Raw genomic sequence first — 57461 nt, 5'->3', positions numbered from 1 at the left:
GGGGGGAGGGGGAGGGGGGGAGGGTTGGGGGAGGGGGAGAGGTTGGGGGAGGGGGAGGGTGGGGGGAGGGGGAGGGGTGGGGGAGGGGAGAGGGGAGGGGGTTGGCGGGGTGGAGGGGAGGGGTGGGTGGGCGGGATGCAGGATGCGGGGGCAGGCGGGATGGGGGGGCGGGCGGGTGGGGGGCGGGCGGGTTGGGGGGCGGGCGGTGTTGGGGGGGGTGGGCGGGGTTGGGGGGGGTGCGGGGGTTGGGGGGGCGGGCGGGGTGGGGGCGCGGGCGGGGTGGGGAGGTCGGGGGTTGTGGGTTTGGGGGTGGCAGGGAGGGTGGGGGGCGGGACGGGGTGGGGGGTGGGTGGGGGGGAGGGGGGATGGGGTGGGGGGAGGGGACAGGGTGGGGGAGAGGGCGGCGGAGGGGGGCGGGGTGGGGGGAGGGGGGGGGGGGACGGGGAGGAGGGGGTGGATGGTGGAGGAGGGGGAGGGGGTTGACGGAAGGAGGGAGGGGACGGGGGAGGGGAGAGTTATGGGGACGGGGGGTAGGTAGAGGGGTACAAGGGACAGTGGGGGAGGAATGGCGGGGGAGGGACGGCGGGGGGAGGGAAGTGGGGGTGAGGGGAAGGGGGGGTTGAGGGTATGGGGGAAGGGGACGGCAGGGGGAGGGACGGCGGGGGGAGGGAAGGGGTTCTGAGGGGACGGCGGAGGGGAGGGGAGGGGACGGCGGGGGGGCAGGGGACAACAGGGGGAAGGGGATGACGGGGGAACGGGAGGGGGGAGGGGACAGTGGGGTATGGGGATGTGGGGAGTGGACGGGGAGGGAGTGGACGGGGAGGTGAGGGGACGGGGGGACGGGAGGGGACGGGGAGGGGACGGGGGGTGAGGGGACGGGGGGACAGCGGGGAGGGGACAGGGGGCGGGGGAGGGGACAGGGGTGGGACGGGGGGGCGGAGGGGATGGGGAGGAGGGGACGGGGGGAGGGGACGGGGGAGGGGACGGGGGTTGAGGGTTCGGGGGTGAGGATTTGGGGGGGGGGGGACGGCGGGGGGAGGGGACGGCGGGGCGGGGGGGAGGGGACAGCGGGGGACGGGGTGGAGGGCACGGGGGGCTGAGGGGACCGGGGGGAGGGGGGGAAGGGGGGAGGGGACGGGGGGGTGGAGGGGATGGGGGGAAGGGGACTGGGGGGAGGGGACGTGGGGGGGAAGGGGGGAGGGGCGGGGGAGGGGATGGGGTGGAGGGGACGGGCGGGGTGGGGGACGGCGGGAGACCGGGGGGGGGGGGAGGGGAGGAGGACGGAGGAGGTGGGAAGGGTAGGGTGGAGAGGACGGGGGAGGACAAGGAGAGAGCAGGAGAGGACAGGGGGGAGGGGGAGAGGACAGGGGGGCAGGAGGAAGGACGGTGTGTGATGGGGGGACGACAGGGGAGGGGAGGGGGGGAAAGGGAAGGGCTGTGGGGGATGGGGGGATGACAGGGGAGGGGATGGGGGAGGGGAGGGGACGGGGGTTGGAGGGGACGGGGGACGGTGGGGGGGAGACCTGGGGGGGACGGTGGGGGAGGAGGAAGGAGGTGGGAAGGGTAGGGAGGAGAGGACGGGGGGGGGGGGGGGAGGACGAGGAGGGAGGGGACGGGGGGAGGGGGGAGAGGACAGGGGGAAGGGGGAAGGATGGTGGGGGATGGGGGGACGACAGGGGAAAGGACGGTGGGGGAAGGGGGGAATGATGGGGAACTGTGGGGTAATGGGGAGGATGGGGGAGGATGGAAGAAGATGGAAGGGGTTAAGGAGGGGAAGACGGGCGGAGGGGGGAGGACGGAGGGGAAGGGGATGATGGGGGGAAGGGCGACAAGGGGGGATGGGACGGGATGAGACGGGGGGACAGGACGGAGGAGACGGGGGCGGGGGGGGGGGTAGGAATGAGGGAGGGGACCAGGGGGGAATACAGAGGGGGGAGGATAGGGGGAAGGGGGATGGGGAGAGAAGTGGGATGGAGGGCGGGGTGGAAGGGGGGGTGGGGGAAGTGGGGATGGGGTGGGGGGAGGGGTCAGGGGGAAGTGGGATGGGGGCAATGGGGGTGGGAGGAAGAACACTGAGAGGGTAGGCGAGGGTAGGCGAAGGGAGGGAGAGCAGTGAGAGGGGAGAGGGGTGGGTGTGGTTGATGCAAGGGTGAGCAGTGGGTGTGATGGGTGAGGGGAGCGGTGGATGTGGTGGGTGAGAGAGTTGTGGTGAGTGCGAGGGGAGTGGTGAGAAAGCAATCCAAAGAGGGAAGGGAAGTAAATCTGGGAGCACAATGCAGCATGTTAACAAGCGAGTATGGAAGGTTAAGAAAACAAAGGCTAGAAAATAGACAACAAGGAGCTTTCAATGGTTTGTGGAAGTTTAGGAATCTAATGAATTATTTTATTTATTATTGTCACGTATTGGGATACAGTGAAAAGAATTGTTTCTTGTGCTAAGCACAAGAGCATACCATTCATTGAGTACATAGAGGGGAGAAGGAAAGGATAGGGTGCAGAATATAGTGTTGCAGTTACAGATAGGATGAAGAGAAAGATCAACTTAATATATGGTAGGACCATTCAAATGTCTGATGGCAGCAGGGAAGAAGCCGTTCTTGAGTTGGTTGGTACGTGTTCTCAAACTTTTATATGTTTTTCCCGAAGAAAGAAAGTGGTGGAGAGTGTGCCCTTGGGTGCCTGGAGTCCTTGATTATGCTGGCTGCTTTTTAGCTTTGGAGGCAGAAGACATGGGCATGACCACACCCACTGCTCCCCTCACCATCCCCATCCCCCCACTGCTCCCCTCACCATCCCCATCCCCCCCACTGCTCCCCTCACCATCCCCATCCCCCCCACTGCTCCCCTCACCATCCCCATCACACTGACTGCTCCCCTCACCATCCCCATCACACCCACTGCTCCCCTCACCATCCCCATCACACTGACTGCTCCCCTCACCATCCCCATCACACCCACTGCTCCCCTCACCATCCCCATCACACTGACTGCTCCCCTCACCATCCCCATCCCCCCCACTGCTCCCCTCACCATCCCCATCACACTGACTGCTCCCCTCACCATCCCCATCCCCCCCACTGCTCCCCTCACCATCCCCATCCCCCCCACTGCTCCCCTCACCATCCCCATCACACCGACTGCTCCCCTCACCATCCCCATCACACCCACTGCTCCCCTCACCATCCCCATCACACCCACTGCTCCCCTCACCGTCCCCATCACACCCACTGCTCCCCTCACCATCCCCATCACACCCACTGCTCCCCTCACCATCCCCATCACACCCACTGCTCCCCTCACCATCCCCATCAAACCCACTGCTCCCCTCACCATCCCCATCACACTGACTGCTCCCCTCACCATCCCCATCACACCCACTGCTCCCCTCACCATCCCCATCCCCCCCACTGCTCCCCTCACCATCCCCATCACACTGACTGCTCCCCTCACCATCCCCATCACACCCACTGCTCCCCTCACCATCCCCATCACACCCACTGCTCCCCTCACCATCCCCATCACACCCACTGCTCCCCTCACCATCCCCATCACACCCACTGCTCCCCTCACCATCCCCATCACACCCACTGCTCCCCTCACCATCCCCATCACACCCACTGCTCCCCTCACCATCCCCATCACACTGACTGCTCCCCTCACCATCCCCATCACACCCACTGCTCCCCTCACCATCCCCATCACACCCACTGCTCCCCTCACCATCCCCATCACACTGACCACTCCCCCTCGCACCCACCACTCCCCCTCGCACCCACCACTCCCCCTCGCACCCACCACTCCCCCTCACATCCACCACTCCCCCTCGCACCCACCACTCCCCCTCGCACCCACCACTCCCCCTCGCACCCACCACATCTACCGCTCCCCCTTGCTCCCCCTTGCCCCCATTGCTCCCCCTTGCCCCCATTGCTCCTCCTTGCCCCCATTGCTCCTCCTTGCCCCATCGCACCGATCGTTCCCCCTTGCCCCATCACCCCAATCGTTACCCTTTGTCCCATCACCCCAACTGTTCCCCCTGGCCCCCATCACACCGACTGTTCCTCCTCGCACCTACCACACCCATCACTCACTCTTGTACCCATTGCTCCACCTTGCACCCACCAGACCCACTGCTCACCCTCATACCCACCACATTCACCACTCCCCCTTACCCCCATCACACTGACCGTTCCCTCTTGCACCTACCACACCCACCGCTCATCCTTGCACCCACAATACCCACCGCTCATCCTCATACCCACCATACCCACTGCTCCACCTTGCACCCGCCATGCGTCTTAGTGAATACTTTGAGACTGCTTTCAGAAAAGGGAGGGAGTGAAGCAGACATTGTCATTGAGGATGAGTGTGAAATATTGGTTGAGATAAACGAAGTGAGGGACAAATATTACGGTGTTTAACATTCTTGCGTGTCGCCAGGTCCAGATAAAATGTATCCCAGGTTGCAAAGGGAAGCTAGGGAAGAAATAGAGGAATAAAAACAAAATATGCTGGATAAACTCAGCAGGTCTGGCAGCAATAGAGGAATTTGAACGGCATGGAATAATTAAGAATGGTCAACATAGGATTGTTATGGAAAGGTTGTATATGACTAACTTAATTATTTGAGGAGGTAACAAGAGAGGTGGATGAGGGTAACATGTAGCTTACATGGATTTTAGAAAGGCCTTTGACAAGATCATATATGTCAGGATGGTCAGAAAATTAAAAGTTCATGGAATCTAAGGCAGGAAACAAAAGGTTAACATTGATGAGTATTTTTGTGTCAGTAGACTGCTGCCAGTAACATTCCAAAAGTCTCAGTATTATTTGTGCCATGTATCAAGGGTTAAAGACCAATGTAGATGGCATAATTAAACAATTTACAGATATTATGAATATTGGCTGTGTGACTGATAGTGCGAAGAAAGTTGCAGAACGCAGATATTAAGGACTGGTCAGGTAGACAGAAAATTGGCAAATGAAATTCGGTCTTAGAATTACAAGGTAATGCATTTGGGAAGAACAAACAAGGCAAAGATTACACAATAAATGGTCGCATACTGAGAAGTGCAGAGGAATAGAAAGACCATAGAGTGAATGTTTACAATCCCTGATTGTAGCAGGACAGATAGACAAGGTGTACAAGCAGAGATATTAGATATTTTGCTTTATTAGAAAAGGATTAGAACTAGAGGTGAGAATTGTGCACAGTTCTGGTCACTGCATTACAGGAAGGATGTGATCACATTCCAGAGAGGGTATAGAGGAGATTTACAAAGATGTTGCCAGAAATGAAGAATTTTATAGTCATAGATGTTTATAGCATGGAAACAGGCTCTTCGGCCCAACTTGTCCATGCCACTCTTTTCTTTAAACCCCCTAAACTAATCCCAATTGCCTGCAATTGGCCCATATCCCTCTATACCCATCTTACCCATGTAACTGTCTAAATACTTTTTAAAAGACAAAATTGTACCCGCCTCTACTACTACCTCTGGCAGCTTGTTCCAGACACTCACCACCCTCTGTGAAAAAACTGCCCCTCTGGACACTTTTGTATTTCTCCCCTCTCACCTTAAACCTATGCCCTCTAGTTTTAGACTCCCCTACCTTTGGGAAAAGATATTGACTATCTAGCTGATCTATGCCCCTCATTATTTTATAGACCTCTACAAGATCACCCCGAAGCCTTCCATGCTCCAGAGAAAAAAGTCCCATTCTATCCAGCCTCTCCTTATAACTCAAACCATCAAGTCCTGGTAGCATCCTAATAAATCTTTCCTGCACTCTTTCTAGTTTAATAATATCCTTTCTATAATAGGGTGACCAGAACTGTACACAATATTCCAAGCGTGGCCTTACCAATGTCTTGTACAACTTCAACAAGATGTCCCAACTCCTGTATTCAATGTTCTGATCAATGAAACCAAGCATGCTGAATGCCTTCTTTATCACTCTGTCCACCTGTGACCCCACTTTCAAGGAACTATGAACCTGTACCCCTAGATCTCTTTATTCTGTAACTCTCCCCAATGCCCGATCTTCAATTGAGTAAGTCCTGCTCTGGTTCAATCTACCAAAATGCATCACCTCGCATTTATCTAAATTAAACTCCATCTTCCATTCGTCAGCCCACTGGCCCAATTGATCAAGATCCCATTGCAATCGTAGATAACTTTCTTCACTGTCCACTTTGCCACCAATCTTGGTGTCATCTGTAAACTTACTAACCATGCCTCCTATATTCTCATCCAAATCATTAATATAAATGACAAATAATAGTGGACCCAGCACTGATCCCTGAGGCACACCGCTGGTCACAGGCTTCCAGTTTGGAAAACAACCTACTACAACCACCCTCTGGCTTCTGTCAAGAAGCCAATTTTGTATCCATTTAGATATCTCACCCTGGATCCTGTGAGATTTAACCTTATGCAACAACCTACCATGAGGTACCTTGTCAAAGGCCTTGCTAAAGTCCATGTATACAACATCAACTGCACTGTCCTCATCTACCTTCTTGGTTACCCCTTCAAAAAACTCAATCAAATTTGTGAGACATGATTTTCCACTCACAAAGCCATGCTGACTGTCCCTAATCAGTCTTTGCGTCTCTAAATGCCTGTAGATCCTGTCTCTCAAAGTACCTTCCGACAACTTACCCACCACAGATGTGAGGCTCGCTGGCCTGTAGTTCCCAGGCGTTTCCCTGCAGCCCTTTTTAAACAAAGGCACAACATTTGCCACCCTCCAATCTTCAGGCACCTCACCCGTAACTATCGATGATTCAAATATCTCTGCTAGGGGACCCGCAATTTCCTTCCTAGCATCCCACAATGTCCTGGGATACACTTCATCAGATCCTGGGGACCTTGATGCACTTTAAGACTTCCAGCACCTCTTCCTCTGTAATATGTACACTCCTCAAGACATCACTATTTATTTCCCCAAGTTCCCTAACATCCATGCTTTTCTCAACAGTAAATAATGATAAGAAATATTCATTTAGGATCTCACCCATCTCTTGCGGATCCACACATAGATGACCTAGTTGATCCTTAAGATGCCCTACTCTCTACCTTGTTACTCTTTTGCCTTTTATGCATTTGTAGAAGCTCTTTGGATTCTCCTTTGCCTTATCTGCCAAAACAGTCTCGTGTCCCCTTTTTGCCCTCCTGATTTCTCTCTTAACTCTACTCCTACACCCCCTATACTCTTCAAGGGATTCATTTGATTCTAGCTGCCTATGAATGTCATGTGCCTCCTTCTTCTTCTTGACCAGGGCCTCAATATTCCGAGTCATCCAGGGTTCCCTACTTCTGACAGCCTTGCCTTTCACTCTAAGAGGAATGTGCTTACCCTGAACCCTGGTTAGCACACTTTTGAAAGCCTCCCACTTACCAGAGGTCCCTTTGTCTTCCCACAGACTCCCCCAATTAACTTTTGAAAGTTCCTGCCTGATACCATCAAAATTGGCCTTGCCCCAATTTAGAATTCTAACTTTTGGGCCAGACCTATCATTCTCCATAGCTATCTTAAAACTAATAGAATTATGGTCACTGGTCCCAAAGTGATCCCTCACTAACACTTCTGTAACCTGCCCTTCCTTATTTCCCAAGAGGAGGTCAAGTTTTGCCCCCTCTCTAGTTGGGCCATCCACATACGGAATGAGAAATTCCTCCTGAATACACTCAACAAATTTCTCTCCATCCAACCCTCTAATACTATGTCTGTCCCAGTCAATGCTGGGAAAGTTAAAATCTCCTACTATTACCTCCCTATTTTCTTGGCGCTATCTGTAATTTCCTTACATATTTGCTCCTCAATTTCCCGCAGACTATTTGGGAGCCTATAGTATATGGTATGAGGTGTATAAAATTATTAGATAGAGTGGAGAGTTGTTGAAGCTTGCAATTTTTCACACCTGAAACAAAGAGGAAAAAGTATTTTTTGTTAAAGTACCAAATGTGACAAAGGATGAAGTGAAATTGTGGCACAGGACAGTTTTGGGATAGGGTCAGTTAGAGTTGCTGAATGAGAGGTCATGAATGTGCATGTGGCAGTGTATGTCCCTGTGACCTTGCAATATGGTAAGAACAGCAATTCAAAGAATGTGAATATCAAGGAGATATCTATAATTGTGGATGGATCTGAAGTATGAAAGGTGGAATGTCACCTGGAATCTACATGGAATAAGCCTGGAGGAGATAGTTGCTGAGGGAAATGTAACTGAATGCAAGGCTTGGTAAATACATGACCAAACATGAGAAAGGAAATGAAAAGCAATGAGGGTGAAGAAGATAAAAGAATCCAGCAAATGTTGAAAATCTGAAATAAAAACAGAAAATGCTTGAATTACTCAAAAAGTCTGGCAAAATCTGTGACGAGGGAAACAAAGTTAGGATTTCAGATCAATGACTTTTCATCATAACTGGGGAAAGATAGAACTGTAACAGGGTAAGTGAAAGGAGGGAGGATGGAGAAGAAAGGTCTGTGATAGAATGAAAGGCAAGAGAGATTGATTGATTAAATGACAGTAAAGTTGATGGTGCAAGGCCAAAGGAAGTGATAATGGGACAAGTAAAGAAACAAATGAGTGTATAGAATGAATGACAGAATAAAGTATATTGCTGTCTGAAAATAAAAAGCACGGTAAAAAAGAGAGAAAAGACCAAACCAGCAAAGAAAAAGGAGGCAAAATCAGGACAGATGTTACAATCAAACATTTGTTGAACTCAATGTTGAGCCCAGAATACCGTAAAGTGCCCATTCAAAAGGTTGATGTGCTGCCCCTCCTGTTTATATTGATCTTCAATGCAACACTGGAGCAGGCCAAGGACAAATAGGTCAGGCGCAAGATGGGGAATTCCAATGGCAGGCGACTGGAAGCTCAATGTCATTCTTACAGATTGAATGGAAGTGTTCTGCAAAGCAGCCACACAATTTGTATTTGGTATCCTCAATGTAAAGTCTAGCGTGAACAGCAAATGCAATGTACTAAATTGAAAGAAGTAAAGTAAATCACAGTTTAACCTGGAAGGAGTATATGGGGCCTTGTAGCAAGGTGTAGGTAACAGGGCTGATACAACATTGAGATCAACAATTTCAGACCATAATCACTGCCCACTTTGTTTCCTCTTCTTTGCATGTTTCTGTTTTTCTCTTATTTTTGTTTGCGGTCAACAGCACACCTGCTCTAGGCACAATCTTTCTTTTCTTGCCCATCACTGTTCCCTTTGACCCTCTCCTGCCTGTCTTCCACCATATCACAGGCCTTCCTTTTGTCCTTGTCCCACCCACCCAATGCTCAAAATCTATTCCATCTGTAACTTTCCCCAGTTCTGATGAAAGGTCACAGACCTAAAACATTAACTTTGTTTATCTCTGCACAGATGCTGCCAGACCAGCTGAATATTTACAGCATTTTTCCATTTTTATTTCAGATTGAAGATCAAGATGGCACCGGAGCGAGGCGACTTCTTGCAAGATTTGTCCAGCATACCTTCAAATTCTATCTTTTACTCTCCTATGCTTACCCCATGCACCCTGGACATTCTCTCTTCCATCTTCTTCCATTAGGAAAAAGATACAAAAGTGTGAGGTCAAGTACCAACCGACTCAAGAGCAGCTTCTTTCCTGCTGCCGTCAGACTTTTGAATGGACCTACCTTGCATTAAGTTGATCTTTCTCTCTACCCTAGCTATGACTGTAACACTACATTCTGCACTCTCTCGTTTCCTTCTCTATGAATGGTATGCTTTGTATAGCGCGCAAGAAACAATATTTTTCACTGTATGCTAATACATGTGACAATAATAAATCAAATCAACATTTCCAGCATCCGCAGTATTCTGATTTTTGAATTGCATCTCCTATATACTTTTATACTATGAACTCATCTTTTGCTCTCCCCCACTGGCCTTCTACATAGAATCCATGATTGGCTAATCAGTATTCTGAAAGAATGGCCAATCAGGGCACTGAAAGAAGAACCACCTGTAGTAAATGCATTGTGAGGGATGTGGAAGAGAGAAAGAGACCTCAGCAGAGCTGAGCATTTTCCAGAAAACACCAGAATGCTCAGTCAGTGGGAAACCCAGTCCTGGCTAAACTGGTACATCTTATCCCCCTAGGAGAAGGGGAATCTTAGTGTGGCTCTAGTGGGGAACAGAACAGGTACAAGCAGAAAGGCTGGAAATCAAAGGCCTTCTCAACCATGTATTTATGTTTGGATTTATGTCATATTATCAGTAACCCCCACAGCTTGCCTCCTGGACTTGCGGGCTGTCCTGTCTGGAGACAAGTTCACCCCAGTCCAACGCCGGCATCTCCACATCATGACTTCTCAACCATGCCAGAGTGGAATCTTCATAAGGAAAAAGGAAGATATATCAGAAGCGCTCTTATGGAAGCTTGCATTATTGGGCGAGATGCAACTGATGGAGAAATTGGGAAAATGGAATCAAGTCTTACAGGAAGCGCAGTGTGAGGAAATGTTGCCAAGGTAGCTGTGGGAATCATAAGGGTAGAGCTCAGAAACAGGAAAGGGGTAGTCACTATGATGGGGGCATACTACAGGCCTCCCAACAGGCCACGGGAATTTGAAGAGTGGATATGTAAGCAGATTCTGGACAGATGTAGAAATAATAAGGTTGTTGTAGTGGGAGACTTTAATTTTCCTCATGTTGACTGCAAATCCCTTAGGGCTAGGGGGCCGGATGGTGAGGAATTTGTTAAGTGTGTCCAGGAAGGTTTTTTTTGATCAATGTGTAGATAGTACAACTAGAGGGGGGAGCATAGAACATAGAACAGTACAGCACAGTACAGACCCTTCGGCTCTCGATGTTGTGCCGAACTTTGTCTGAAACCAAGATCAAGCTATCCCACTCCCTATTATTCTGGTGTGCTCCATGTGTCTATCCAATAACTGCTTGAAAGTTCCTAAAGTGTCTGACTCCACTATCATAGCAGGCAGTCCATTCCACACCCCAACCACTCTCTGAGTAGTTGACCAGAATGCAAGTCAGGCATGTGCCTGTGAAAAGGAAGAACAGGAAAGGCAGGATTCAGGAACTGGATGACTGGTGAAATTGCAAATCTAGTCAAAAAGAAGAAGGATGCATACATAAGTTCTAGGCAACTAAAAACAGATGAAACACTTGAAGAATACAAAGAATACAGGGAAAGTAGGAAAGAACTCAAAAAGGGAGTTAGGGCAAAAATGTCCTTGGCAGGCAGGATTAAGGAGAATCCCAAGGCATTTTATACATATATTACGAACAAGAAGGTAGCTAGAGAAAGAGTTGGTCCACTCAAGGAGAAAGGAGGGAAGTTATGTGTAGAACCAAAGGAAGTGGGTGAGATCCTTAATGAGTACTCGGTATTCACAAAGGAGAGAGACACATTGTTTGATGGTGTATTGGAGGGGTAATGTAAACCCTCTAGAGCAAGTCATCATTGCGAGGGAGGAAGTGTTCAGTGTATTAAAAAGCATTAAGGTAGACAAATCCCCAGGGCCAAATGGCATCGATCCCACATTACTGAGGGAGACAAGAGAGGAAATTGCTGGGCCTCTAACAGAAATCTTTTTTTCCTTGTTGGCCACAGGTGAGATCCCAGAGGATTGGAGGATAGCCAATGTTGTCCTATTATTTAAGAAGGGTAGCAAGGATACCCCGGGTAATTATAGGCCAGTGAGCTTGACGTCAGTGAAATTGTTGGAGAAGATTCTTAGGGATATGATCTAAATACATTTGGAACTGAATGGTTTTATTAGAATCAGACAGCGTGGTTTTGTATGAGGGAGGTCATGTTTCACTAATTTGATTGAGTTTTTTTAGGAGGTGACAAAAATGATTGATGAGGGAAGGGCCATGTACCCTGAGGTTATTAATGTTGATCCCAAAAGAGAAAAATGCTGGAAAATCTCAGCAGATCTGGCAGCATCTGTAAGGAGAGAAAAGAGCTGATGTTTCAAATCCAGATGACCCTTTGTCAGAACTGGCTTGGCCATAGTAGACAGAGGGTAGCAGTGAAATGGTGTTTTTCTGAATGGAGGTCTGTAACTAGTATTGCACAAGGATCAGTGCTGGGACCTCTTTTGTTTGTAATATATATAAATGACTTGGATGAAAACATAGCTGGTCTGATTAGCAAGCTTGTGGATGATACTAGGATTGCTGGAGTTGCGTAAAGTGATGAAAGGGATGTCAGAGAATACAGCAGGATAAAGATGGGCTGGAAAATTGGACGGAGAAATGGCAGATGGAATTTAATCCGGACAAATGCGAGGTGATGCATTTTGGTAGATCCAATTCAGGTGGGAGCTACAAAATAAATGGCAGAACCATCAGGAGCATAGACGCACAGATCTGGGAGTACAGGCCCACAGATCCTTAAAACTGGCAGTACAAGTGGAAAAGGTGGTGAAGAAAGCATATAGCATGCTTGCCTTCATCGGCCAGGGCATTGAATATAAAAGTTGGCAAATTATGCTACATAAAACATTGGTAAGGCCACATTTGGAATACCGTGTCCAATTCTGGACGTCACACTACCAGAAGGATGTGGAGGCTTTGGAGGGAATACAGAAAAGGTTTACCAGGATGTTGCCTGGTATGGAGGGTATTAGCTACAAGTTCAAGGTAAGGGGGACAGGTTCAGTAGAGATGTGTGGGGGAAGTTTTTTTATGCAGAGGGTGGTGGGGGCCTGGAATGCACTACCAAGTAGGGTGGTTGAGGCAGACACATTAGCAACATTTAAGACTTATTTGGATAGACAGATGAACAGGCGGGAAATAGAGGGATACAGGCGGTTGGTCTAGATAGGACAACATGATTGGCACAGGTTTGGTGGGCCGAAGGGCCTGTTCCTGTGCTGTTCTTTTGTTCAAAGTACTATGGTGCTTAAAATCTGAAATAAAATCATAAAGTACAGGTCTGGCAGCATCTGTGAAGAGACAATGGGAGGTAATCCCTATATGGGATAGGGCTTTGGAATAAAAACAGAGAATGCGGGAAAGACTCAGCAGGTCTGGCAGCAGAGTTAAGGTTTCGAGTCCATACGACTCTTCTTTGGAATCAGTGGATTTGCAGTGAATCAGAATAAGTAACACATGGTAGTGTCATTCAAAGGGACCTCTCGGTTTCCATTGGCTGTGATGCAGAGGAGAGGCGGGGTAACGGGATTTGGTAACCAATAGAAATGGAGTTTGGTTCTTTTGCTTGCAGCCAATGAGTGGGTTGGGGGGAAGATTTTGAATCTGGGCGGTGACCGTTAGCGGCGGCAGGCGCGCCAAAGGACAGAGCGGCGGACAACACAGCACAGGACAGGGCAATGGAGCTGGAGGGACTGAGGTACAGTCAGCTGCAGCGTCTCGCGAAGCAGCATGGACTGAAGGCCAACATGAAGGTGAGCAGAGTGGCAACGGAGGCGGCGGCGGCTACTCCGGGGAGGTAGAGAAAGACCCGCCCGCCCGCCGGGGCAGAGGAGAAGTTGCTTGGGGTTTGGGAAGAGGGGTGGAGTTGGGCGGTGCAGTCTCTGCGTTGTGTATCCTGAGGTTATTAATGTTGATCCCAAAAGAGAAAAATGCTGGAAAATCTCAGCAGGTCTGGCAGCATCTGTAAGGAGAGGAAAGAGCTGATGTTTCGAGTCCAGACGAACCTTTTTGTCAAAATTTTGAAACTTTAAGCTCTCCTTACAGACCTGCCAGACCTGCTGAGATTTTCCAGCATTTTCTCTTTTGGTTTCAGATTCTAGCATCCGCAGTAATTTGCTTTTATTAATGTTGATGCCCTGACAGCAAGAACTGTTGCATTATAGTCTCTTTGTAAACTCCATCTCCATTTCCCAAAAGTGGGATATTGTAAGGGAGGGGGAGGGCGAATCCTGAGAGATGTCTGCAGAGTATTTTTAATTATCTTTAACTGCTGGGAGTTGAATAAAGTGTGTCAAATAAATGCAATCTGCACCAATGTAATGTTACTGATACTAATGTGCCAATAATCTTGGTGACACTCAGATGTGATTTATGTTGATCACTAAAAATAGAGTGAAGTGGGTATTCCTTTTAATCAGTTATTTCCATCCCCAAGATGGAAAACTTCTCATCCTTAAGAGTTGCCAGAAATGCCAATGTGTTTTTTCACCTACTGTCAGTCAGATCTCAAAGTTGTCCAGTATGATAGTACCTAATTGACTGAGTAAACGTGAATTGTCTTTAGCATTGGCATTGCAGGAAAGCCACACCATCTGTGTGTAACTTTAGCTAATGCAAGATGGTAAACAAAAACAGAATGTGTTGGAAAATCTCAGCAGGTCTGACAGCATCTGTGGAGAGAGAATGGAGCCAATGTTTTGAATCTGGATGATTCTTCGTTAGTATAATTGAGACTTGGAAATGGTTCACAAGTTTAAGCAACTAACAATCTAATTTGATTGAAACTATATATAATTAAAACTGAAGCCTAACTTTGAATATGATAGGTGTGCTCAAGGCCAAGTTATAACCAAAGAATAAATAAACAATAATTATAAAGCAAGTGTTTAGTGTGGTGTTAGAGTTGTTTGGGTTGCAGTTCAGCGTAGACTTTGTAGTGAAAGCAAACACTGAGCCAATGGTAAATTGGATGTTGCGTTGTTTCTGAGAGCGTTGTGGTCTGGTAATCCAAAATGAAATTGTTTCCCTTTACAGCCTTGAGTTAATCATACAAGCAGTATAGTACTTGTTTGGTGTGGGGACTTTGCAAAGTGAATGTATTTGTCAGTTATGGGGCCTGTAATATCAAATGAGTGCGCTATTCTTTGTCCCTCAAGTTCAATTCATGTGTCCTCATTTAATGCTCTTCCTAGCTTATCATTGCTCCTCACAGCTTTGAGTGTTTCTTTAGCCATTGTTCTGACTCCCTTCCTTGATTTCCTCTATCCTGTCTGAAAACTCTGCAACCAGCTGCCTTTCCTGCCCATCTTTAAGTCATATTTCAGTAAAAGCTATTACATCATACTTTGAGATGTCACTCTGTCCTCAGTTCATCTGTCTTATTTACTTGCGTTGAAATATATACTACTAACCATCAAACAACTCTTTTTGCTTTCCAGCCTTTTGGTTCCCAGAATCCATTCACAAATGTATTTGGGCTGTCACTCAAGGCCCAAGCCCATCAACTCCTATTTCCACTTCTTCCTAAACTTTTCTCTTTACCCCTCCTAGATTCCTCGCCTTTCACCCCTCCACTCTCAGGTACTCAGCTGTCCCAATTTCCTACCCCAGCAGTAGGTCAATCAGGGACATTGGTGCAATAGCTCTTCAGAGTAATTTCCTAGGCCCAACAAAAGAAACATTAAGGCACAGAGAGGCTATTCAGCTCACCGTGTTTCTGCTGACTGAGGAAGAAAAAAGGCTGCCCATTCTAATCCCACCTTCCAACGTCTGGCTGGCTGTTATAGGTAACCTTGCCGGTTACAGCGCTTGGGTGCAGATCCAGGTACTTTTTAAATGAGTTGAGGGTTTCTACCTCTGCCACCAAACCAAGCAGTGTGTTTAAAAACACCCACCATCCTCGAGATGAAGAAGTTTTTTCTCATATCCCCTCCAGTTCTTCTACCGATCACCTTAATAATCTTCCCTCCATCATAAAGTCAGAAGTCACTGCATAATGTTCAGCACCATTCGTGATTCCTCAAATATTTGAAGCAGTCTGTGCCCAAACAGCAAGAATTGGGCAACATTCAAGCTTGGACTGATAAGTGGCAAGTAACATTTGTGCCACACAATTGTCACCATCTCCCCTTGACATACAATGGCTTTATCATCGCTGAATTTCCCCACTATCAATATCCTGTGGATTATCATTTACCAGAAACTGAACTGGACCGGCTACATAAATACTGTGCTACCAGAGCAACAAGGCCAGTAGATGCATGGGAATACCACTACCTGCATGTTCCTCTCCAAGCCCCACACTATCCTGACTTGGAACTGCATTGCTGTTCCTTCACAGTCGCTGGGTCAAAATCCAGGAATTCCCCCCTGAACATGGTGTGTGTGTGCATACACCACATGGCAGCAGTTCAAGAAGGCAGCTCATCGCCACCATTGCTGAAGGGCAATTTGGGATGGGCAATAAAAATACTGATCTAGCCAGTAATACCCACATTCCATGGAAGAATATGAAAATGACCGTGTGGTTGATAGTAGGGAAGTGATCACTAAACTGATTAGGCGAACATAAAATTGGCAAACAGAACTTAATCTTTGAAGTGTGAGGTGATGCATTTGTGAAGTCTGAACAAGGCAAGGGAATACATGGATGCTATGAATTTGTAGTAAGAAGTTTAACAACACCAGGTTAAAGTCCAACAGGTTTATTTGGTAGCAAAAGCCACACCTTTTGCTACCAAATAAACCTGTTGGACTTTAACCTGGTGTTGTTAAACTTCTTACTGTGTTTACCCCAGTCCAACGCCGGCATCTCCACATCATGAATTTGTAGAACAGAGGGACCTTGGAATGGATCTCATCAAAGTCACAACTGACATCCTGTGTGTCTTCCTTGACCTGTCGGGTGGCACGGTAGCACAGTGGGTAGCACCGCTGCTTCACAGCTCCAGCGACCTGAGTTCGATTCCTGGCTTCCCCGCTGGAGGTCCCTCTATGGAGGGATCTCCCCCAATTACGTCGGGGACCTGGGGTGGAGGGTGATGCATGCAGCAGTTCCTCACAACCGTAGGATTCACTGGTTCACGGGCTCCGAAGACTGCCCTTTCTGTGGCCTTGTGGAGTCCGTGGACCATGTCTATGTTTTGTGTCTTAGGCTGCACTCCCTTTATGTTTTCCTAAAGAACCTTTTATTGATGTTTTGTTTGCACTTCAGTCCCACGCTCCTGATCTACGGACACCCGGTGCGGAGAGGGGAGGGTCGGGATGGCGACCTGGGCCTGGCGAAACGCGCCATTTATTGGTCCAGGCAGCGGGCGATCGAGGGGGCCGTCCATCCTGACTGTCTTCCCCTCTACCGCAGCTACGTTCGCGCCGGGTGTCCCTGGAGAGGGAGCATGCAGTGTCCACGGGCGCGGTTGACGCCTTCCGCGCCCGTTGGGCACCCTAGGGGTTGGGGTGCATTATTGACCCTGACAATCACATTTTAATTTGATGTTTTTAAGTTTCCTTTGTACTTTGATTTTTGTTCAGGCTGTTCCCCCTCCTTTTGGGGAGCTGCCCCTTTTACTTTGTCCTGACTTAATCTGAGTTTGTTTATTTGGTTTGACCTAAAAAGAGGGCAACTTTTGACATGTCCTCCATTGTCATCCAGCTGTTTGGGGCTGCTGTCACCTAATCCATTCTTATTCATCTAATTGTACCCAGAGAATCATTCATAATGGCTTCTCTTTCTGCAGTCACATCATTTCCTCTGCTGACCCCATGGATCAATTCTTGGGGCTCCTCTGATTTCCTATGTAGGTGCTGCTCTTCAGGCGTTGTTCTTGGGTACAGTGGTAGCCTTCACATATGCTGCCAACACCCAGCTCTACCTTACTACCAGTTAGTTCTCTGTGACTCCACTATATTGCTAAATTATGAACTGTTTATCTAACATCCATTATTGGGTGAGTAGAAATATTAGAAAGACTAAAACCATTGCTTTGGTCCCCAGTCCAAACTCTATTCCCTAGTAAGTGACTCCATCCCTCTCCCTGGCAAAAGTCTGAGATTAAACCAATTTGTTCGCAACCTTGATGTTACAGTTTATCCCAAGATGAGCTTCTGATTTCCTATTCATGCTGTCATGAGACAGCCTATTTCCACTTCTGTAGCTTCGCTTCTATCTCAGCAGATCTGTTGGCACCTTCATTTATGTCATGCCTTTATTACCACTAGATTTAACTATTGCAACAGGCTGCTGGCTGATCTCTCACGTTCTAATCTCCATTTGAAGTAATCTAAAACTCAACCTGTGTCTTAACTCATGCCAAGTCCCTTTCCCCTATTAGCCCTGTGTTTGTTGACCTACATTGGCTCCAGGTCAAAGAATCTCTTAATTTTAAAATTCTCACCCTTTTTCCGATTCCCTCTATAGCTTCACCTTGCCCCATCTCTAATCTCCTCTAGCCCCATAACCATCAGATATCTGCTTTCTTCAAATTCACGCCTCTAATGCATCCACAGTTTTAAATGCTGCACCACTAGTGTTCATTGACTTTCAGTTGCCTAGGCCCAAAGCTCTGCAATATCCTCCCTACACCTGCCCACCTCACTACTTCACTTTCCTCCTTTGACACTCCTTAAAGACCTACCTCTTCAACCAAGTAAATCTTCCATCGCATGCTAATGGCAGGCGAGAAGAGTGAGGTCAGTGGCCACTCCAGCACTGTAAAAGCTTTCTATGTTTCTATTAAGGTTGCAAAAACTAATTGTTCAGCCCAAATGATGGTGATGTTTTAGTTTTGGATTATAAATCTTTTATAATTTGTTCGAAAGAACATTATATGCAAACGCTACATATGGTTGCTATCATGTTCATAAAAATGCGAAATTTTCTCTTGACATTGTTTAAAGCCTCTTCATTGCCTTACCTACTGTTTCTAATTCAGGCAGATAAGTTACTGAAAAACTTGCAAGAGTACTTCAAACAAGAGCAAAAGACTGATGCTATTCTGAAGGTATGAATGTGAAAATAAAGTTTTAAAACTGAATAAAGAATAGCTTATATTTATGTAGCATCATTAACTTAGTAAAACATTCTGAAGAGCTTCACAAGGCTTTGATACTTGAAGATGCAGTTGCCAACGGTGGTGAGAATAAAATTGGGAATGCACAAGAGGCCAGAATTGGAAGAAGAACCTTTAATTTTATTCTTGATCAGTGCTGTTTCTGACCTGAAGAAATAGGATTATGGTGTTGAATGACATTCTCTTTCTCTGCGTGAACCATCAATAATGCCCAGATCCAGAGATGGTAGAGGTAGGGCACTTTTTCAAACCTTATCCAGTTGGTATACAAGTGTGAAGTAATGATTAATTATGTCGGATTTGTGGAAAGCCCCTTATACCCTCAGGCATGTAAATAGCCTAGCTTCAAGCAGCAAGTGGCACAATGGTTAGCACTGCTGCCTTACAGCGCCACGGAACCAGGTTTGATTCCTGGCTTGAATCACTGTCTGTCTGTGTGGAGGCTGCACGTTCTCCCCGTGTCTGCATATGTTTTGTCCCACAGTCTGAAAGACGTGCTGGTTTGGTGCATTGGGCATGCTAAATTCTTCCTCTGTACCTGAATAGGTGCCTGAGTATGGCGACTAAGGAATTTTCACACTATAAGTTAAGGCTGTCACTTCATTGCAGTGTTAATGTAAACTTACTTGTGACACTACTAAATAAACTTTTAAACTTAAGTGAACGAGTAATTTAGCTTGTGTTGATTGGTCAGTAGAGATGCCATGGCAGAGATTTATGGGGATATTTCAGAATGCACAGAAGGTTTGCATTTATTGCCCATCCCTAATTGGTTTTCAGAAGGTGGTGGTAGGTTGCTTTCTTGAACCACTACAGTCCGTGTGCTTTGGTATGCCTACAGTACTGTAAGGAAGGGAGTTCCAGGATTTTGACCCAGCAACAGTGATGAATGGGGCTTGGGAAAGGTTCCTTAGCTTGAAAAATAGTGACTGTAATTCCTTCATTCAAAAAGGGAAGGAGATAGAAAGGAAACTGCAGGCCAGTTAGTTTAACATTTGTTATAGGGTATTATTATAACAGGGCACTTAGAAAAAATCAGGATAGTCAGGCAGAGTCAACATGGTTTTGTGAAAGGGAAATCAAGTTTAACGAATTTATTGAAATTCTTTGAAGAAGTGATATATGCAGTGGATAAAGGGATGGATAGACTGTTTTTGGATTTCCAGAAGGCATTTGATAAAGTGGCACAAAGGTTATTGCAAAGAATGAAAACTTATGGTGTAGGGGATAACATATTTACATGGATAGAAGATTGGCTGGCTAACAGGAAACAAAGGGTTGGCATGAACGTTTTCCTGGATGTAAGATGCAACAAATGGTGTGCACAGGGATCAGTGCTAGTATACAGATACAGCAAATAATTAGGAAAGCTAATAAAATATTATCATTGTGAGGTGAATTGAATACAAAAGTAGGGAGGTTATGCTTCAGTTAATCAGGTTGGTGAGATCACATCTGGAGTACTGTTTATTGGTCTTATTTAGGGAAAGATCTAAATGTGTTTGAATCAATTCAGAGACGATTTACTAAGCTCATACCTGGATTGGGTGGGCTGTCTTATGAGGAAAGGTTGGACAGCTAGACTTGTATCTGCTGGAGTTTAGAAGAATAAGAGGTGGCTTGATTGAAAGAAACAAGATCCAGAGGGGTCTTGAAGGGTGGATGTGGAGAGGTTGCCTTTTGTGGGAGAATCCATTACTAGGGGCCACTTTTTTTTTTAAAAAGCGGTCATCCAGTTACAACAGATGAGTAGTAATTTTTTCTGAGGGTTATGAGTCTTTGGAACACCATTTCGAACAGCATGATGCAGAGACTTTGGATATTTGTAAGGCACTGGCAGAGAGATTATTGATGAGGGGGAAGTGGGAGATGATGGGAGGATGGCGTTAAGGCTACAATCGGATCAGCCTTGATCTCACTGAATTGCGGAGCAAGCTCGAAGAGCTAAGTGCCCTACTCCTAAATCAAAAGTTCAGCTTTGCACTTTTAAAGAATGAGTGTGACTTGCTGAAACTGTGCGCACAATTGTTGTAAATGGTATTTAAAAGGATTTAGTCAAAACTTTGCCACTGTGAGCAGAGATGGCAACATCTGCCTTTCAAGTGTGCTGAGCTATTAAACAATCAGTGAGAAGTACAATGTCCTTAACAGTCTAATATTGAAAGCATATAATGCTGAATTGATAGGTTAGCCCTCTCTTTAAAAAACATGTGCATTATACCACAGATGGTAAGAGTCCATATTTCAGCATTTCTGTTTATCTCTGGAGTGTGAGACCCACATCAAACACTTTTATTTGCTCTGTAGATATTGCTGCTTCCAAAACATAGCTTTTCCTTGTGTTCCCACCAAGTTGTAAAAGGCAAGATAACAGTGAACAAGATGAAACTTGCCACATTTATTGAATATTGTCATGCAGCACAAAGTGTTTTACCTGCTTGTAAGCAGAACTATTTAAGCAATGTTGGTTTGTGTTGCTGAAGCATATTTGTTTGCTTGTAGGCTCCTTCAGAAGAAAAGTGTGATGCACTTGATATAGTAAAATGGGAAGACTTTAATGTGACTAAACGACGGGGCAAAGGGAGATTGTCTAACAAAAGCAAGGAAGGACCAAATGAAAATCCGAATGAATCCGTTCACCTGCAGGCTGTCACAGTTTCTGAAAATGAACAGCCTTCAATGGTATAGCATCTCTACAGCTGATTTACTATCTGCACAAGTTCACATACTGTCCTGCTGTCTAACATGGAATTTTATCTGTTACGATTCTGTTCCAAGATATTTTAAATGCTACTTTATTATGAAATACTTGTGTAGGAACCTTCACCTCACTTGGAAAAGTATGAAAAAACAGGCAGTTCAGACTCCAACAGGAGACCAAGAAAACGTCGTGCTGAATTTGAGCATGTGACGGAAACTGGAGCTGAAAGTACAGGAAGTGTGGCTGATGGAAGTGCTACTGTGACCCAATGCACACGTTGCTCACCTGAGAGAGCAACTAATACAGCTAAAGGTAGTGCAATTGTTTAACCTCACCACACACATACTCAATTCTATGGGATTTAATTAATATAACGTTGGAATGGATCGCTATTAGCCTTTTTGTCACAGCATTTTTTAAACTGAATGTACTTGAATTAATTTTTATTTGTCAAGCCAAAAATATTTTCAACCAAAAACTGTTTACACTTCAGCTTTACTTTCTGAAGATGTGAGCATTTGGTGTTTAAACATTTGAAGAAAGCTCCTAATTCAAAAATTGTCAAAATGTCCCAAATTCAATCTTGCTTTATACTGAGTTACCTGGTCCTCACTGGATAAGAACCCATGGCGAAAGAGAGGAAAGAATCAGCCAGTGATCCCCTGTGGGATGTGTGTGTATTTTAGTGATTGTGTTTTGTTTACAAAGCATGATGTGCAAACTCCCCTCTCCCTTTCAGTTTGTCCCATCTTGCATGGGTTGCTGCAATGTTGGTTGATCACCCTTTCATATCAACCATATATTTTAGATTTAGCATGTGGCTTTACAGCCTGATAACCTTTCTGCCATTTACTCCCTCAATTTTTCCAGGCTGGGGACCAGCATTGATGCATGCTGGCCTGCCTGCACCAGTGGCTGGATTCTTCTGTAGCCAACAAGCTACAGCACCTTCTGTAGCCAACAAGTGGGACTACTCAAACCCAGAAAATTTTGATTTAGAGGAAGGGTAAGTTTTCTTGTCTGCACAGCAGTCATGATTAGGTAGCAAGCAGTGTAGCCTGGTATTAAGTGATCACACCACTTCCTGTACAATCAAATGTTTTGTAGATAAGGGGCTTTGCTGCAATGGAATGTCTGAAGAGGAGGAGAGAGAGTGGCTTTTTCTTTTGAGAACTGCTTATTTTCTTGCTCAAGTTCAAGCAACTGGTTTACCCTCCGCACTACCCAATAGTTTGTGAAGTTGGCTCTTCTAGAATGCAGTATCAAACTGCACATAGCACCTTAAAATTGCATTGTGTCTGACTTGAGGTGCTGTCAGGAATTTCATTTTTGTTTCTTCTGTACAAGTCCAGTTCCGAAAATGAGAATAATTGTGAGACACTGATCAAAAATTTCTTACAAATGATTAGTTATTGGTCCTGTCTTTACTTGATTTTAGGAACTGCTGCTCGATCAAAGGCTGGCAAAATTCCACGTTTTGTGGGATCAGTTGGGAAACCTGGATTCAAGTCTCCCATTGGGAAAAGTGCACTAACCCATGTCACTCCTGGTAAGAAAATATTTGTAATTGCTTCTGTAAAGTGAAGTAGTAATTTGATTTTGGGACATTGCCACTTCATCCTACATTGCTGTATACAATATTTCTTACAATATATGACAATCTTGAGAGCATCATAGTATGTAATCCCGGTTGATTCTGACACTAGAAATACATGATGCTGGCACTGAATAGAAAGAGTAGATGGTCTCCTAGTCCCCAGTACTGATATCATCTCAGCTTAATTACAAATATCATTTAGTAAATTGTGTGTAAACTCCATACATGTGTCAGCCCACCTGCATATTATTTGCACCAGTATTTTCTGAAGAGGCCACTAACATAGTAATAGAAATGATAAGTATATAGTTCAGGTAGATGGATAAAGATTTTTGGTTGTAGCAACCTTGTTGTCTCATTTGACCCCAAGATGCTTCCTGCCATTACTACGACTGTTTATTTCCATGCCATTGTCTCTGTTTCGGCTCATCTGCTGAAACCCACATTTGTCTGTTACCTTTAGACTATTCCAATGCACACCTGGCTAGTCTCCCACATTCTAGCCTCGAGTCGTTCAGAACTCTGCTGCATCTTAACTTGCACCACGTCCCATAGGGATTTTGGATGTGATGCCTTCATATGGTGGTAAAGTGAAAAGATTAATTAAACATAATTTTATTAAACTGGGCAGTAATTAATACAGCGTAACAGGTTAGACTTCCTGTTCCAGCCAAGAACAGCAGAATAAGCAAAAGCCTGGGCTGGGTACGTCTTGAAGACTTCTGAGGCTTTGACTTGAACTCCAAGTCTCTTTGGGTTTCTTGTACTTCTTGGATCCTGGGTAGAGGTATTACCTTTTATTGGATCTGTTTTATCTCTGCGACAAAGAACATGGTTTTGTTCTTCATTCCTATATCCTAGATGGTTTACAAGCCATATGAACCAATTGACCAGTTACTAAGACATGCAGTTGATTTTTAAACTGCCCTGAGCATCTGATGTTGGTTCCTTTATCTATTACATTCCAAAGAAGACTCTCGTGCATCCAGCACACCATATAAATTCATATCGGCTCTAACCAGATTGTTTCTGATTCGCGCAGTTAAAGATCAGTATACAGGCCAAGGCTACAGAAGTTCACTTTATAGACATGTATTGAAGCTACAGCATTTGAATATGTGGTTTAATTCCTCTTTAAACTGTAATTTTTTTTAAGGCTTGATTTTCTCAAGCTAACCGTAACCCATGCTCACTGACCTACATTGCCCACTGATCAAGCAATGTCTTCATTTTAAAATTCTTGCCCTCATTTTCAAATCCCTCCATAGCTTTGCCCTTCCTGATCTCTGTACTCTTCTTGAGCCCACAATCCTCAGAAATCTGTGCCAAACCAATTCTGGTCTTTTGAGGATCTCACCATTCAGTTACCTAAGTCTCAAGCTCTATATTACACTCCACACATCTTTCTGCCTCTCTATAAAACCTACTACTTTGACTATGTATTTGGTAATCTGCCCTAATATTTATTTATGTAGCTTGGTGTCATTTTATGATGATCTTGTGAAGCACCTTGGGATATGTTATTACATTAAAGGCACCGTATAAATAAGTAGTAGATAATCAGAGCACCAGGGTTAATCCATAAAGCTTTAATAAATAAAGGGAATAGTGACACCAGGTGTAGCGAACCTCAATGTTGTTCCTACCTTCATGAAAGGAGATAAACTTCTAGACCATTGGCTTAAGGTTAGTGGCAGGAAATATGCTAGAATCTCTACCAAGAGATGAGATAACTAAACATCTACCAGTGAAGAATGTCAGCTTGGATTTCAAAAAGGAAGTGCTATTAACTAATCTTATTGAATTCTTAAAAAAAAAAAGTAGCAGAATAGACTAGGGCAATGCAGGTAGATGTAACCATATCTTCTAAAAGGCCCTTGATAAGGTGCCACAAAGAGTCTCATGCATTCAGTGTTACTAATTCAGTATGTCAATTGGAATTCTAGGATTTGTGATGTTTGGGTTTGAGATCCGTACATTAATTCAGAATTTGATATTTTTAGACTGGAAAAAGATACATCAAGCTAATTTCAACAAGATGGAGTCAATTGACTTGTATGTTGAACGAAAAAGAAAGCGCATTGAATCTGTTGGTAACTCTATCAAACGGGTAAGGATAAGTCTACAATTAAATGGTGTTTTGACATCTGCTATATGTATTTATCCCCATGTTTTAATAAATAGGTAATATTCAGTGCCCTCCTTATGAGGGATAATTTTATGACCAATGCCACCAGCTTTAACCCAGTCCACTGGTTGCCCATGAACTGTTTCTAGAAGTAGGCAATTATAGACATGCTTAATTTCCTGTGTGCACACTCTGATGAATGATCGTGCTGTTACGCCATGTAAGAAAACAGCCCATCTATTGCAAAATGAATTCCCAACTGTGTTCTGTTTTCCATACTCCTCCTGATTATCAAGTGTGCAAAAACGTTTGCTGGGAATCTTGATTTGGTTGCAGCTTTTCATATCTTACTACAATTCTAATTCAGTAGATAGTAAGAATACTATGTAGTGTGGTAGATAGCTTTCCAGAACATACAGGCCACGTTGCCTTCATGCTGATTAGTGTAAGCAGTTCTCTGTCAGACTGCCTTAGAATCTTGATTTTTTCCCACACAGCTTGAGTTTCTACTGCAGATGTCTATACAGTGAGCTTGTAAGTATTGGATAATTGGTTTGACTGTGACACATTCTGTGGGCAAAAAACGTTGCTAATGCCGCCAAACTATTGACATTCAAGAAAGCAGCTTTGATTTATGGGATTGTGGACTGAATTTGGGATTTAAAAAAATACTTATCCAGGGTTTCATTTGTATTATCCATAGTGCTACAGAATGACTTGCTAATTAGCTGGGAAGGTTAGAAGATTACTGCCTCTCGCACATTTCTATTGTCCAACTCTGCTTCCTGGGAATATCAATCTGCAGCCCTCTTTGTTGGAACTGTCCCCTTAATTTTATTTTCTTTCCCTTTATTATTTCCTTATCTGCTTATCATACATCATAGAGTAATTACAAGAGACCGTTCAGCCCATTGTCTCTGTGCTAGCTGCCTGGAAGAGTAATTTTGCCTAGTCCGACTTCCCGCAACAGCTGTGGACACTGACATACTTGTGCTCAAGAACTTGCGGTGCCAAGTTGTTTCAGTACAGCTACATACCCAGCAATGTGGGAAATTGCCCAGGTATGTCCTGTACACAAGAAACAGGACAAATCCAATCCAGCCAATTACTCCCCCATTAATCCACACTCGATCATCGGTAAAGTGATGGAAGGGGTCATCAACAGTGCTATGAAGTAACACTTCCTCAGCAATAACCTTCTCACTGATTCTCAGTTTGGGATCCACCAGAGTACTCAGCTCCTGACTTCAGTACAGACTTGGTTCAAGCATGGGCAAAAGAGCTGAACTCCAGAGGTAAAGTGAGAGTGACTGCCTTTGACACCAAGGCAGTACCTGGCCAAGTATGGCATCCAAGAGCCCTAGCACAACTGGAGGTGGGGGGGAATCATTCCTGCTGGTTGGAGTCATACCTAACACAAAGGAAGATGGTTATGGTTGTTGGGAGGCTAATCGTCATTATAGAACATCATTGCAGGAGTTCTTCTGGGTAAGCCCAACCATCTGCGGCTGTTTCATCAATGGCTTTCCAACATAAGATCAGAAGTGGGGATGTTTGCACGACGTTCAGCACCATTTGTGAATCCTTGCATAATGAAGTAATTCATGTCCAAATACAGCAAGACCTGGATGATATTCAGGCTTTAGCCAACACATGGCAAGTAACATTCATGCTACACAAGTGCCTGCCAATGGCATCATCACGGAATCCCCACTATTGACATCCTGGAGAGTTAGTATTAACCAAGAACTGAACTGGACTAGACATATAAATACTGTGGCTATAAGAGCAGGACAGAGGTGAGGAATCTTGCAGCGAGTAACTCATCTGAGTTACCTGTCCAAGGCACATCAAGAGTGTGATGGAATATACTCCACTTGCCAGGTGGATTTCCAACAGCACTCAAGATCAATACCAACTAGGACAAATCAGTGCAGTTAGATTGGACCCCATCTACCACCCACAAACATTTATTGCTTCCATTACTGATGCACAGTGACATCAGCGTTACCATCAGCAAGATGCACTGCGGAAACCCAACACTCTACAGGTAGCATCCTCCAAACTCGTGACCGCCATCATCTAGAAAGAAGAAGCCAGCAAATACATGGGAGCTCATCATTGGCAGTTCCCCCGAAGCCCCACACCATCCTGACTTGGAAATATATTATCATTACTACATTGTGACTGCGTCAAAATTTTGGAACTCCCTCCTTAACTGTGGATGTACATACACTACATGGAATGCAACAGCTCAAAAAGGCAATTTGCCACCACCTTGAGGGTAATTAGGGATGGGCAATAAATGCTGGCCTAGCCCATGTTCCATAAGCTTATATCTAAAAATAAAGAGCAGTAGGCTCAAGTAGGAACCAAAAGTGCGATCTATTGGTGGAAGCAGAAGGCATGGCTGAAGAATGAAAAATACTTTATATTACTCTTTACCAAAGCTACAATAATTGAAGCTGTTGGGATACTGGATGAGAAGAAGATAGAGGGGATACCAGAAAAGCTGGTAGTACTTGAAGTCACCCAGTCTGGATGGGTTGCATCCAGGTGGGAAGCAGCAGAACAAATCAGTCTTTACAATGGAAGATACTTCGAACATCCCATTAATACCTAAGAATAAGGGGAAGGAATTAAGAACCTTCACTAGAGAATAAGTATTAGATAAACTAATTGGACTAAATCCAATTTCTTCTCCTCCTCCTCCGCGCGTGCCCCCCCCCCCTCCTATTTTCCAAAAATCCTTGTATTCTGGATAAGTACAGTAAGAAGTCTCACAAGGTTAAGGTCTAACAGGTTTATTTGGCACCACTAGCTTTCGGACTCTCAAGCTCCTTCATCAGGTGAGTGAGGACTTGGGACTTGTGTTCACAAACAGGGTATATATAGACACAAACTCAATTTACAAGATAATGGTTGGAATGCGAGTCTTTACAGGTAATCAAATCTTAAAGGTACAGACAATGTGAGTGGAGAGAGGGTTAAGCACAGGTTAGAGGTGTGAATTGTCTCCAGCCAGGACAGTTAGTGAGATTTTGCAAGCACAGGCAAGTCGAGGGGGTTACAGATAATGTGACATGAACCCAAGATCCCAGTTGAGGCCGTCCTCATGTGTGCGGAACTTGGCAATCAGTTTCTGCTCAGCGACTCTGCGTTGTCGTGTGTCGTGAAGGCCGCCTTGGAGAACGCTTATCCGAAGATCAGAGGCTGAATGCCCGTGACTACTGAAATGTTCCCGACTGGAAGAGAACACTCCTGCCTGGTGATTGTCGAGCGATGTTCATTCATTCGTTGTCGTAGTGTCTGCATGGTCTCCCCAATGTACCATGTCTCGGAACATCCTTTCCTGCAGTGTATGAGGTAGACAACGTTGGTCAAGTCGCAAGTGTATGTACCTTGTACCTGGTGGATGGTGTTCTCACGTGAGATGATGGCATCCATGTCGATGATCCGGCACGTCTTGCAGAGGATGCTGTGGCAGGGTTGTGTGTTGTCGTGGTCACTGTTCTCCTGAAAGCTGGGTAGTTTGCTGCGGACAATGGTCTGTTTGAGGTTGTGCGGTCGACACATTCTGGATAAGTACCAGAGGATTGGAAAAATGCCAGTGAGGCATCCCTATTCAAAAAGGGGAAAAAAAGTAGGTCAATTAGCTTAATATCTATTGTTGGAATCCATTATTAAGGAAGTAATAGCAACACATTCAGAAAATCATAACCTAATCAAGCGGAGTCAGCATGGCTTCATGCAAGGGAAATTTTGTCTGACTAGTTTATTAGATTTTTTTTGAGGTAGTCTCAGCCAGAGTGGATAGAGGGGAACCAGGAGATGTGTTGCATTTGGATTTTGACAAGGTACCTTAAAAGGTTACGTCATAAGAGCTCATGGTGATGTAGGTAGTATATTGACACGGATAGAGAGTTAACTAATGGGCTGGAAACAGTGAATGGGGGTAAGGGGTTCTTTTTCAGGTTGGCAACCTATAACAAATGCAGTTCCAGGGATCAGTGCTGAGACCACAACTGTTTACAATGTATATTAATGACTTGGAGGAATGGAGCGGATGTACTGTAGTCAAATTTTCAGACGACACAAAAATAGATGGAAAGACAGGTTGCAAGAGGGATAAAAAGAGATATTGAAAGGTTAAGTAAGTGGGCAAATGAAATATAATGTGGGAAAATGGGAAATTCATTTGGACGGGAGAACAAAGGAACAGTGTTTTTTAAATGGAGAAAAAGCGCAGAAACCTGCAACACAAAGGAACTTGTGCACGAAATGCAGAAAGCTAGCACACTGATGCAGCAGGTAATCAGGAAGGCTAATGGAATGTAGGACCTTATTGCAAGGGAGTTGGAGTACAAGAGTAGGGAAGTCTTGCTGCAACTGTACAAGATACTGGTGAGAACACCTGAAGTACACACCTGTGAGCAGTTTTGGTCCCCTTATTTAAGGATTGATATTTTTTTGGAAGCAGTTCAGAGGAGTTTCACTAGGATGCTCCCCAGTATGGAGGAAACGTTAAAGAGGTTGGGACTCATTGGAATTTAGACGAATGAGAAATGATCTCATTGAAACATGCACAATTCTTCAGGGGTGTGACTAGGTAAATGCTGAGAAAATGGGACAGTCCAGGACCAGAGGGTACAGTCTCAGAATAAAGGGGTGTCAATTTAAGACTGAGATGAGGAGGGTTGAGAGTCTTTGGAATGCCTTGCCACAGAGAGCTGTGGGGGCAGAGTTTTGTGTATACTTAAGGCTGGGATAGATACTTGATCAGAAAGGGAATCGAGGGTTATAGGGAAAGGGCAGCAAAGTGGACATGAGGAATGTTGGTCAGTTCAGTCATGCTCCTACTGAATGGCCTACTTCTGTTCCTATTTCTTATGGTTTTGGTAACCTGAGGAGAAAATTGATAGCAGCTTAGACAAAATTTGGACTAAAAAGGAAATCATAGTTCACTTTTTTGTTTTCAACTCCAATTAACTCTATAGGCAGGGTCTGAAAATGTTCTCTATTCAAAATTGTATCTGGTGTTAGTTTAAACAGGATGCAGCTGTGTTTTAATATTTTCCTTTTTTTCTAAGCAATGTAAGGTTATTCATTTCCCCCTCTCTTTTGTAGAAGTCAGCGAATGAATCAAAAACTATGAAGAGTGCACTCCCTTTTATTAGCCCAGTACATCAGGCATCAAAAATTAACCAATTATCCACACCTGCCAACCGGCGTAAATCACCACGTTGCTCTGCTGCTGCAGTCACCATGAATGAAAAATCAGTCTTGCCTTTTGTGAGCTCCGTCACCAAAATGAATGTCAGGTAATGTCCTCAATCATTTTCAACCAGAGAAAGCTTTAGGCTAACTTAAGCTCTTGTGTTTTTTTACATCCATTTCTGTGCACTTCAGCCTTGAATATTGTGCCCATTTAGAAACTGGTCTAAGGAATATATGAATTGAAAGCCTATTGAGAGTTGGGGTGGAGGTACATTCTCAAAATAATTTAGTGTTCTTGACCCTAATAATTCTCATTGTCCTAATTATTCACTTCTTTTGCTCCTCTACGTGTCCTTGCTTTTTTTAAAAACACTTTCCCCCTTCTCTCCACCCCTCCCCCACACACTGATGTGCATGTCTAATTCAGTTAATGTATGTAAATTTAATATCCATTCTGCTGTACAGGTTTACAGATACTGCCAAAAGCAATGATAGACATAGTGCGATGAAGACGCCAATCAGGAAGTCTGCTTACACAGAACTGCCCAGTAACTCGGGCACTGAAGTGAAAAAAGTCAAACCAGCGGGATCTGAGAAACAAACCGACATCAACACTGGTAACCCTGATCAGACTAAAGGTACTACTTTAATAGTGTCTGTTTGTTTGATTGTTTTGTTTTTGTACACTGCACCTTGTGGGGGTCAGTTAGCCCCATTGGTTAGGTAACTAATGTGTCGATCAGATTAATGCCAGAAACATGAGGTTAAAGGGTATTTATTCAGGTTCTGCCTCCTCACCATGGCACTTTGCTGTAGCTTGTGGATAATCGCAAGGAGCTGTCTTTGAGCAGCGAACTCAACAAGAAGAATGCGAAATCCAGCATTCAAAAATCAGCATTGAAGTACTAATGGTATGTGAATCCCAAGGCCAGTTCCAGTCACCAATGGTTCCTTGTGGTAATGATCTACCTAGACCATGTAAAATAATAGAATTGATTGGGAGTAAAATTGTTTAATTTCTGTATAATAGCAAAGTAAATAGCTGTCACTATGCATTCAGAAGAGGAAAGAAATCCTGTTTGCCTGTCCTTGGAATTTAACATCCCAACTGGATAGTGGAAAGTTTGTGATGTAGGCCAGACTTTCAGAAAACGTCATATGAAACTCAAAGCTGTGGGGATTCCTGATAAACCCTGGGAATGAACAAGATGTTGGTTGCAGATAGAGAGGTTATTTGAAAGGATGGGGCAAGCAATTGTGACAACCCGATGGGCTGTCACAGCGATTGATGTTGGGACTGATATTGTTTAATCGATGACTGGGACTTGAGCTCAGTGCAAACCAGTCCAATTTTAATAGAAAGGATAGTGAGAGAAGAGACAGCTTGACCATGAAAATGGGTTGGACCAATTATGTTAATAGGTAGAATAATGGCAAATCAAATTGTAGTACTGCCCATCAGAAGAGAAAATGGATGATATGTACCCTGAATTATATTGCAGTTGCAGGGAATGAAGTTGTCATAGATCTGGGTGTTTTGGTAGAGTTGACTAAGTCCAATCAACTTGGTAATAATCAATAAGGTGCATAAAATACAAACATAGAAAATGCTGGAAAATCTCCGGTCTGACAGCATCTGTGGAGAGAGAACAGAGCTAACATTTCAAGTCCGAGCAGAAAATAGGATGAGATTTGTACTGTTTCGGGGGAGCTGTGGGGGCTGGATAGAGAGCCAGCAGTTGGTGGAGATGGGAGAGATTGACAAAAAGACAAAGGGAATGTAAATAGTGGCGATTGTGGCTAAGAAGGGTGCTGATAGTAGCACAGTAGGAGAATGTGTAAATGGCAGAACAAAAGTAAGTAGTGTGTCAAAGGAAGACCTGAAACAGGTAACAGATGATCCCAGTGGAGTGCAGGGGTGGATGGGAGAAAATGGTAACAGATTAAAATGAAACAAATTGGGGGGAAAAAAAACATTAAACTGATGGAAATGGGGTGGAGTTGGAGGAGAGTTTATGGTCTGAAGTTGATGAAATTTAAGTCCAGAAGGCTATAAAGTGCCTAATCAGGTGCTGTTCCTCCAGTTTGCATTGGTCTTCACTGGAACATTGCAACAGGCCAAGGACGGACATGTGGACATGAGAGATGGATGGTCTGTTAAAGCGACAGAAAAATTTGGGTCATGCTTGCAGATGGACCAAAGGTGTTCTGCAAAGCGGTCACCCAGTCTGCATTTAGTCTCCAGTGTAGAGTGGACTGCAAGAGGCAGGTGTCGTACCTTCTGTAGTTGCGTGGGGATCTGTTGTGGGAAGGGGGTGAATTGTTGGGTGTGATGGAGGAGTGGACCAGGGTATCCTGGAAGGAATGGACCCTGCTGAATGGGATTGGAGGTAGATGTGTTTGGTGGTGCCATCATGCTGGAGATGGCAGATGATGATCCTTTGAATACAGAGGCTGGTGAGGTGAAAAGTGAGGACAAGGGGAACGCTATCTTGGGGTGAGGGCAGAGGTGCAGGAGATGGATCAGACAGGTTGATAGCCCTGGGAACCAAAGTGAGTGGGAAACCATGATTAAGGAAGACATCAGCAACACCATTTTGGAAAGTGGCATCATCGGAACAGATACCACAGAGGATGGAGGAGCATAAAATATTTGCGTACAAGTCAATGGTCATGTCATCCCACTATTTAAGAAAAGTAAAAGAGGAAATTCTAGATTAGTTAATCTAACATCTATTGAGTTTCAAAAGATAGGGTGACTGAGCACCTTGAATTTATAGAGAAAGCCAGCATGGATTTGTAAATGTTTTGAAGAGGTGGCTAAAGTAGCAGACAGAAAATGTCTCTGGCTGTTTACTTCCAGAAGACATTTGATAGTCCCTATTTAAAGTTTGAAGCTCATGGAATTGAAGGCAAATTATTAATCTGGTTAGGAAATTAGTCCTACTGTCTCCTGCTTCCCAGCTATTGGGCAAGTACTCTTAATTGGCAGGATTTGACTTGATCTGTGTTGAGGCCTCAACCATTCATTGTACCTATTTAACAATTTACAGTAGCCCTGGATATGTGGTTCGCTAAAGATAGGGACAGCAGTATAAGTGGAAACCAGAACTGACGAGATCAATAGAAGTGAATGGACAAAGTTATCAATTGGATTTCAACATAGGAAAGTGTGAAGTCATCCACTTTGAACCCAAAATAATAACTCTCTAAGTGGCAATCCAAATAAATAGATCATTAAAATGTCGTGAGGTACAGAAAACCCAAAAAAAGCTAATAGAAAGCTGGCCTTTATATCTCGAGGGCTAAAACAGAAGGAGGGTATAAATCATGCTTCAGCTATTGAAAGCCTTTTTCTGGACATCTGGAGACTAGTGAGCAGTTCTGAACATATGTTCATAGGGATAAATTAACCTTGGAGGGGATGCAGTTGTATTATGTGTACCCAAGATCTGAGCAGAATTGAAAGATATGAAACATGAAGAATTATTGAAGAGTGCTTGGCTTTTCTGCTTTTAAAGATGATGTATAATTTTACAGATCTATCTTTTCTTTCAAATTGAATTTTCAGTTGAGATCAAGGGGATACAAGATCAAATTAGCCAAAGGCATATTTTACTTGAAGATTGTTTGTTTTTAATAGTTTCCTCCTCATTATTCCCTGTTTTCAGTGGTTACTCCATACCGGTTCTCTGGCAGCACCACTCCTGGAACCAACAAAAAGTTTGACCTGAAGGCAAGCTTGTCTCGCCCTCTTTCATACAAGCCACATAAAGGTCAGTAAGCATCTTTACACCTAGACTTCAGCAAAATTTCCTGTCAGGCCAAAGTACAAATATTGGTAAAGCATGTTTTCTGACTTTTACAGCACAGGAGATCATTTTGTTCATTGCACCCATGTCAATTCTGGAAAAAACAGTGAATTTAATGCCATTGCTCACGCTTATTAAATTGTTGACTTCACGTAATTATCCAATTCTCTTGAAAGCTGGTGGGACATGCCATCTATTACCCTGCTAACTTCCTAATTATTGCCAAAAGAGCAAATTATGCCTCAGCTCATTCGCCAGCCAAAGAAAAAAGTACTTCCTAGTTTGAGCTCCTCTAAACCAGAAGAAATTCCCTAAAATTAAAAGCACGCAATCACCAGGGGTAGTTTCTTCTGGCCTTGATTTCGAAAGTAAGGAGGCATAATTTGATACAGTATTCCAGTTAAACTGGAGAAAGAGCAGGATTGTGGCAATAATTGAATAGATCTGTCAAATAGCTGACACAGATGATGGACTGAATGGCCTCCTGTGTTGCAGGATTTGATTCAACTACAGGTTGAGCAACAATTTGTGCAGATTTGCTGTATAAATATTGCCTTTTTTTTTCCTCTTCCCGTTATGAGCTACCTACTCTTGTTGGGCTTTAAATCCATAAGCGTTAGAAGCCCTCTGGTCCCTTAACCAAGTGGCCATTCTTCATGTGTGACCCCTAGATGGTGGAAATCGACATGTTATTTGCTCATAGTAATATTGGCCAAGCGTAACCCTGTCTTCGCTTGATGCCCACATGTAACAGTAGCCAGTGAAAAGTACAAGGCTGGGATTCTTCCCACCCAAGTTCAGGCTACCCTGCAAGGAATGCCCTAAAAGATTCAGAGATCTTACTTCAGTTATGAACGTGCAGCTAACTGGTGCTTTGTGCCATTGTGATGCGTGGTTTTAGCTGGTTAAAATTCCAAAATCGGAGTGTACATTGGGGGAGGGTGGAACCCTAAGTAACATTTATTACTGACCAACAGGGACAGAGGATTGTTTGTGAATATCTCCAACCTAAACATGGACCCCAACATGTGCGCACAAGACAAGGCGGATGTATTTGCAGGCCTCTGCAGTTCATTTCAAAGTACCCAAAGATTGATTCTGCTCAGTTTCTTCCTGAGGTCTCTTCCATTATGTACATCAGTATCCAGCCAATTAGGGGTTGCTGCATGTGACTTGGGCATGGCAAACACTTTTTTCAATGTACTTATGGGCCTTGATAATTCTGGTGTGATGCTGAAGAGCTGTGCACCAAAACAAACAATCCTGAGCCAAGCTGTTCCAAAACAGCTATGCTACTGTCATCAACACATTGAAAGGTTGCCCAGATATGTCTTATCCACAAAACAAGACAAATCTAACCTCTATCAGCGTCCTTCAATCCTAAGTGATGGAAGGAACCACCAGTGCTGCCAATAAGCACCTGCTCACAAACATTTGCCCTTGTTCTGTGGAATAGCACAGTAACTCCAAACGGTCTCCAATTATGGGTAGAAAAGCAATAAGCTGAATTGTATTCTCCCAATAGGTGGAGTGGGGGTGACTTGACTCATCGCCACACTATGCTTCTGTGCTCTCTATGGCCACCTTGTCAGAGGGTTGGGTGGAATTTATCCACCTGCCTGAATCAACCGGAGCAGGAAGAGACTGAGAGATCAAGGAACCCCTCTTTGTGGCAGCATTCTATTAGTTGGTGCCATGAGTTTCCAGTTAACTTCTTGTTTTTAATTTGGGGTGCACCTGCACTTGAATAGTTCTGAATTGCCACAAACTCTCTCCATCTAATGACTCATATTTTGCTTTGTAGGAAAGCTGAAAAGTTGGGAAGAGATGAAAGAGAACAGGATGGCCCATTCTCACAAAAAGGATCCTAAGCAGCCAAAGTTACAGACCAGGTGAGGGCTCACTCAGCTGGGTCTTTAATATATTTACCAGTGTTTTAGTTTGCTGATGTGCTGCAGTTAGAATCTGGTAAACCAGATATGAGGCCCTTTGACCTTCGTCTTTCAAAGTATCAGGATTAGTACTGATGTGGGAACAAACTCCGTGAAGAGGGTAGAATAATACATAGGTTTCAAACCTCACCTAGGGTTCTGAGATAAATAAAAGGATTGTGTGTGTGTACAGAGAAAGCATGTTTCTGAATTTGGACTCATCGGTGGGGGAGGAATGGTGTTGCTTGCCCAGGATGAACCATTGAGTGTTCTTGGTTAATTGGAGGCAAATCTGGAGAAAAAAGGGGGAGAAAGTATTGATTTTTTTTTTATTGGTTCTGTGTTTCAACAGTTAGTTGGCTAGATGATTCTTATCTGTTGTTATATCAACTTGAGAACAAACCGAGTTGATGTTGCTGCAAAAAGCAGATTGATTTTTGATGGGCACTGTCAATTGGTGTCTCAATAATCTGCTCATTTAGTTGAAGATTTGAAATGTTTTGTTTTCGGGTGTGGAAAGAGATTCCTTTTTCTGACCACTTTCCCCACACCTCCAGCAGCTGTTTGCTTCTTGCCAGCTCTACAATTCCATAGGCAGTGGTAACTCGATACAAAGGCCGGAATCTTATTAATGTTCACGCTGGCAGGATTTTCCCATCTGACTGCAGTGCATGGAGATTTGGCTGGCTGCCAAATTCTCTGACCTCACTGCAGAGGGAGCATGGCATGAACAGCAGATAAGATCGCACCCAAATTCTTCCCATGTATGAGCTGAGACTAAGTGGTAAAGTGGGCTGTTCAGCTGTGGGAGAAATCAGAACTTCATCCACTATACAGCCTGGGCCATAGGATAATGATCAGGACATGATCCTTGACTTGGTTTTCCATTTTCTTTGCTATTCCCCCCACCTCCACCCAAACACTTAACCCAGGGGCTGAGAGACACTTAGGCCTAGCCAAGATGGTACATTGTGGCCAGTATGGTTTGATCTGATTTAGTTAGGAATGTAGATTTGATACCCATTTAGGGTTAGCAAGTGTTTAACTGCTTTGGGGATTTTAACCGAAGCCTTTTTTCCACAGGGCGAGCCGACGGGAAGTGTTTTTGGAAGAACGAAAAGTGAGAAAGAACGATGTGATAAGTGCAAGGCGAGGACTAGTCATGGAGTGAAAGGAAACAATGTTCTGTGCTGTCTACTACTTTCATGTACGTGTTTATGGTTGAACTTTCCCATATTTTAATCTCTCATTTCTTTTCCTCTGTATAAAGTACTGTCCACTCTAAGCTTTGGTTCATGTGGTTTTAATCTTGAAACTAATAGATTTTTCAATTAAATGTCTTCCTGAACCAACTCGATGAGACCATTATCCAATAATTTCCTTTCACTATGGACGTCACTGTTAAAATCCTCTGTTTTTCACATACTATTTTTGGTTTTGTCCATTGAATTGAGTGCTGAGGCTTGCATCAAAATAATAGCTAGTGTGGAAAGTGTAAGTGCCTCACTGCTGCATTTCGAAGATCCCAGTGACATGCAGCTTACTGCGGCGGAATAGAGGGAGCTGTACTGTACCTGGATGTGTTTAACACTGGGCAGCAATAATTCTGACACACACTGACGTTCCTTACCTGCATGAGCATTAAACTTCACTCGGGATGCATCTTGCTTAAAGATCTGATCTTCCTGTTGTTTGTTTACCCAATTTACCAGCTTTTAAATGCTTGCTTTCTACGTTGAAGATCTTGAACTGTCTCCAGTAGTGAAACTTCATTAAAGGTCCTTCAAATTCTAACTGGCAGACCATTGATTAAAGCATTATAACCAAGCAAAATCTGTCTCATTCATGTTTTTGAATATTTGCTTCCACCAATCTTTCCATCCTTTTGTGTTTTGAAGCTTTATCACATCCTATTGTAGAAAGCTTGATTTCAATGGTATTTCTTTAAAACTCAATGTTTATAATGTGCGAAAAGCTTATTTTTCCTCCCAAGTTACTGCTTTACAACCTGTAGACTGCCTGCTTCATTTTACAAAAATCATTAGCTGGAGCTAGGGAATAGGAAGGAGGGAGACTAGATGAGCAGTGGGTTCGTTCCTCATTTCTTTTCCAGTTTTGGGATAGGTTCAATTTTAGCTTGAGACAAAAAAAACATAAAAGTGGAGAAAGAGAGATTGGTTTGTTATTGTCAGACAGTTTTAATGTTTTAAATGAAGCTTTAAAATCCAAAAGATGAATAATAATTTGTTGTACTTGCAGTAACATTCCAGGGCTTGTATTGAGGTGCTTTTTTAACCAGCTTTATGGTTAAGGTCACTTGTATCATCTAGTAAGCAGCAAATCTGCTGCCTATGAGTTGGAGGAATAAAAGGGTGTTGGAGGCACCCAGAGATCTATCACCACCTGAATTAGGAAGTCTGGTATTACTTTAGGTTGAATCCTTCACGTTAGTTTAGTGCCCACTGAGGTACCAGTATTTTCTAACTTTACTCCAGATTTTTCACCACTCTTAAGGTGCTATTGACACTGCTTATAGCCTGGTGCAGCCCTGAATAGTCTGAAATTGGCATGCTTTTTGTTTCAAATCTTTACAGTACCATTAGATTCTGCTGGCTCTGCTCAAACTGAACCTGAGATATGAGTTGTTACCTAATCACGTGTCCTGCACAATTTTGCCATTGCGTTTTGTATTTACTGTGTCCTATTGGTGTTTGATTGTCTGTCTGTGCTAATCTTTCTTTAGAGCTTTCTGTATGTTGCACAAACCGTAAATCGATCCTCTTTCTCTTGCTTATGTTCAGTCCCCTCTCCTATGTAGAATTGAGAGAATCCACATTGATAAGTATCGATTGCATCACTTGCTCAGTTAGATCCAGTCAAATAACTGGGATTTGAGTTGCTGTGGAAATCTTTGAGTTGTACTTCCTTCCATATTTTGGTGAATTGGTAACCTGATCAACATCAAACTTTCTAATATTTTGTAGTGTTTTTACCATAAAGCCACCAAGTATGAAATTTAATCAAATGCTGGAAATACTTGGGTCAGGCAATGTTTTGTTTCACAAATCAGTATTTCCGACACTTTTTGAGTTCCAGCATCCATGATGTTTTATTATTCATTAAGTACATGCTTGTATTTAAAGTTGTCCGTACCTGTAGTGATGCTGCGGGAAGGTAAAAGAAAATTGTCCAAATTCCCACTCCTGGTTGTGTGGTTGTCTGCTGCAGACTGGATAATGCTTAATGGTGATGCCATACTTTGTTGAATGTCCTGACAAAGCTCGAGTGGATTTGACAAAGAAAAACAGCTGTGGAAATATAGCACAGCATAAAAAGCACCTTCCATGGAGAGATTAATTAGCTAATTATGAGGGATGAACATGGAGAAAGTACAACTTTATATTTCTTTCTTGACATCTGATATCTACCAGTCTCTTTGAAAAGATTTTTTAAAAAACTATGCCTTAGTTGCTCTTGCAATGTAATTAGTTGTGCTTTTGTAAGGATAGAATGAAAATTGTTAAAATAAAACTTACTTTGCTACTTGTGAAAACTGGGATTTCTTTTCTGTTGTTTCTATCAGCAAAGGATTGCACATAATGTCCATGACTAGCAATACTATAGCTAATCACTTTTCCCAGCAACTGCTGCTGTGCCTCCTTGTATTACACTCCACATGCGCTCACTCTTTGAACCAAAAAGGCAAGTGTTCAGGATTAAACATAGAGATCATAAGTAGCTTATCTCAGGAAACCAGCTGAGCACTGCTATAATAAATTGGTTCTGTTGTCATACCCTTGGGATTACAGTACACTTCAAATACCTATATTTGTCTATATCCTATATTTGGTCCAGTTGTAGCAATATAGTGTATAATTCCATCTTGTAAATAGGCCTCATCATGGAGGTCCAGGAGAAGGAAGACCCTAAATAACCATAGAAGCAGAAAAGATTGTGCGGAGAAGAATCTTGTATAGGAGACTGCTTGACTGCCATAAGCCCTGGCATTTCCCTGTGTAGTCCCCTACTTGTTAAATGATGCCTGTGTGTAAATCAGCTCATACATTCTACAGTTGTACTATCATTAACCTACACTGAACAAGCAAATCTGACATGCCTGTAAACAAAAACTGCACATTAAAAACACTCATGTATCGTTTGGATATCCTAGCATTAACCAGCTCTAATGTCCATGTAACAACACCAAACCTTGCCAGAAATGGCTACAGTAATTTAAACACAAGGTAAAATAGGACTGAGGCAAAAAAGGGGCTATTAAACACTTGATACGCATCTAGGATGTGGGGCCCATGGTAGTCAAAGAGTTTGGGGGTGGGGGAGGGGGGAGAAGAGATGATGAGCGGCAGGTTAAACCAGGACACATTAAATTTATGGAATTGGAGGACTAGAACATTGTTAACTAGGGCAAGTGCAATGATTTATAAAGCATAGGAGGCCAGACAGGACAGCATTGTAATCATGGAATTACAGTGCAGAAAAGGCCTTGCTTCATGTCTGCACAACACCTGAACTCTTCCCCCCCACCCCCCCCCCCCCCAACCTATCTGCCAGCACATGTTATAATGTGCCAAGTGCTCATCCAGATACTTTTTTTAAAGGATGTGAGGCAACCTGTCTCCTCCACCTTCCCAGGCAGTGCATTCCAGACTGTCACCACCCTCTGGGTAAAAAAAGAAGTGGAAGTAGCTACTTTTTGCAACAGAGCAAATAAGGAGCTTGAAATTGAGCTTGGACTCAAAATTGATGAGTTTAGTCAGGTTAAATCACAAATATGAGGGTACACAAATGTGAGGTAATGCATTTTGGAAGGTCTAATACAGATAGGAAATATACAGTAAATGTCAGAACCCTTAAGAGTATTGATGGGCAAAGGGATCTGGGTGTACAGGTACACAGGTCACTGAAAATGGCAATGCAGGTAGTGAAGGTAGTCAAGAAGGCATATGGCATGCTTGCCTTCATTGGCCGGGGTATTGAGTTTAAAAATTGGCAAGTCATGTTGCAGCTTTATAGAACCTTAGGCTGCACTTGGAATATAGTGTTCAATTCTGGTTGCCACGCTACCATAAGGATGTGGAGGCTTTGGACAGGGTACAGAAAAGATTTACCAGGATGTTGCCTGGTATGGAGGGCATTAACTATGAGGAGAGGTTGGAGAAACTTGGTTAGTTCTCACTGGAGCGACGGAGGTCGAGTGGTGACCTGATAGAAGTCTACAAGATTGAGAGGTATGGACAAAATGGATAGTCAGAAGCTATTTCCCAGGGTGGAAGAGTCAATTACTAGGGGGCATAGGTTTAGGGTGCGAGGGGCAAGGTTTAAAGGAGATGTACGAGGCAGATTTTTTACACAGAGTAGTGGGTGCCTGGAACTCGTTGCCAGGGGAGGTAGTGGAAGCGGATACGGTTGTGACTTTTAAGGGGCATCTTGACAAGTACATGAATAGGATGGGAATTGAGGGATATGGTCCCCGGAAGGGTAGGGGTTTTAGTTCAGTCGGGCAGCATGGTTGGTGCAGGCCTGGAGGGCCGAAGGGCCTGTTCCTGTGCTGTAATTTTCTTTGTTCACATTAGGAAAGTTTTGACAGGCTGGGTCGCTAAAAAGACAGTTCAACGGAGGTCTTTAAAATGATGATAGGTCTTTATAGTGTGCATACAGAATGTTTCTCCTTGGGGAAGAGAATAATTAGAGGCCACGTACAAATTCAGAAGTTGCTCGGACAGGAAGTAGTTGAAGGGAATAGTGTGGATGCAATTAAGAGGAAGTTTGACAAGCATCTGAGAGAGAAAACACTCGATAATTATGATTTGTATATTTAGGTGGGAGGAGGCTTGAATGGAAGATAAAACAGCCTAATCATACCATTGTTTCAGAGCTGTATATCCTACATAATGCAATGTGATGGTTGTCTGGATGGGGAATAATGTCAAGCATAGGCATGAGACATGATCTTTCCAGCCTGCTGTGCCAGTTATTGGCGCAGTGAGCTGGGAAGATAGAGCATGAGGCTTTCTGACTGTTTTGCTGGTGTGATTGGCTCGCACTCAAAAAGGGTGCAAAGCCAATTTAATTATTAATGAGATGGGGCTATAACAGGGGAGGCAAGGGGGTGAACACTGTATAGGGGTGATTGACAGGGGAGAGCTCTGCATGGGGGGAGTGATCGACAGGGAGCGATCAGCAGGTGGGGGGTGGCACTGGGCAATGCTGCCGGCTTCACCAGCCAGCTTAGGCTCTGCCCCCACCAGCCTCAGGTAAGAATCATACATCTGTCCAAAAAAGTGATGGAGTGTCATAAGATTGCATTTTCAAACTTGCCCAAAAAACAGGTCCGAAACGTTCCCGCTTTCTCGCTCGTTCATCACTGAGTGTGTTTTTGGTAAGATCTCACCTATGGAATTTGCAGTATGGCTGAAGACAAACTTATCAGCCATGATTGAATGGCGGAGCAGACTTGATGGGCAGAATGGCCAATTCTGCTCCTCTTTCTTATGGTCTAATAGTTTCAGTCTCACATTTAGCTTGAGGTGATTAAGACACCAAGACTATAATCGCCATATTCCAAGAACAATTTCTTAGTGCATAACAGTACTTATAGCAGATTTTAATTACAGTATTCTGATAATATTTTCATGGATAAAGAAAAGAGTAATGCCTAGTAGGGACCATACTGCTGAGCAAGACAGATCCCCACGTAAACTCTGTCACTGATGATAAACCTTTTTTTTATTGTGAAAACAAGGAGGAAGTATAGAACTTTAAAAAAACACCGTTGGGATTTTTAAAAATTAAAAAGTTTTTCAAAAAAAAAGGTCTATTTAAAAAAAACTTAAGCACACTAGATTAAAGTTGCACAGTTAAAACAGTCTTACAACATCCCCTGCCCCTCAAAACACCTGCTTGGTTAAATGTACACAAGTAAACTGCCTTCTTTGCAATAATCCCCTTGGAGCTTTTTAAACATAAAAATCCAGTAATATTACCCTAAGTCAAGGAATTGTTATCTCTTTTAATGAAGGTATAAAGGTACATAGCTATTCAAGCATGTTCACTCTGATGTGAAATTCCAGAAAGGAGGTTCAGAACCAAACCTTTCCAAAAAAGACTCTTCTGTTTAACTGGGTGGCTCTGCCTCTAATTCAAAAGAACAAAGAAAATTACAGCACAGGAACAGGCCCTTTGGCCCTCCAAGCCTGCACCGACCATGCTGCCCAACTGAACTAAAGCCCCCTTCCCTTCCGGGGACCATATCCCTCTATTCCCATCCTATTTGTGTATTTGTCCAGACTCACTATCGTATTTGCTTCCACTACCTTCCGTGGCAGAGAGTTCCAGGCACCCACCACCCTCTGGGTAAAAAAACTTACCTCATACATCTCCTTTAAACCTTGCCCTTCGCTCCTTAAACCTATGCCCCACAGTAATTGACTCTTCCACCCTGGGAAAAAGCTTCTGACTATCCACTCTGTCCATGCCCCTGATAATCTTGTAGACTTCTATCAGGTCACCCCTCAACCTCATTCCAGTGAGAACAAACCAAATTTCTCCAACCTCTCCTCATAGCTAATGCCCTCCATACCAGGCAACATCCTGGTAAAACTTTTCTGTACCCTCTCCAAAGCCTCCACATCCTTCTGGTAGTGTGGCGACCAGAATTGAACACTTGAAACTTTTAGTTTCTCAGCACAAAGCAACTGATCTTCAGAGCTTTTCCCCACAGCCACAACTCAGTCAAACATTCTTCCTTAATTATCTTTTCCCCCTTTCTTCTCAGGTTCCATGGTCCTCAAATACCTTTTTGAACTCAACTAATCCAAATATAAAAATCTTTAATGTTTTTCTATTTTGCCTCTGCTTTTAGGTCAATAGAATTTAATATGTCTTCCCCTACTTAGAAGTCTCACAACATCATGTTCCCCTACTTACCCATGAAAGCTTTGTAAGATGCAGATGTTCCTATCACCTCTGAACTCCCTTTTGAAATTCAACAGCTGAAAAAGCAAGTTTCCCACTTACCTCACAATGCAAATTTTAGATCCAACCTATTTACTTGTAACTTAAACTGACCACAACCTCTTATTTTCAACTTAACACCTTTAACTTTTCACCTCGTAGCGCTCACAGACAACCTGTTTCTGATGAGCTTCCTCCTGTTTAAGATCTGATCATGAAAGTAAAAGCCCTATGGGATCTAAGGCAAAATAAAATGATAGATTAGATCCATAATTGACTCAGAGGCAGGAGGCAAAGGAAGGTTGGTGGGTGCTTCTGTGATTAGAAGGCTGTTCCCAGTGGGGTTCTGCAGGGCTCAGTTCTAGGTCCTTTGTTTGTAGTGATATTGTTGTTGTGAATATAGGGAGATATGATCATGAAGTTTGCAAATGATGCAAAAATTGGCCATGTGGTTGATCATGAAGAAGAAAGCTGTAGACTGCAGCAAGATATCAATGGATGAGTTACACTGAAGCAGTGGCAAAATGAAATTCAATATGGACAAATGTGACAATGCCTTTGGGAAAGAATAATAAGGCAATGGAATGCAATAAATGATAGGATACTGAGAAGTGTAGAAAAACAGAGTCCTGAGAGTGCACAGATCCCTGAAAGTCATTGGACAGGGAGATGAAGTGGTCAAGAAGGCATACAGAATGTCTGCCTTTATTACCAGGGCACAGAATGTAAGAGCTGGGAGATTATGATGGAATTGTATAAAACTCAGTCAGGCCACTGCTAGAATACTGCACGGTAGGAAAGATGTGATTGCACAAGAGGGTACAGAGGGAATTGCAAGAATGTTATCATAGAAATCATAGAAACCCTACAGTTCAGAAAGAGGCCATTCGGCCCATCGAGTCTGCACTGACCACAATCCCACCCAGGCCCTACCCCCATATCCCTACCCCCATATCCCTACATATTTTACCCGCTAATCCCTCTAATCTACGCATCCCAGGACACTAAGGGGCAATTTTAGCATAGCCAATCAACCTAACCCGCACATCTTTGGACTGTGGGAGGAAACCGGAGCATCCGGAGAAAACCCATGCAGACACGAGGAGAATGTGCAAACTCCACACAGACAGTGACCCAAGCCGGGAATCGAACCCAGGTCCCTGGAGCTGTGAAGCAGCAGTGCTAACCACTGTGCTACCGTGCCACCCATCTGGACAAGAGAATATTAGTTATGTGGAAAGATTAGATAGGTCATGGTTGTTTTCTTTTGAACCAAGGGTACTGAGGGGAGACCTAATTGAAGTGCTTAAAATTGAGGATCAAGATATAATGGATAGCAAGGCCCTATTGACGTGGGTTAAGGGGTCCATTACTTAGGACCAAAGATTTAAGCTGGAAGATTTAAAGGAGATTTGAACAGAAACTTTTCTACCCAGAGGGTGTGAGAATCTGGCCTGAAAGGCTGGTAGAGACAGAAACCCTCAACTTTAAAAAAACTTGGGTTATTCATGCCTATCAATTTCCTGTTAGCCAGCTTATCTTTTATCCATGCCAATATGTTATCACCTACACCATGAGCTTTTATTTTCCTCAATGACCTTTGATGCAGCACCCTATGGAATGCCTTCTGGAAATCTGAACACAGTACATCCACTGGTTCCTCTTTATCCACAGCATATGTGAATTCTTCAATTCAAAAATTCCAAACTGAGATTAGTACATTCATGCTAGAGAAGAGTATTAAGTGTTACAGAACCAAGGCTGGTGGATGAAGTTAAAGTTCAAATTAGCTATGATCTAACTGAATGTGAATATTTTCACAATACTGGTATACAATAATGTGACATAGATCAAAATTCAAATTTACTAAAGCAAACAGGGATGAGTTTCATTTAATACTTCAAAAACTTCACAGTAACTGAATAGCAAAAAGATTTATTTTTAATGCCAAGTTTACAAAATATGCATATTAACACACCCAGTGTTATGCAATATTCATTACTTGGTGTCCTCCAATGACCATACAAATAATATTCTTTTCTACAACCTCCCCATGTTAAAAGACTCCAGGCACAGGCTCTTGCCACAGGCTCCTTGGCAAGTGCCATTGTTCTGTGGGATTATTAGAGGTCTATGCCGATAGAATGCCCTTTGAAATGATAACATGAATTATATAATCAAACTTGTTTTCATATAATATCAGCACATTGCTGGAGGAGTTCCTGAGGGTAGTGTTCTAGGCTCAACCATCTTCAGCTGCATCATCAATGTATTTCCTTCCATCATAAGGTTGGGATATTTGCTGATGACTGCACAATGTTCAGCACCATTTGCGATTCCTCAGACACTGAAGCAGTCCGTGTCCATATGCAGCAAAACTTCAACAATATTCAGATTTAGATTGATAACTGACAAGTAGCATTCACGCCACTCAAGTATCAGGCAATGACCATCTCCAACAAGAGAGAATCTAACTGTAGTAATTCAGCCAAATGCCAGTTTCCCGTCACCAACACTCTTTATTGTGCACCAAAGGAAAAGGCCGCGCCTGTGGCTTACAGTTGGATAGTCTTCACCTTGGGACGTATAACAACGATCCGTATGAATAACAAGTTTAAAATGCCCCACAGATCTTTTCCCATTGGGCGAGTCTCTGCTCGCTCAATAAGGAAGCTCGTACTCCACGAAGCCCATGGGGCGATCTATAAATCTATTGAGATCTATTAGCCATCTCCCCATTACTTTCGATGGCATTGCCATTGCTGAATTCCCACTATCAACATCCCGAGGATTACCATTGACCAGAAACTAAACTGGACCAGCCACATAAATACTGTGGCTACAAGAGCAGATCAGGAACTGGGAATTCTATGGCTAATAACTCACCTCCTGACTCCCCAAAGCCTGTCCATCATATATAAGACATAAGTCAAGAGTGCGATGAAATACTATTCACTTGCCTGGATGAGTGCAGCTCCAACAACACTTAGAAGTTCAACACCTTCCAGGACAAAGCAGCCCGCTTGATTGGTACCACATTCACCACCTTAAATATTTCACTCCACCATCGCACAGATAATGCACAGTGGCAACAGTGTGCACCATCCACAAGACGCACGGCAGCAACTCACCAAGGTTCTTCACCGAGGTACCTTCCAAACCCATGATCTCTACCACATGAAGGACAAGGGCAGCAGATGCATGCAACACCTCCACCTGAAAGTTCCCCTTTAAGCCACACACCATCCTGACTTTGAAATATATTATTGGTCCTTCACTGATGCTCAGGTCAAAATCCTGGAACCACCAGCACTGTGGGTGTACCAACACAAGATGGATTGAGCGGTTCAAGAAGGCAGCTCACCACTACCTTCTTAAGGGCTTCTAGGGAAGGACTATAAATGCTGGCCTAGCCAGTGACACTCACATCCGTGAACAAATATAATTTTTAAAAAATCTTACCATGTTAAATGAACATCTAAACAAAGACACAGCGACACAAGTTACTCCAATGCTGGAGACATCATGGGCAGGATTTTTTAGCCATGCTTGCCCCAAAACCGGAGAATCCCGCCCAAGGTCAACGGACCTTTGAATGGTCCACCCCCCCAACCGCTACAATTCCCGTGGTGGGTGGAATGGGAAAATTCCCCCCTATGTATCTATGGTCATTATTTTGGAATCATTATGCTTCACTTTTCAGATTCCTTTATCTCAGATTTTATTAACATCAGCATCACTGTCTCTTAAGAGACTTCCAAATTTAAATGTTGGCTTGTACACGAATTTTCAGAAGGCATTCGATACAGTGCCACACAAAAAACTTGTGAGGAAAACTATAGCTCATAGAATAAAAGGGACAGTAACAAAACATATACAAAATTGGCCGAATAATAGGAAGCAGAGAGTAATAGTCAATGGATATTTTTCAGGCTGGAGGGATTGCAGTGGTGTTCCCCAGGGGTCAGTATTGGGACCCTTGCTTTCACTGATATATATTAATGATCTAGATCATGATGTACAGGGGACAATTTCAAAGTGTGTGGATGATACATAACTTGGAAATATTGTTAACTGTGAAGAGGACAGTGTAGAAAGAACTTCAAAAGCACATAGACAAGTTGATGGAGTGGACAGATAGGTGGCAGATGAAGTTCAATGCGGAGAAGTGTGAAGTGATGTATTTTGTTAGGAAGAACATGGACAGATGATATAAAATAAGGGGTACAATTCTTAGGGGGATGTAGGAGCAGAGGAATGTGGGTATATATGTGCATAAATCATTGAAGACGGCAGGACAGTAGAGAGAGCAGGTAATAAAGCATATAGTATTCCAGGTTTTATTAATAGGGAGATGCCGGCGTTGGACTGGGGTAAACACAGTAAGAAGTTAGAAGTAAGAAGCATTGGAGTAACTTGTGTCGCTGTGTCTTTGTTTAGATGTTCATTTAACATGGTAAGATTTTTTAAAAACTTGTATGGCTTTTGCTACCAAATAAACCTGTTGGACTTTAACCTGGTGTTGTTAAACTTCTTATTTTATTAATAGTGCCATAGAGTACCATAGGTTATGCTTAATTTATAAAAGACATTAGTTAGATGTCAGTTGGAAAATTGTGTACAGTTCTGGACACTACACTATAGGAAGGATGCAAATGCATTGGAGAGTGCAGTGGAGGTTTACAAGAATGTTTCCAGGGATGAGAAACTTCAGTTGAGGATAGATTGGAGAGGTTCGAACTGTTCTCCTTGGAGAAAAGAAGGCCGAGAGATTTGATAGAGATGTTCAAAATCTTGAAAGGGGTGAACAGTATAGATAGGGAGAAACGGCTCCCATTCGTAAAAGGATTAAGAACAAGAGAGCAGAAATTAAAAATGAAAGAATCAAATGTGGTGAGAATTTTCTTTTCCACACCATGAGTGGTTCGGGTCTACAGATGCATTGCCTGGAAGTGTGGTGGAGTCAGGTTCAACTGTGGCATTCAAGAGGGCATTAGATGAAATTTGAATCAAAACAATATGCAGGGGTACGGGGAAAAGGTTGGGGAATGGCACTAAATCATGATCCTCGTTGGAGAGCTGGTGCAGACATGATGGGCCAAATGGTCTCCTTCTGCCCCTGCAATTCTGCGATTCTGTACATATAACATTCATCACAGATACGTTTGTGATGTTCCGGGCACATGCAAAAATATATGAAATTAATTAAACTTTAACCTTATCCCAATGTAATCATCTGAATGGAAATAAACAGGAACAATCAGGAATTCACTTTCACTTCTAGCAACGCATGGTAATGGTTGTTATGCGCTAGGACACCAGCCGCAATGACTTTTGCTAACATTATTATTGTAATGACTCAGGAAGCTCAACTGGAAAGGAACATAGTTTATTACAGAATGCAAAGTAAAAACGCTACCATGGTGTATAGTTCCTGTCTGGGCCTGGGCCTGCCTTATAAAAGGTCCAGCTGGACAGGCCACCACCTGTTACCAGGGGAGCTCATACTCAATGAGCGCCACAGGAGCTCAATCAGTGATTCCCCATGGACTTCATGGGAATTATCACAATCATAGGCATAGAATTTTACAGCACAGAAAGAGGCCCTACGGCTCATCATGACTGCGCTGGCCATCAAAGCACCTATTCTAATCCATTTTTTCAGTAGTTGGTCCGCAGCCCTGTATGCTATGGCATTTCAAGTGCTTGTTTAAATGCTTATTAACTGTTCTGAGGGTTCCCACCTCTACCACCCTTTCAGGCAGTGAATTCTCTTCACCCTCTGGGTGAAAATGCTTTTCCTCAAATCCCCTGTAAATCTCCTGTCCCTTACCTTAAATATATGCCCCCTGGCTAATGACCCCTCTACTAAGGGGAAAAGGTTTCTTTCTATCCCCCGATCTATGACCCTCATAATTTTGTACACCTCAATTAGGTCCTCCCTCAGCTTTCTCTGCTCCAAACAACCCCACCCTAGCCAGCCTCTCTTCATAGCCGAAACACTCCAACCCAGGCAACATCCTGGTGAAACTCCTCTGCACCCTTTCTCGTGCAGTCACATCCTTCCTATAATGTGGTGACTAGAACTGCACACAGTACTCTAGTTGTGGCCTAACACGCGTTTAATACAGCTCCATCATAACCTCCCTGTTCTTGCTCTTATAATCTATACCTTTTGAACTCCTTATTGAAAAAGGATATAATTATGTTAGTACCAATTCAGGAAAAGTTCATTCAACTCATTCCTGGGGTGGAGGGCTTATCTTGTTGGGGTTATTTTCCTTAGAGCAGAGAAGGCTGGGGCAGGGTGGGGATACTGACTGAGGTGTACATTTTTGGACGCCACTTATTGGTGTTCATTTTTGAGGAAAACTGGAGTGTAATTGAATCATCATAAAGATCACATATACATATTATATCAAATTTAAAACAATTCTAATGTCCCTTACATTCATGTCAGGTCAATTTTAAACTTAACTACCAGCATCTCTGCAGCATTGAAAAATATTTATATGATCTAACTGATGAAGAATTCTCTACTCCAGAGAGCAGTGGGAGCTGGATCATTTATATTCCAAGGCTGAGTTAAACTGATTGTTGATCTACAAGGGAATCAAAGGCTATAGGGGGCAAGCTGGAAAGTGGAGTTAAGGCCACAACCACATCAGCCATGATTAGCTCGAGTAGGTTTGAGGGGCTAAATGGCCTCCTCCTGCTCCTAATTCTTATGTTCTATGAGATCAAATGGCCATCTCCTGTTCCCATGTGGTGGCTTCATTCATTCTTTAGCCATTTTATGGACACCAGGCTGATTATCTGTTCTGCAGACAAAATTAAGAAATTATTTCTATCCCTTATATAGTGTTAGAAGTTTCAACCCATTGTACTTTCTAAAGGAGCATCTCCTCCATTACTGAGATCATCTTTGGTACCTGGTGAAAAGGGGAATGAGCTAATTAGGGGACCTCTTTGTAGGTTAATGCCTGGGCTGGCCAAGCCCAACAAAGAGGGGGCTTGAACAGCATCAAGTCAGATGCTCAAGGCCTTCTTTGGCTAACAGGCACCACTGAATACAGGTTATTTGATCACCGGAGAGAATAATCTTATCGTTTATTTCAGTTTCTTTAGCCACCCATTAAAAGTGCATTCCTGTGGGGAGGACTCCTGTAAAATGTATGCTCTTGTTGCAGCCATTGGGTTAACTCCCAACCCCGCTTCCCAACAACCTACTAGCACATCAACGAACCCGTCTTGTACGTGCTTGCTTCAGTTTCTGTATTTGCTCCTCTTTCCTTTCCCACCACCCTTTTTCCTGTGGGCTGCTCTCCTTTGCCCTGTATTTTTTTCTTCCCTTTTGTCTGTTTTCTTGTAAAATTGGTGTTGCATAAAAGGTCAGAATTCGAAGAATGCTGATATCTTGAAGGGTTTAGGATTAGGGGATGTTAAATAGGGACGGGTGGAACCACAGAGGGATTTGAAAATTGTATCTCCTTGGGTGGCTTGTTTCAAATTGTAGCTGAATAACGCTGTGTGAAACACCTTGGGATATTTTATTGCATTAAAGGTGCTATATGAATATTCCTTTTGTGTTTTTTCATATTGCAACCACACACACTTTCTGGTGGTTAAATTCAACAACTCATAACCTTAAAGTGCTGGTCCAGGACAATCAAGACTATAGCAGGATACCCCTGAATGAATGCTGTGATACATCGCCAGCTGGTGCCAGAACAGGAGCCACCTCCCACAGAGAATGCTAGCTCTTGTGTAAGATAATGATTACAAAGACAAACTTTAATACAAGTTCTTGACATACATTCAATGTTCCAAGATGCAGCTGAGATGATATTGCTGTGCACAGTCATCAATGCTCTTCTCAAACGGGCTGAGGAAGCGCACAGTCAGTCAGTCTGTCCACCAGAGGGATCTTCACTCAGCACAGGCAAGTCCTCCTGTGTATAGTCTGTGCAGATCAGTCGGTGGTTATACAGCCCTGATAACCTATTTATACCTCTGGGTTCCTTTTGTATTTCTCGTAGGCAAACTCCTCAGTGTGAGCCCGGTCATTGCACACAGCAATGAAGTCGATTTCCAGTTGGAACGGCCCATTTACTTTGTCACCCAGTGTGAAGCCGATTGTATGGATCTGGAACAAACCAAAATATTTCAGTGACGTGTCTAAGGACCTATACGTTCTGCTACTTTCTTATCTCCGAGATCAGTAATCCCGCCTGCCCCAACCCTTCCTCCAGACCCTCTAATTACAGTAATTTAAAATAGAACATGACGACCACGGGCAGCCAAAGCAACTCAGCTGTCTCTTCCAAAAGGCTGTTTTCTTTGTTGGAATGTAGTGCCATTGGCACCTCATGTTGTTCCCATTGCCCATTCTACATGTGAGCTGACAGAATGCTGCTGATTGGAGGGGAAGGACTTCCACCTCAGATTAGTTGTCTCTCTACCTTGCCCCATCCTGGGAGCCCACTGTTCCAACCAGAGGATCATTTGAACAAGGAAGACCCTTCAGAGAGCTGTGTGAGGCTTAAAGTTCAGGAAGTAGGCCCAGCATCTAATGCTCCATCTGTACAAATAGAAGGTGCCGCACCTTCCTCTATTTGTATGTAATTTGCATGCACCCCTCCCCCTCTCTCACTTGGACACACTTTATGTCACTGACATCGACAACTTTTCCAGCCTTGGCCCATGTATTGGCTCAAGTGGATTCCTCTGCAGACAAACTGTAACCCCACCTTAAAGGGATCCCCAGAGCTGCAGGAGGTCACTGGATAGAGTTACCAACAATCAGCACATGACAATTTTGTTTACATGACACCTCACCATATGATGTCTATTCACATCATCTAATCATGTGGCATTTGTTCATGTGACTTCTACCAATGGTGTTTAATTTACTGTAAAACGGCTGGGTCCATAGTTGAGCATATTTGCTAATGATCCCAAGATCCATGGGATCACCGAAGTGCAGGAGAAGAGGGAAAGCTGAGGGCAGAAAAAAGAGAAACCCAAGTCCCCACAACCGAATGCTGAGAATCCCCAAATTCCCTTTGATTCCTAAGCCCTCCCGATTGTCCACTGTCTAGGCTCCTACATATGGCTCTAGGATGGGGGCTCTGTGATGGGACATTTAAAATTGTCCTTAAATCTCCCAACTGCTGGAGGCACTGTTCCGGGGAGCTACCCACAATTCCAGGAAACACCCAGTCACTCAGAGGGTTGGGAAGCCAGCACTGGGGACAAGCGCTACAGCCCAATAGAAACTGCATTGGCCTGTGTTCATGTCACTTGCTGGAAATACAATTGATATGTAACACAAGAGAAAGTTCCACTGATCATTGGCAAAATTATCTGAGTAGAATGTGGCTCTGTTTAAACACTCCAGCTAGTCGTGCAGTTCAATAAAAGTCTCCAACCTTGTCCAACCACAAAGGGTGTTGGTTATCCTGGATTCGACCCCGACTGGACAGGAAAAACTTGGAAAATGGAATCTGGAAAAACACAAGGATCATTGATATTTTAAAATGGTTTCCGTGGCCTTCAGGTAAAGTCAGGTCAGGTAGAGGCCAAGAGATCCTGCCATAGGCAGTCTGATACAAAAACACTAGCTGCAGGGCAGACTCAGATCATCCACCACAGGCTGGGAGACTTCCATCTCCCCAAACCGCTCTCTAATTCAAGCTTCATTGGTTGGATGGGGTGGGGTGGGGTGGGGACAATCACAACGGGAAATCACACCGGCATAAAATGCATTTTGGGACTCCAGTGGGATTTCCCATTCCCACCACCAATCCTCCCCCACCCCAAAAGCAGGAGCAGAAAATTCCTATAGTAGACATGGAATTCCAAAAGACACGTGATGAGGTACCACACTAAGTGCAAGATAAGGGCACATGAAGTTGTGGGTAATATATTAACATGGATGGAGGATTGGTTAACAGGCAAGAAACAAAGAGAAACTAGTGGGTTGCCACAAGGATCAGTTATTTACTATCTAATATTAATGACTTAGACAAAGGAACCAAAAACAATGCGTCTTACGTTTGCTGAAGAAACAAAGCTAGGTGAGAACATAAGCTGCGAGAGGACATAAGAGATATAGACAGATAAAATTAGTGTGCAACAAGGTGGAGTATAATGTGAGGAAGTGTGAGGTTATTCATTCTGGTAGAAATAACAGAATTTTTAAAAAGTGAAACTTCTAATTATTGACATACAAAAGATGTGGGTGTACTTGTACAAGTAACACTGAAATTTGGCATTAAAATAAAAGTAAAATACTGTGGATCTCAAGATCTGAAAAAAAAAAACAAAGTGCTGGAAAAAGATTTGGTAGCATGTGTGGAGAGAAACAGTTAATGTTTCGAGTTTAATACGATTTTTTTTCAATATGACAGATAGGTACAGCAAGCAATTCAGAAAACAAATGACATGTTCATAGAATCTCTACAGTGCCGAAGGCGGCCATTCAGCCCATCAAGCCTGCACCGACAACAATCCCACCCAGGCCCTACCCCCATAACTCCACTTCATTTACCCTGCTAATCCCCCCGACTCTAAGGGACAATTTGCTGACCTTTATTGCAAGGGAATTGGAGAACAAGAATCATAGAACTAAAGAATTGTTACAGCACAGAAGGAGGCCATTCAGTCCATTGTGTCTCTACTGGCTCTCCAAATGAACATTGCACATAGTGCCTGCCATTTCCCCACCTGCTCTTCATAACCCTGCACATTCTCTTTTTCAGATAATAATCCAATTCTCTCTTGAACCTTCCTCCACCACACCACTTTCCTGATGGGGCGGCACGGTAGCACAGTGGTTAGCACTGCTGCTTCACAGCTCCAGGGACCTGGGGTTCGATTCCCGGTTCGGGTCGCTGTCTGTGTGGAGTTTGCACATTCTCCCTGTGTCTGCGTGGGTTTCCTCCGGGTCCTCCGGTTTCCTCCCCCAGTCCAAAGATGTGCGGGTTAGGTTGATTGGCCATGCTAAAAATTGCCCTTAGTGTCCTGAGATGCATAGGTTAGAGGGATTAGTGGGTAAAATATGGAGGGATATGGGGGTAGGGCCTGGGTGGGATTGTGGTCGGTGCAGACTTGATGGGCCGAATGGCCTCTTTCTGTACTGTAGTGATTCTATGATTCTGATCTTAACCAGTCGCTGTGTAGAAAGGTTTCTCCTCAAGGTTGCCACTTTTGCCAACTACCTTGAACCTGTTCCCTCTCGTTGTCGATCCTTCCACCAGTGGGAACAGTTCTTCGCTATCTACTATATCCGGACTCTTCATGATTTTGAATATCTCTATCAAATCTCTTCTCTAAGGAAAACAGTCCCAACTTCTCTCCAATCAATCTATGTAACTGTTCCTCATCCCTGGAACCATTCCCGCAAAACTTTTCTGCACTCTCTTCAATGCCTTCACATCTTTCCTAAAGTTTGGCACCCAGAACTGGACACAATACACGAGTTGAGGCTGAATCAGTGTTCTATACAGAATAATCGCCTTGCTTTTGCACTCTATGTACCTATTAATTAAACCTAGGATACTGTACGCTTCATTAACCGCACTCTTAACTTATCCTGCCACCTTCAATGAGTTATGCACATACACACCCAGGTCCTTCTGTTCCTGCAACCGCTTTAGAACTGTACCCTTTTATTTAATATTGTCTCTCCAGGTTTTTTTCCTGTCAAAATGAGTCACTTTACACTTCTCTGCATTGAATTTCATTTGCCAATTGTCTACCCATTCCACCAACTTGCCTATGTCCTTTTGAAGCCTGACACTATCCTCTTCACAGTTCATAATGATTCCAAGTTTTGTATCATCTACATATTTTGAAATTGTGCTGTGTATACTAAGATATAGGTCATTACTACACATCAGGAAAAGCAAGGATCCAGACACCTACCCCTGGGGAACTCCTCTACAAATTTTTCGTAAGTCTGAAAAACATCCATTAACCATTACTCTCCATTTTCCATGTATTACTGTATTCAATGCCAATCGGAAGTCACATCAACGGCATTATCCTCGTCAACCTCTCTGTTACCTTTCAAAAAACTCCAGCAAGTTAGTTAAACAGGATTAATTGTGACAAATCCATGTTGGCTTTCCATAATTAACCCTCATTTGTCCAAATAAAAATTAATTTTGTCCAAATTACTGCTTCTAGAAGATTCACCATCACCAAAGTTAAACGGACTGGCCTGCGGTTGCTGAGTTTATCTTTACACTCTGCAATTCTCCAGTCCTCCGGCACCATCCGAGTCTAAAGACAACTGAAGAAATCCAAGAAAGATTAAGTTGATCTTGCTCCAATTGTACAGGGCTTTGCTGAAATCACACCCCGGGTATTGTGTGCAGTTTTAAGTCTCTATTTTTAAGGAAGGACATGTTTACATTGGAGGCGATACAGCAAAGATTGACTGGATTGGTTCCTGGGACGAGAGCATTATCCAATGATGAGAGGCTGAGTAAAGTGGGCCTATACTCTTTGGAGTTCAGAAGAACGAGAGATCATCTCTTTCAAATATTCAAGATTTGTGAAGGGGTTTGACAAGAACAGAGGTTGTTTCCCCTGGTTGGGGAATCTAGAAATGGGGTCACGGTCTCAGGATAAGGGGCTGCTCATTTAGGGCAGATGAGGAGAAACTACTTCATTCAAAGGGTTGTGAATCTTTGGAATTCTCTATTTCAGAGGGTTGTGGATACTCCATCGTTGAATACATTTAAGGTTGAGATTGAGAGATTTCTGGATGCAGAGAATCAAGGAATCTAGGGAGGGGGCAGAAAAGTGAAGTTGATGCAGGTGGTCAGCCATGATCACATTGAATGGTGGAGCACTGACAGCCCAGTGGTCCACCCCTGCTCCTATTTTTATGTTGTTTTGACTCTAGCCCCCGCCTCAGGCAGTAGGTGTCTCCCACAGTACTGTTTTGCAGTGATGGCCTATATAATGAGCACAAATTTCTGGATTGGACATGGAACCACACTGACTCAGAGGAGAGACACTGACCTGCTGGCTAATATGTGGATGGAATTCCAGTGGGTTACGACACCCAAAGGTGCACCAGAACTTTCAGACGAATGGAGAGAAAGACAGTTCTACCTTCACATCCTGCCAATGGGGACCACCCCGGGTGAAGAGGAAATAATTGTAGAGGTCGTCTTTCTGGTGGGTGAAGTACATCTCACTGCTGATGTTCACCATCCAGGGCCGGCCATCCCCACGGACCCGCAGGTACAACGTGTTGAAATTCGACAGATCATAATGCTTCTTGAGGTCAAAGGCAACCCTGCAACAGAGAAAAAAGGGGAGCTCTGTGACTGGAGGCCAATGGTAAATTCGCTG

At 43.9% G+C, this 57461-nt stretch overlaps 2 protein-coding genes across 3 annotated transcripts; one reads left to right on the top strand and one right to left on the bottom strand.

Moving 5' to 3' along the window:
* Nucleotides 1–13261: 13261 nt before the first annotated feature.
* On the top strand, nucleotides 13262–39673 carry nusap1 (nucleolar and spindle associated protein 1). Of its 2 annotated transcripts, XM_078207497.1 has the most exons (11): nucleotides 13267–13414; nucleotides 18593–18661; nucleotides 21233–21412; nucleotides 21548–21743; nucleotides 22870–22980; nucleotides 25032–25138; nucleotides 30284–30477; nucleotides 30839–31011; nucleotides 34045–34149; nucleotides 35990–36077; nucleotides 37200–39673. In XM_078207497.1, exons 1-11 carry the CDS (start codon nucleotides 13340–13342, stop codon nucleotides 37285–37287), a joined length of 1386 nt encoding a protein of 461 aa, XP_078063623.1. In that variant the 5' UTR covers nucleotides 13267–13339; the 3' UTR covers nucleotides 37288–39673. The 2 variants fall into 2 exon arrangements, with proteins under 2 accessions (XP_078063624.1, XP_078063623.1); XM_078207498.1 differs by lacking the exon at nucleotides 21233–21412 and having other exon boundaries at nucleotides 13262–13414; nucleotides 37200–39665.
* A 12192-nt stretch (nucleotides 39674–51865) lies between these two features.
* Nucleotides 51866–57405, bottom strand: ndufaf1 (NADH:ubiquinone oxidoreductase complex assembly factor 1; the record flags this gene model as incomplete). Its single annotated transcript, XM_078207496.1, has 3 exons — nucleotides 51866–52236; nucleotides 53522–53596; nucleotides 57219–57405. Coding segments are annotated over 3 exons (403 nt in total), but the record flags the coding sequence as incomplete, so codon positions are not given.
* Between the last annotated feature and the right edge of the window lie 56 nt (nucleotides 57406–57461).

Source organism: Mustelus asterias, unplaced genomic scaffold (assembly GCF_964213995.1).
Source record: "Mustelus asterias unplaced genomic scaffold, sMusAst1.hap1.1 HAP1_SCAFFOLD_2382, whole genome shotgun sequence".
In the NCBI taxonomy this organism is placed as follows: Eukaryota; Metazoa; Chordata; class Chondrichthyes; order Carcharhiniformes; family Triakidae; genus Mustelus; species Mustelus asterias.
Note: the sequence above shows the minus strand (reverse complement) of the source record. Positions and strands in the feature narration are given on the sequence as shown.

Excerpts from the sequence above, each read along its gene's own strand:
- nusap1 (XM_078207497.1), top strand. The coding sequence starts at position 13,340 with ATGGAGCTGGAGGGACTGAGGTACAGTCAGCTGCAGCGTCTCGCGAAG. Across the intron at positions 21,744-22,869 it reads AGCAACTAATACAGCTAAAG|GAACTGCTGCTCGATCAAAG; the intron begins GTAGTGCAATTG and ends ACTTGATTTTAG. Across the intron at positions 36,078-37,199 it reads CAGCCAAAGTTACAGACCAG|GGCGAGCCGACGGGAAGTGT; the intron begins GTGAGGGCTCAC and ends TTTTTTCCACAG.